Source organism: Gallinula chloropus (assembly GCF_964237585.1).
Source record: "Gallinula chloropus genome assembly, chromosome: 2".
Taxonomy (NCBI): domain Eukaryota; kingdom Metazoa; phylum Chordata; class Aves; order Gruiformes; family Rallidae; genus Gallinula; species Gallinula chloropus.
The window spans coordinates 19607386-19679325 of record NC_140086.1 but is presented as its reverse complement, the minus strand read 5'-3'; the positions used below and the strand labels follow the sequence as shown (position 1 = coordinate 19679325).

The following is a 71940-nucleotide window of genomic DNA, read 5'->3' as shown; positions in this document are numbered from 1 at the left end:
CACTGACTGCTGCAGTGATGAAGATGATTTACAATACTTCCTCACTGTCATGAGGTAAACAGGAAAACTTGATAAAGAGTTTCCCTTCCTTGATTGCTGTCTGCTCTAGACTATATAGATGAGGTTATGCTGTTATACTCATAACCAGCTGTTGGTTCTTACTCCCATCAAAACTGGTATCTGGATGTTCCTTACTGAGACAGCAAAGTTTTTCTGAAGCTGGCATTGATTTTAGTCAGCATTTGGGAGCTCAATGCTTCCAACAGCCACTTGAGCTTGGCACATAGTTTGTCATAGAACTCAAGTTTTGAAGTTTTTGAGCTATAGCATAGGTCTTTTTCAATTTATTTGTTTCAAGATGGGAAAGGGAGGTTTCATGATTTTATTCCTATTATTTCCCCAACTTTGGAATAACTCTTCTTGAAATGAAATGAAAATGAAAAAAAGAAACTCACATTTTACCACTAGAAATTCTTCCAACAAATGATGAAGTATTAAGAAGCAGAGAAGAGCTTTGTGATTCTCAACCCCTCAAAAAACCCCAACCAACCAACCCACAACCCAACCTCCCCACAAAGAAAAAAATCTAGCAAGAAAATCCTTTGCTTTCCTAAATGCTTTCCCCAACCAAGCTTCATGACCGTATCTTTCCATGCTAGGCACTCTCTCTCCTATATCCCTAAATACATACCAGACACATGCAGACCCACATGCAGATAACTTTTTATAAAGCAACATCCTAGATACTATTTAGAGGATGTGAAATCAAATGCTAACACTATGCCTAGGACCCATCTTCTGGTAACTTGAACCTAATACATACAGTTCCATTTTTCTTAATAAGAAACACAAGAAAGGCTGTGCATGTAAGCCAAGCAAGATTGCTTAAAGGCTACATGCCACAGAATGGAAAGGAAGAATTTCTGTTTAGTAATAACATTCATTAAATTATGTAAAGAATAGATCCCATTATCCTCTCCCTAATTTGCAGTTGAGGAATATAGGGATTATATACATTTACTGATGCAAAGTCAACTCTATGCACAACTCCACCTCTGTACATGATGGACTTGTTCCACTGTCTGCAGTTAATGGTATACAGAGGCAGCAGCAGGCACTGCTTTCTTTAGGATGCAGCTGACTAAAGAGCAAATAATTAGGATAACTCTTCTATAGAGCCTAAATCACAAAGTCAAGATCTAAAGAGCTGGTGGATTATTTGGGAAAAAGATAGGTTGGTCACCTCCTTCCTGACCTTCTGAAATGTAAATAAGCCCTCACTTTTAATCTTCTCCTGCCTGGGAGAATAGCCTTATTGACAAGCTAGTGTCTTCTGCTATCAGTCATGGGAGGGAGCAGAACTCCAGTACTTCTATTCACTTGAGCTACTGTGAAAACACTAGTTGGGAGAGCAAAAGGAAGCCTGGCTCTGTAGCCTCTCGGTTAGCTCACTTGCCTGGCAGGGACAGAGAAAACTGGGTTCTGGTACCTACCCCCTGCATCAATTTTGCATATTAACCCACCATCATTAAATACAGAATCACCCTAGGAAGGAGGAGCTGATGCCATCGGTAGCGAGAAGAACCCAAGATCATCTCTCCAGAAAATGTCTTGGCATCGGGGTAAAGTCACTCATTCTTTATCACCTCAAAGTTCCTCACAGCACTGAACAAACCAACCAGCCTCTTTCAACCTGAGGTGGGCATTCCTCTAGGCTCACTAGGGGTTCTGTCACGCAGTAGGACCCACCAGTTGGCCAGACTCCAGTGTGAAGGGCAGTGCCTTGCACAGAGATACTAAAGGAGACAGAATCCCTGGGGCATTTTCAGGGGAGCAACAAAACCTGCCTGGTCCAGCAGGTCAAACCTCCACAGCCTGGTCCAAGCTCAGGGAGACCTAGGCAGCCACTGCTGCTCTCTAGCCTCTCTTGGCCACTACTTCCAAGCAAAGCACTTTGGGTGTGTGCCTCTTGAGAGTTTCAAATATGATTTTTTTTTTCCTTTTTTTGAATAATATGCTTGTTAAAGTCGGTTTGTTGAATTTTCCTATGAAGGCCTCTCACCAAGATCACTGGTCTGGAAATTTCCTCTAGGAGGCATATCAAGCCTTACTGTGCATGAGGGAAGGAATTTAAGGTATGTATGTTGGCAGAGGCAGTGGAGAGTATTGCTTCAGCCTGGAAGACCTTTAGAGAAAAGAGAGGCTTTCATGAGCACTTGCTTACTTACTCAAGAAAGGGGACAGATTTTCACACACACTAGGATACATGTTTGCCTAAACTTAGGCAAACTCTTCGGACAATACTTAAGATTTTACCAAAAACAGGTCCCTGGGAATACTAAAAAGGAATGAAAAACATATCTAACAATGAAACTTTCCCCACTCAGAGTTTCAGGACAGTTAATGATGAAATTTCAAAGAGCAGAATATGAATTTGTAGCAACAGTATAGAAATTCACTTCTGAATTTTACAGTAAAGACCTGCAAGTTTTCTGTGGTTGAAACTATAAAAACTCTTCCTTGACAAGAATCAAATACTTGTGGAGGAAAAATTCCTTCTGCAAATGTAAAATGTGAATTACTGCACAATTCAACAGGACTGTAACTGATGAAAGGTACCCTTCAATAAAAAAAGCTATTTGTAGCTTTAACAAGTGACTGAACAGCCACAGAGCACAAAAGGAAGTTACATGTACTGTGGGAAGGAGAACTCATACTCAAAGAGAGACTATATCCCTTTATAGACAGAATAAGTTATTAAATAGAAACATGAATGTATTAGGATGGTATCTACCCAGTAGCTGTGGAACAAGCAACAATGGAGTGATGGAAATTGCTTTAGATGTACAGATGTACACTTGCAAATTGTGTGGTGATAGGTTTGATATGTTTAATCCGTTATATCTGTAAAAGAAAAGAAAAGCACTACTTAAAAAAAATGTAATTCCCTTACAACCTTCATTAGTTTACTGTAGCAGCACTATGTTTGCTGTGGCAATATCTAAGACTTAAGAAGATCTCTTTGGGAAAACTAATTGACCCAAAGGAATCAAAGTTGAAAACTTAACAGCTAAGGATTAATAATATTTTTGAACAGAGTACTTACCCCTGCAAACATTTATTTTAGTAAGTTACATTATTCCTAAATTTGAAGGTGCATAAATATGTTTTTATGAATACAGTTATTCTTCATCAGCAGTACATCACTTTATGGAATTTATTTCCATTAAGGCAACTGCCACACATGGGTCTGTTGTGCATTTAGGGGGATGGTGTGGGTGAGCCACACTGGCAGTTTTTATATTAAGTGTGGGTGTTTATATGCACATTTTTAAATGTTTCATTCTCACTGTAGCATATTCCCTATTGAGTATACAGGCTGTAATGCCAAACCTGAATGTATTCTCAAAGGAAATGCCACCGGCTATCTTCATAGCCTGACCTCTCCCTGTGTGCCATGCTCGCAGGTTTTCTTTTATGTGTGAATGCAAATGAAGATTATTTTACAGTTTCTGCTTTAGACAGATAGATATACTGGAAGGTATAACTGCTATAGTAATGTTTTTCAAACAATGCTTAAAATCAAAACCAGCATTGCATGTACTGAGTTTCTTTCATTGCATGCAGACATAAGGGACCCAGTCACCTGAACAGCGTTGTAGAAACACTTCCCTTCAGCTTGGCCACAGCTGTGCACTGACTCACTATGGGCTCTATTGATCCTGGACCAGTAGACTGTCTCCCTGGCTTGACATCAGATTTGACTCATCATCAGAAACCTTACAGCCTGGACTCTGGGCTGCCCCCAGCCTGCCCTGCTTCCAGTCCTGGTTGGCAAGTCCCCTGCCCTGCTGTCAGCCACATCACACTTGTCTCCTTGTACCTTTGGGGCCTGCTCCCTGATGACGATTTGGGGAAATGCAGTTACAGTGTAAGGATACGGGAAGAGGGGGAAAAAAAAGAACCCTGTATAATACCCGTGCCTCCCCACAACAGCCACTGTCCTGGCATCCATCTCCTCATTGTCTGAAGCAACAGCACAGAAAACAGCAGCTAGCAGGTTGGCTCTGCTGGCAGAACAGTAAGTCTTTAAGGGAGGTATCTGAAGACAGCAGAAGGAACTGGGTGGTTGGGTTTGGAGTATCAGTTCCTTCTTAAAAGGTGACTAGGCCACCCCATGAGAAAAGGGCAAATCTTCCCTTTACCTCACGTACTGAGCCTGTCAAATAGAATTGCAACCAGAGGCACATGCAGGGCGCTGGAAAAGTCTTACATGAGATTACTTAACATTTTCTTCCTTCCCCTTTCTGCACATCAACAGTGAGCGAATACAGTGTACCCAGAGACCAGCCACTCAGGACACACCAGCACTTTTAAAGCACCTGGGTAAGCGCGGGGAGCCGCTGGCGGGGCTGGCTGCCAGCCGAGGCCTCAGCCTCAGCCTGCCAGGAGCTGCTCCGGCCACTGGCTTGTGGGTTTTTTAGTAGGTTCCACGTTTACAGCTCAGCACCTACCAGCCCCACAGGAGAACCTTCCGGCCACAATGTGCAGCGCCCTGACAACATTAACGACCAGCGCCTTTTTGTCACAGCTCAGGCTGCCCCGGGTCAGGCGGCCGCTGCAGCGGGGAGCTGCCCGCCCCGCACAACCGCCTTCGCCAAGAGAGCTGTGAAAGGAGCGCAGGCTGCTAGCGGGGGCGGGCCTCGGGACAGCTCGGTGCGGCTCTGCTGCGTACCGATGCCCTCCCCGCAGACGAGCCACGTCGGCCCGGCGCTTCTGCGGCTGTTGGCCCAGCGGCGCGGGGCGGGAGCCGCAGGCACAGGCGCCAGCGCCGGTTGGTGGCGCGGGGGGAAGAGGCGCGGCCGGAAAGGGCGGGCCCGTCTCCCGGGTGACAGGAGGCCGAGATGGCGGCGCGGGAGGTGGCGGCGCGGTGGTGCGCGCCCGGCTTTGAATGAGGGGCGGCTGGCGAGGGCGGAGGCTGCGGGAGCGGCCGCCTCGGCCCCTGGCGCCCCCCGAGGAGTCCTTCTCCTTCTCGGTCCTCCTCCCTGGGGCAGGTGAGCGGGGGGAAGGGGGTCCCGCCTTCTCCGCCGGGTGCGCGCTTCCGCCTCGCCGCGCCTGGGCAGGCGGCCTAGCCTCGCCGCCCTCCCGCCGGGGAGCCGGCCCCTGCGGTTCTCATTCGGGAACGCCTTCGCCCCGTTCCCCGACATGCTTGGGACGCCCCGGGGCGGTGTGACCGCCGCCGCAACTGCGCTCCGTCGGCCCTGGCCCGAGCGACTGGCCGGCCCCGGGCAGCTAGAGGCCCGCAGCCGCCCCGTGTCTCTGCCGGGCTGGCCCGTCCCAGGCCCCTTCTGGGGTGGAGGCGGGGGAGGGGGGAATCCCATGGGCGAGGGGAAAGGTGAAGTGACTGTTGAGGAGGTGGGCAGTGTTTTGCGGGCTGCGGGGGCGTTCGCACCTGTGAAAAACCACTGGATGGGGGGCATGTCCTGAGAACTGGTGGGGTTTGAGCTAGCTTTGGTGTCTCTCGGGTCTCCGTGGGACTGCTTTGCTTGGGGCGGCCTTCTCTGAAATTACTCTTTGTTCGTACCAACTAATAAATTACATAAAAGTTAATGTGAAAGTTGCTTAGTATGCTTTTAAAGGCTTAAGAATCTGTATCAGGTCACAGAAAACTTAAGTACTACCATCTGGCTTCAGTGCTGACTGTAATTTAAATGCAAGGTGGGGCAGTATTTCATGGTCATGAGTTCACAATGCAAGTACCTCAGTTGCACGTCTAATGAAAAATAGTATTGTTTGGTGCTTTACAGTCCTTCTGAATACTCGAAACCTGGATGTGCCATGTAGAGTTTTTTAGGCTATCTTGCACAGCATGCCTCTTACTGTTTCTTGATTGTAAATAGCTAGTGCTTGTCAAGAAGCAGATGTTGCAAGATGATTTTGTGGTAGTAACAGTGAGGGTGTGTTAATTTGTTATCTCTGGCTTTGAATGTTGATGCAGCTAACTTAACTCCAGGATTAACAATAAGGACTGGAGCAGAACTGGGCTTTCTTGTACTCTGGTTCTGTGTCTGAGAACTTCTCCAGTGTCACAAAGTGAGTTATGTGAATTAGTGCAGCATGTCAAAGACCTCTTGCAAATGTGAAAAAAGTGTTAGTGTGGTATCATGGGATTGTATGACTTCAATCTTTATGTACTATATGCTGGTTTTCAGGAGGTAATAATTGTAATTGTCAAGATTGGAGCTTGGTTCCTGGAAGAGGAAGGAGTGAGATGAGGTGGTGTTACTATAGAAGTTTTACGTTTCTAGAATTAACATGTTTTAAAAAACAGGAGCTGAAACTCTGTGTAACAGTGTTAGGTGTCTAGGAATAACTTAGGAATTGCCAACAAACTTTTCTCCTGAATTCTGATATCTTCTGTAGCTTCTGATAGCTTTGAAATCTCTTCCTTTACTTGAACACCTTGGACAATTTAGCTTACTCCCATAAATCACAGGCAGAGTAGGCTTCTCTCCCAGCCATCTCACAACTGCATAGTTAGGTTGCATGCACTGCAAGTTGGAGCATTAGTGTTGAAACTACTGTACCTATTGTGGACATCCCCCAACCACCTACCTGTAGCTAGAGGAGATGCCTCCTAATCATCCCTTTGGTTTCTGCCACTTTCTCTGGCACCAATTTTAGTTCTGCCAAGTGACTTTGTTTTAGAATTGGCTCCATGTGTTTTGAAATACTGTTTGTGGTGTTAGTGTGTGCAGTTAGCATGAAAGAGGAAGTGTTTCTCCAGGTGACAACATGCTCGTTGTACAGTCCTGGCCAATGAGAGTCTTGCTTATTGCACCATAGGTGACGTAACTCAGGCTATGTGTGCTGCAAACGATTTGCCAGCTAGTGTCAGTGAAGTCAGAGGTGCCAGGAGCCCTGATGCAAGCTGAAAGCCATGTAAAGATGTTACAGTTTGGTTAACTTCTGAACTTCCCCTCCCTTCACTGTATTTCTTTCACGGATCCATAAAATGTTTTGGAGGATAAGTTGCTTCCTTCTTCTGATGGCTCTAATGTGTTTAACCTGCTGTGCTTTAATCCTTTCTGTGCTCATTTTCCGTGTGAGTAGCTGTGGTGACTTTACCAGCAGAAGGGAGTATGAGCCATGCAAGTCCAACTCCAGCTAAATTTGGTGTCTGTTACAAAATTGTTGCGTTGACAGCTAGAATTGAATTAACTAGGATTCATGGCCTGATTTATTTGCTTGTTTGTATCTGTTGTAATGGAACTTAAAAGTTCAGTTGACAGTAAGTCTGATAAATGTAATACATTAGAAGCAATCTTGATAATGGGAGAAGGAAAGATCTATCTCCGCTTCCAAATGGGAAGCCGAGGCGTGAGGTGTGATATGCACCAGGGTGTATCAGGCTGAGAGAGAACTCTCAGATTTCTGAATTCTAGTCCAGTGTTTCATCTTTGCCTCCATCTGTTAAGAAATGTTCTAGGATTCTTGCTGGAGCTCCGTCACTTTGTATGACGTCTCTGTACCATCCTGTATCCTACTTGGCTGCTGATACAATTCTATTTTCTTTTGGGATTGATTGTCAAGGAAAGGAAGAAGAAGGTTGTGGCCCTGCCATGTAGCATTATGCTGTTCAGTATTTGGAAGATATGTGGCTGTGCTTCTTTCCAGTGTTTGAGAAAGATGGACAAGAAAATGCTTTGTTTCCCTTTAGCAAGTTTAGTGTAATGCTATCAGGTGAATTAAGTGTGCTGTGAACTCAAGCAAAATTAAGTTTCCATGTACGTTTATATTCATACAAGTGCTCCAGAATATAAAATCATTTACCTGTAAGAAAATAATTTGACTTTAAAAAACCCACTAAAAGGCACCAAACAAATTGAAAACCTTTAGCTTATCTTTAACTTCTCTTTGCGGGCAGTGCTGTCTTCAGAGCAGCAGTGCAAGGGCTTCAAGGGTTGTTTCAGACTCAGGGGGGAATGCTTAACTTGTCCTGCTCTTGAGCCAATAATTGGTTCAAGATTCTATTTTAAACAGCTTTTAGCATGTTGCTAGAATGAATGCATATATACTGCTTATCTGAATGAGCAGTATAAAAATGGGACACACTGACGAGAGTACCCACTGAAGGTGGATGATGGCTAATGTTGCTATGGCTAGCTGCTAGCAAATTGTTCCCAAAACTCTGGTTGTGCATCTGACAATTTGTAGCATAGAGTGTTTAAGATAGTTGGGAGGACTGCAATCAAAGCTCAGATCAGGGGCAGGCAAAACAATACTTAGTGTATTGGAAGGGCCTAGCACTGCCACAGTTGAAGTGAAGTTGGTTTTGTGGTTGTGTGTGTCTGAACTTTTTTGCATCACACACAGAAAGTGGAGAGGGACGAGTTATCTGATAGTTATAGGGAACGACAGGAACTATTGACCCCTGCCAAAACAGGCGCGCTGGTGATACTGTGAGTGTAGTCACTCATGTATAGGAATGACTCTTGACAGCAGTGGACTTCACAAGTTTGCAAGCTAGGCTTCTTGTGCATTCTGGGGTTTTTTAGTTGTTTACCTTTATATTAAGAAGTAAATACAGTATATAATTTGATATTAAAAAGTTGAAAAACTGATGTATGCATAGATATGTATATATCAAATATGTATATATAACTGACACACTTGAATGTTGTTTTGATTTCAGTTTTACACTTGGGCATTTAGTAAACTTCGAGTCCTTTGCACTTAGGCACAAATAACACTGAGTTTGCAAGGGTTTTTGACTAGTGGTTGGTTTTTAATTTGGGATCTGTCTGGACTGTCCAGTGTGGCAGTTAAGTAGGCTAAAGAGTGGGAAAAATGGCTTTGCTCTTTCTAACATTGAGTACTTTTCTAGTCCTTCCCTTCCTGTCGCCCAAGCTAATAGAAGAATTAATTCTGATAGAGAAAAATGGAGTGAGCTTCTAAACAAACTTCACTTCAGAAAAGACATCCCTTTATTCTCATTTCAGCAGGTCACTTGCTTTTCATACCTCAGATCCTAGGTAGATAGTTTCTAATTGCTGCTCTGAAAAATAACAATTTCTTTCACCAGTTCAGTGTTAGTTTGCAGTAATTTCTACCTTTAGAATACGGAACTGGTCACCTAACCACTATCCAGTATTTGGGGTTTTTAATATAACTTCGCTGTTTCAGAATCTAAATTCTTAACTGATGCATTCTCCTGTCACCTAGATACTGTCAAAATTGCTTGCTCCAGATGGTAATTAAGTGCTTGAGCACAATATGAAATGATAGTCCTACCTTGAAAACCAAAAGCTAAATCTGTTGGACAGTGTCTGCTGCTCTTGCTTTTATGTGGGAAATGTGATTGTTTCATATTCCTGTTAGATGAAGAGCCCGTTTAATACCCACTTGTCTATAAGGTTCTCTACATTGTCTTAATCTCATTTCATGGGAGACAGTGTTGAAGCAGAAATGAGATGTGTTCTGTGAGGCCTTTCTCCTGAGCTACAGCTTAGTAGTGCGGTCTGTAATTTGGCAGTTGCTGACGTAAGCTTTCCATTTAAAGCAAAAAGGGCCTGTTTGTTTAAGTAGCCACCCTGTATGATTTTTCAGTAGCAGAAATTCCTGATCTGGACTGTATGTGAAGCAATATTTCCAGTTCTATATTACTATTAGTGTTTAATACTAGTTGCATTGTCTAGCAAATGAGCACCAATTAAAAAAAAAAAAGTAAATCTAAGCTCCATGAAGCTCACAAATCCCATTATGTACTTTTTAATAAAATCCTCAGGGCAATATTGGAGCAGCCTACCTAATGATCCACCTTCCTGACTCTTCCTAACTTAAAGCCTGGAATATAAAAAGTGATTTAAATGCCATAGCATATTTGAAATCAAGCTGTCCTTCCATGGAATACTCATGGCCTGAGGAAAATGTCACAGGTCTGCCTTCTCTTCTCACCAGGAGGTATGTTAAACTTGCAACAGAGAATATTGTTACAAGTGTAGATGTGTATAATGAAAAGCTATTTGTGAAGCCTAACCTCTTACTCTTCACTCTGAAATGTCTACCTGTGTAAGAGAGAAAAGGGATCCTTGAGTTACAGCAGATTATTTTGTACCTATTTGAGGTGATCTGTTTGAATAATGTAACAGTATAACCAGCTATGCAAAACTGCAACAATTCTCTAGATTATCAATTTGACACTGAAAAATTGTATTCAACGTAAGTGTCTTCAGCCAAAGATGAATGTTTCCCTTGTGTGGGTTTGTGAGTTTGATCCAGTCTGGCATAGGAATATTGATACTGATAGCTGGTGCTGTAGTGCACACAGGATGGACAGAGTCTTTCTTTGCTGATAATTTTTCAGTGACACTGGTTCTAAAATAAGCAGTGTTCTCATCATGTGTTTCCATCAAAATGGAATTTAAACTTAAATGGCTAACTTGGAGTTTGACTTTATGACTAAATTTATAATTTATATATGCAAGACTTGCTCAAGCAAGTGTGAGCTGCTTCCTGATGATTATTATTCTGTTCTCCTTATATTGCTAGTGTTCAGTGCCAATGTTAGTGTCTAACAGATCAGCTGTACAGTTACTGCAGTTGATTGCCCTTGCTTCCCCTTTAAAAGTGTCTTTAACTGTGACTTTACATTATGTGCTGTTTCTTTAAAGGCCATATACATTAGCTACTTGTATTACTTACATCAGTGAAATATCCTGATAGAAGTAAGCAGGTAGTGTCTCTGATGTAGGTACCTCCTCTCTTTTCTTGCTTTAATATAGTTTCACAGAATGCTTCTTGCTTATAAGCAACTAATGAAATTTACTTTAAAAATACGTAAAGGTGTATAATCCTCTACATCTAACTTTTTTTCTTTTGCAGGAAGGGTTTCTCACCATGGCCATAACACAGTTTCGACTCTTTAAAATCTGTACTTGCCTGGCAGCAGTGCTTTCTTTCATTAAAAAGTTAATATGCAGGTAAACATGTCTTACTTAATTTGGTTAACTTTTTTAATTACAGGTGCTTTCCTTCTCAAAACACCCAACCACTGTTTTTCCCTGTTCTGATTTTACTAATTGCAAAACAATCAAAACAGATAAAAACAAGGCCAGAATAATTCTATAATTTGCATATATTCCTTCAGAGTTCAAAAGTCTATGTAGTGCAGTTGTGAGTGTATCTTGTGGTATGATAGCTCTAGTGGGGAGTGTGTTCTAAGCTGCTATAGTAGGGTTTTTAAATTTCCTTTTGTGACAATCCTATGTCAAACTTTAAGAAAAATTGTTCTCTGTATTTTCTACTTGGTGAGTGCTATTTTATTTTTTAAGAGATGCAGTTAATGACAGCATCCTCCCAGTCATCATTCTGTAAGCTTTCATTATAAATGTGATTCTCATTCTGCTTTGTCAAGAAGCAGCTGTTTGAAGCTTCAGATTCTGCCTGGTGAAGATTCTTTCAGAGTTTTGGAGGACCGTGATTAAAGTTTAAGGGAACTGAGGAACTGTGGGGGGTTTGTGTTTTGGGGGTATGGGGGTTTTTTGGAGGTTGTTTTAGTTTTTTTCTATTGTTTTAAATGAATATGACTGTTCTGGTTTTGGCTGGGATAGAGTTAATTTTCTTCTTAGTAGCTGGTGTAGAGCTGTGTGTTAGTGAGAATAATGTTGATAGCAACAACTAAAACATCAGTGTGTTAAGTCATGCTTGCATTAAGTCAGAGACTTTTCAGGTTCTTATGTCTTACCAGTGAGAAAGAAGCTGAAAGGGGGCGCAGGCAGGACAGCTGACCCACGCTGAACAAAGGAATATTCCATACCATGTGATGTCATGCTCAGCATATATAGTTGGGGGCAGTGGAATGGGAGGTGGTGATCGCTGCTTGGGGACTGGCTAGGTATTGGTTAGCAGGTTCTGAGCAGTTGTTTTTCATTTACATCACTTGTGTTTCTAGGGGTTTATTCCCCCCCCCCTTTTTTTTTTTTTGTTATTTCCCTTTTCATTACATTATTACCGTTGTTGTTGTTATTCCATTTTATTTCAATTATTGAACTGTTCTTATCCAAACCCACAAGTTTTCTCACTTTTCTGATTCTCTGTCCCATCCCAGTGGGAAAGAATTGAGCAAGCAGCTGTGTGATGTGTGGCCAGCTGGGTTAATCCACAACAATGACTTACTTTTTGATTACTCTTGTAAGTCACACTTAGTGTTCTTTTGAGTTGTAGACCATGAAAGTGGCACTGTAGTGCCTAGAAACATTCAGAAAACCCTGAGGAGTTATGGCTGTGTAAAATAGAGTTCAGTAGTTCAGCAGCAGAGTACCTGAGGTAGATCTTCTTGGCACTGAGCTGTCATGTTAACTTCTGTTACTTCTTGCCACTCTTGCAGTGTTGTTTTACATAAACAAATAGCAATTTAGAGAAATGAATTCTACTATTGTGCATGATGACTACTACTTTGCCAGTGAGGTTAAGCGTATGCAGAAGATGTGGTAGACAGAAAATAACAGTTTTATTTCTTGTTCATCTTATTTCAAGTGTAAGAGGAAGCTCTCCACTGTTTGGTAAATTCACTACAGAACTGGGGGAAGCTTAAAAAAGATACGTTTTACTGCTGCATACAGATGTGTGGATGTCAACTGTAGTTCTGTGATTTGAATTCCAAATTAAATTAAAAATACTTGTTGCTCAAGTTCTAGAAGTCGTCAAAACACCAAGGTGATGATAGCTTCTATACAATCTCTCTAAGTGCTAAGATAGCTTTTGTAAGCAGATAATGGCAGTATTTTCTTCTGTTTCTCAATTTTTGAATGAACTAAATCCTTGAATTGAACAGCTGAAGAACTGCTTGGGAATAAAAAGTAGGAGAACTTCTGTGAATAACAATGACAGAATGAAAATTCAAAATCTTTCACATAAGCAACTCAGTGGATCAAATTATTTCAGTCCATTAACTACAGATGTCTGTCTTGTTTAATGTCAGCTGCAAAGCATAGCTTGATAAATTTTGTTTTCCTGTAATGCACCCTTGCATGTGAGTGTGCCTGATAACCAGCAAATGTGATATAATTAAATGTGCATTTTAATTCAATGCATATGAGCTAGTATTTATTTAGATTATATAGTTTACATTAGTTCTTCATTTAAACAAGTGCCTGCAGAGATCATTCATCTTTATAGTCCTGCATATAGTAACAGTCATATCTTCAGTTGAAACTTTTTTATAAATGACAGTCTACATGAATCCACTGTTTCCTGGAAATAAAAGATATAAATACAAAAAGAGACAAAATTTCATTATGTTTAAAGTCTCTGGGTATCTTCTCCAGCTGAGAAATGTTGCTCATTAGTTAGGAGAAACAAACCCTAGAACTCTTGAGGCATTTGGCATTCAGAGCCAAATAATGTCTGTCTAATGATGGTTTTGAAGCAACTGTTCCTATAAGCATCTTGTTCCTTTGTAGAAAAAGAAGTAGAGCCGTGGAGCTTTCCTCAGTGCTGCCCTGTGTAGAGTATTTGTTTCCAGGGTGTATGACAGAAGCTGTTTCCTTCCACCATCACTCTTGTCATTGTAATCATTTTGGCTAGATGAATGTTTGTTACAAGCCACTTGCTGGAGTCTTCTAGATCATATAAATAGGGAAATATATACAAACATAGAAGTGGTGACTTAGAATAGTATTAGAGATAAGTATGGTGTACAGGTCTGAAAGAGGATGGCTGGTTTTCCTTAGAGACTTGAACTGAATCTAGTTGGGCAGAACCAGAAGTCTCTAATGTGTTTGAAGAAACAGTGTTTTCACCTACCTTTACCCTGAACTGCTGCTTTTCTGCCTAAAGGAAGTTTTTAAAGTTAATTATATAAAGCCTGAAAAGCTGATAATAGCACCTGATCTTTCCTGAGGAAGAATCTGTCAGGCATAACATAAAAATACATGCACTCACCAGCGTGTGGCAGAGTCGGTATTAGAAGCAATTCATCTATTCTGAGTTGATGGTAAAATGTTCTATAATAGTTAAAGTAAAGGATGTGAACTCCAGGCTTTGCTTTCTCAGTTTTATTCTCATCAGTAGTAATAAAGAAACGTTTTTTTTTTCCAAACTGCATAAGGCCACTTACGTGCCTGTCTTGCTGTAGGAGCCCACGGTCCTTGGGGAAGACGTGTGCAAGCCTGTGTTTCCTTCCCTTACAAGATTTTAAAAATGTAATTACTTGTCAGCTAAGAATATTTTAATTATTGTGATCTTTGAATGTTGTAATTAAGTAAATATCGAGGTGGGTTTTTTTGCAAGGCATTAGTGTTTTCAGTTAAAATTATTTTGTATAGTTCCTGTTGTTTAAGTGTGCATTGAACAGCAGCTGTTAACTTCCATAATCGTGTACTAACTCTGCTTAGACTTTGAAGAAAAAGGTGTGTTACAGGGCTTTCAGATCAAGCAGCTCAGAGTGATCAGTGTTTAATATCTAAGACAAGTAGATTTCTCAGCTTACAGCAGAAATGGTTCTTTAAACAAATGTAGATCCATAGTGTTTGCTTCATAAGCACTGACAGTCTAAATGTTGTGACTAAGTGTATGAAAGGAACTGAGCTAATTTGTCCATTTTTTTATTTCTTAGAGTTGTTTCTCTTCTATTGCCACAGCAGTTTGAAGAGTAAATTTTAGTTTGAAATTCTTGCAAACAACACCTTAAATTCATGATGAAATTCCTTTGTTTAGCAGACACTTACTGGCAGTACTTAATACTAAGGTAGTTTAAGCACTTAATGTTTTAGCCATGATTATTTTCAGTAGTGCCCTTCTCAGACTTCCTTTTTGTTCTTTTTAAACTTAGTGCTCATGTTTTCAGAGCTTGGAGGAATCCTACGTTTTTCTTTCAGGTCTGGAAGAGGGCGAAAGTTAAGTGGAGACCAAATAACTTTGCCAACCACAGTGGATTATTCATCTGTTCCTAAACAGGTAATTGCATAAGTAATAGGTAACTTAATCATTTAAGAGCAATTATAACAGTCCTACAACAGGATTGGTGTAAGTCTTAGAAAGATATACCATTACATATGCTATATATATGCATACTGTTATATATGCTATATAATATTAAGTATGTATCTTAGCAAGCTATAAAAAGACAAGTTTTTACTTGCAGATAATACTAACATGTGCCATATACTTCTATAAAGCCTGAAGTAGAAGACTGGACTTCGTGGGATGAAGATGCTCCTACCAGTGTAAAGATTGAAGGTGGCAATGGTAATGTGGCTGCTCAGCAGAATCCTTTGGAACAAATGGAACCAGATTATTTCAAAGATATGACACCAACTATAAGAAAAACTCAAAAAGTAAGTATTGTACTTTGTGCTACACTTAGGAGGGTTTTCCTTGTCTTAAGATAGGCTATAAGTGAATTGGCAATTTATAGAGAAGGTGCTGCAGGTAAAATTAAGCTGTCTATGGAAGTGAGAATCGGTGCTGATGGAGAGTCTAACATGTCACACTCTTTGCTGGGTTAAAAAAACTGGCTGCATGGCCAGACCCAGAGCTGCCTGGCAGAAAAGGACCTGGGATTGTTGGTCAGCGGCCAGCTGGATGTGAACCAGAAGTGTTTGCACATGGCCAAGGTGGCCAACAGCACCCGGGATTGTATCAGAAATCATGTGGCCAGGAAGTGATCATCCCCCTGTACTCAGCACTGTCGAGGCTGCACCTTGAGTACTGTGTTCAGTTTTGGGCCTCTCACTGCAAGAAAGACATTATGGTGCTGGAGTGTGTCCAGAGGAGGGCAACAGAGTTCAGTAAGGGTCTAAAGCCCAAGTCTTATGAGAAGTGGTTGGGGGGAACTGGAGGTGTTTAGCCTAGAGAAGGCTCAAGGTAGACCTTATTGCTCTCTACAACTACCTGAAAGGAAGTTGTAGTCAGGTGGGTGTTGGTCTCTTCTCCCAAGTAAGAAGTGACAGACAAGAGGAAATGGCCTCAAGTTCAACAGGAGAGGTTTAGATTGGATGTTAGGAAAGAAGTTCTTTACTGAAAGGATTGTCAGGCACTGGAACAGGCTGCCCAGGGAAGTGGTTAATTCACCATCCCTGGAGGTATCTAAAAGACACATAGGTGTGGCTCTTAGGGACATGGTTGAGTGCTCAACTTGGGAGTGCTAGGTTAATGGTCGGACTTGATCTTAAAGGTGTTTTCCAACCTAAACAATTCTATGATTCTATTGTACTCCAATTAAAAATACTGACTCTTAAAGATTTTAGTATGTGTGATGCTAGTTCATGTTTACATCATTACTGTTAAACTATTCATTTTTAAAATAATATTCATAGTCTGAAGGCTCTGGGTAGTATAATGTGAGACCCCTCAAGTCACTTGAATTCTGAAAATGGAGCCACTGCATTAAGATAATTGTGCTCACACCCTTCCATCACTTGAACCAACATGTTCTGTGTCCTGCTTTACTGAAGTGTGAGGTAGCAGTGATGCAGTTTCAGAAAAAAAATGGCTACTTGTTTTGGCAAGTTATACTGGGGAGTCTGGAATTAGGGAGCTGATATTTCAAAATAGCTTGCTCTTCAAATATCCATTTTTGTTATGGAGACAAGACATGGGGACATATCTACAGAAAGAAGCATCAACACCATAAATAAATGCCAATAATTGCAAGTTTTGTTTCTGTGTGGAATTCTTCCAGCTGGGTATCACAGAGCTTTGAGTCAATTGCAAAAGTCTTTGTCATAGCAAAGAAAGTCATGTACTGGAGCAGGTTACCAGAGAGGTTGTGTAGGCTCCATTTTGAAGTTTTTAAGACTCAAGTGGGTAAACCCTGTGTACCGTCATCAGCCTCAAAACTGACAGTGCTTTGAAGAGGAGGTTGGATTACAGACCTCCTGAAGTCCCCTCCAACCTGAAACTTTATGTGGTTCTATGAACTGGAGATAATACTGGAACCAGTTTTCTTCATGTTCAGGATCTGCAGTATTCTGTGAACTACATTCTTCTGATTATTTTGGTCTTCCAAAATCCTGGGGGCAAAGAACAACTGGGGAGAGGTAGATTTGTCCTTTCTATCTGATACTTTTTGCTGAATAGAATGAGCTCTGGGTTCAGAACAAAAGTCAGTCTGTTCTGTTTGAATACTGTATACTGGGTTTAGTTTAAATGTATTGCAGTCCTGCTAACTTGGCCTTGTTACCACCCTTATTATGGATTTCATTTATGTTTCCACTAAATCTGGTCTCAGTATGAAACCCAGGATCTGAGGTGGAATCTGCTCCTATTACTGCTTACATATCTACAATGTCTGGAAACAGAACTTCTGTCAAATGACAGAGTCTGTCACTGTAAAATAAGATGATCTAGTCCTGTTTCCTTTCTTGTGTTAGTACTAGCATTTGTACAGTTGGTGGAACTGTGAATCTATCTTGCTTGGAAGCACCAGAGACTAAAAAGTAGAATAAATGAAGTAAGTTCATATCCTGAAGGCGAAACAAGTAAGGGATATGTGACCTTAGCAGCCATGTTAAATTTGCTAAAAATCCTTTTTAGGAGAAGCATTCGTGCACGTGTGTCCAGCCAGATCAGTGCAGAGCTTTCACAGTTGATGTAATAGTGAGCTACATGGCAACTATTGAAACTTAAATTGTCTGCACAGATACGCTGCTGAAGTGGCTAAGATAGCCAAAGCACTGTAGCTGTGCATCCTCAAGAGTAGTATCATACAGTGACCTGTCATGGAAGCAGGATTTCTCCAAGGAATGTGTCATGTAATTGGTAGGTTATGTCAATAGTGGGAGAAGTGGTTATTTGGTCTGTAATTCTTTGTGCCCTTTCTCTGCCCCAATACAGTCATAGGTTTCCATGCAAGTTGGGGAAGCAGAAGGGAGTTCTCTGTGTCTCTTGCATTTAGCTTCTCAGTCCCTTTGGCTGTGCAACTTACAGAACCTGAGCAGGTTTGAGACACAGCGTGGTGTTTTGTAGCTGTACTTTCACAGGCGTAGAGTTGCATGATCACCAAGAAATCTCTGCAGTGCTTTGACTTCATACTTACTGTTCCTTTTTTTTTTTTAAATATTTTCAGATAGTTATTAAAAAACGAGAGCCTTTAAATTTTGGGGTTCCAGAGGGAAATACAGGATTCTCTAGCAGATTAGCAGCTACACAAGATATTCCTTTTATTCACCAGTCTGTAAGTATTATGCTTTAAATATTGATCTTTTATTTGACAGTTAAATGACTGTCCTTTAGAAGGAATAGTCTGCCTAAGGTCTTGTGGGGAGCAAGAGAAATGGTTTTAGAATAATATAAATTGTTTTAAAATTGAGTATTTGGTTTAGAACAATGAAATAGTTAATTTTAATGAATTTATTCTACAGAGAAACTTAATAGATATGTGGTAAAAAGGTAAGAAACTTCCAAACAGCTGAATACTTGCAAATCTTCTAAAGCAGCAAACTAGACTTTTTTGGATTCTACACTAAGTTCTGAACAAAAGAGTAGAAGAGTTTTGTGTTTTTTAAAGCCTCTGGGTTACCTTTGTTTCCTTTTTGTAGGGATGTTATTCTACCAGCCTTCTAACTTTATCTCCTTGACTTTTTTTAATTTTTGAAAGCTTAGTACCTAACAGCATGGCTGTTTAGAGGGAGATGCTCTCCCTCCCTTCCCCTTTGCTTTCTGTACCAATGCTGCTAACGTAGCTCACAAGAGAGTCTAGGCAGAAAGCACTACAGAATGGTCATGCTGCTTCCTTGGCTGCTCATAATGAAAACAATTCAGGAAAGGACTCCTTGCAAGTCTAAGCCTCACTCAAGTGATACTGGGTGCACATGCACGTGGAGCTACGTGTTGGTTTGTCCATGTGACTTCTAGAAATATTTTACACTTATCTACGAATTTCATCTGCTCAACTTACCTTCTTCCTAAAAATACACTTTAGTACTTCCTTCCTTCCTTTGTTACCCACCAGTAGAATACAAAGAAAATCCCTCCAACAATTAACTGGAAAGAGTTAGTATTAAAGCAGAGGAAAACAGACAAACCAAGTAGTACTGTCATATCTCAAATATTTCTCCAAGTTTGAAGCATTAAAGTTAAAAATAAGTGTTCTATCTAATTTTTCCATCTGTGTAGAGCTTCTCTTCTTTTGTTTCAGCCTGAACTGGGAGACTTGGATACTTGGCAAGAAAATACTAACGCCTGGGAAGAAGAGGAAGATGCTGCCTGGCAGGCAGAAGAAGTTCTTAGGTAACTGAAAATAATGTAATAACATGTACAGTTTTTACATGTAAAAGAATAAAATACAGGTTGGTTTGTTGTAACACCTTTCTGATATGTGCTAAGAATTGTTAAACAAGCCTTAAGACAGTTGGTTTTTATGCATCCATGTCACTGGTACTTGGCAGAATACATTTTGATTTTGATCAGTTTAGTAGATGAGATAGTAAGGGGAGATCTGACAATCACTGGCACGTTGGAACAACACATTAACACCACCACCCCCCCAAAAAAAACCTCAAGCAAACAACACTCACCCCATCCCCACAATTTGTTATATACAAATAATCTATTTCAGCTTGATTAAGTAAAATACTTTAAAAAAAAAAAAAAGAATCATTACCATGTGCTGTCATGTAAAAATAGTTCAGGACAGAAGATGAAGTTCTTAGAATGCCTGTAGGAGCTGTGCTGTTCTAGCTAACCCTATGGAGCTGGTAAGGCTTGAATGTAAAATCAGTGTCTCGCACTGATTTTACAGAAGGAAGGACTATGAAGAGTAAAGAGACACAGACTGAGTTTAAGTTAATCACATGCAGTGGTTTGAATTGGTAGTGACTTATGTTAACCCTTTTAATTTCAAGGTTTTATCAACCTTTAATTGCTTGCTACATCATCAGATTACCTGCCTTAGGTGGCTCCAGCTTACTAAACTGCTCTCATTCTAATTATAAAATCACAAATACATGGCTTCAGTGGGACAATAGTGATATTATGAAATAAGGCCCCAATATAATAAAAAAATCTAGAACCATGAGTCTTTTAAGGGGAAAATTGGTATTTTTGTGGAAAATGATTCCAGACAGTTATTTATTGTAATATTTTGGAGAATTTACTTTTTTCAACCAGTAGAGCAAGAGAAGAAGAAAGTCATCAGCATGCTTCTGATGCATTAATGGCAGATAATAAATTCAACCAGTTCTAATTCTGTCAGTTGTGCTCAGCAGCATACGAGAACAGGGGTGTAATGCAAATATTTTAGTAAACTTAATCAGATACCTCTGTGCACGTTCTGGTGAATATCTTGGGTTTTTTTAACTTCAGTACTGAAACTGTTTCAGGTCTTGTACTTCTGTGATACATGAGTGAAAGACAAGTTTTGTGACATGAATGGTGTGCATCTGGGCTGGTTTTGTTCCAAGGATAGTACCTTTTCCCATAAAGAATATTAGTAAGACCAGTAAGATCTTTAATCTATGAAGTGCAATCAATTGAGACTTAGTCTATGAATTACCAGATAAAGAAGATGGAAGACAATGAAGAATGCTGCTGCTTTTGAACCGAGAAATGAAACTACTCTTCTGAAATGCAGGGGCCCTGTTTTACTTAACCATTGCCACATTCCATTACAGATGTTTTCAGGACTATGAAAAGAATTACCCAAACTTTCTGAAGCACAGACTTGTCTTATACAAATTAGCTGCTAAAAATAATCAGATGTTTTATTTATAAATCCAGTTTATTTCTGGAGTGTAAAATCAGTGTAGTGGCTATTCCTGGGATGGTCAAACGTATATTGTCTACCAGTTGTCAGGGTCATGCTCTAGAGATATCTCTTACATGGTGATAGCAGTGGGATTTCCTAGCAGTGGGGCTTCCAAAGTCTGTTTTTCAAAGTGTCATCTTAATTGGTTGAAGCTGTTCTAAAGGTTTCATCCTGGCATCTTTGCTATTGAAATGCTTCAGCTCAAGTGGTTAATTTACATAAATTCCTCAGTGACTCTGCTAAAAAGTATCAAACTCTACTTGTTTTAGGAGGGATGTGTACATGTCCAAGTATTTCAAGTAAACAGAACATGATCAGACAGGCAGCTGCCTGTATTACATAGCACTTGGCCAGCTATGAATGACCTTGGTACAACTGCTGATTGTGAAAGCTGTATCCCAGCTGTGTGAAAGAAAACCTTTGTTTTATTCACGATACATCAAATGACAATTTTTTTCTGTAGTTAATGAAAGTGCTGGCTGATTTTTAGCAAGATTAATGGGAAATACCTTCTGGATCTACAGTTTCTCTTACTGTAGACATATGTGGTCTAATTAACATCTGACATTTAACATAAAAATTAAGTAGACTTGTATACTTACCAGGCTGTTGTAAGGAAGTGATCTGGAGTCACTTCTTAATGCTAGAAGACTGCATCTTGGTCTACACAACGACCTGAAGATTTCAGACTGTTGAATGTGGGACAATGTACCACAGAACACTATCCTGTAGCCTCTGGTGACTTAATAACTATGTGTAACGGTGGAAATAAACATGTATCTATAGCAAGCCAAATGCTTCCTGGAGTCAAAGCACGCTGAGGAGCAGGTTACTAGTGCCTGAGAATTTCCTGTAGTCCGTTTATTTTCCCCACTCCCCAGCAGGTTCTGGGCTGGGGTACACAGAGTTTTTCCAATCAGTGATGAATCAGCATAGTGGACAATAGGCTAATAGAAGTTTAGAACACTGTTTCTTCTGCAGATTGTGGATTCTTACCTGCATACTTAGACTTTCTAATGCCAATTAATTTTTCTTCTGGTGGGAACACTTTAGCTAAATGCTGGTGCGTTTTTAGTTGCATTGAAGGAAAAGACAAAATGGTATGAAATCATTGTTATTACAGTTATTCAGGAGGTATACAGTAAATAAAAATGGACGGGAATATGAATGGTTGCTAAGCAATGAGAAGAGTTTAGGGTGGTTTTGGACATCAGGAATGCAAAGCAAGGTTGATGTCAGGAAAGAATACTTTCCTGGTTTAAAAAATTTACATAATTCCATCCAAACTCTGCTGTTCTCCTTGCTTTGGAACCCAGAAAAAGTGAGTCAGATATGGCTGTGGTTCATCATAGGCCCTTCCTTTACTGAGAAGCGAAACTTGCTGAGCCTGAAAGGTAGTAACTTTATGCTGAAGACAAGCAGGAAGTTTGGAACAGAGATCAATGTTTTGAATAATGACCAAGTAAAAGAGCAGTGGAAAGGCAATAGCTTTAAGGTGAGCTACTTGTTTATCTCTCTGGTTCCTTGGTCTGAAGTGATGTGGTGGTCTTCTCTCATGTGGGTATAACTGAAGCCAAATAAAATTACTTAGCCAGCAGAGGGCATGGAAACCACTTCTCTGTTGAAGAGGGGTTCTGGGTCATGCAGTTTAGAGCAAGGAAAAAGCAGGTTCTGCCATGACTTCACTCACTTCAGAATAGCAAATGAAGAGCAGCATTGCTTAACACCTCATGTGGCTGTTTGGAGCTCTGCTGTATGTACAGCTTCCCTTCTGCATCAGTTCAGAGGCGAGGGAATACCAAAAAAATCTGCTGCTGTAAATTGGCACATGTTACCACTCTGCACGTGTTAGATTGACAGTGCTGTCAGCTGTCTGGCTTTCTGGTGGATCACAATCTCAGTGGAAGCCCAAACTTTTGTCAGCTGGGGAGGTGGATCCTGATACGAACGGATAATTTCATTCTTCCATGGCAGACGACAGAGCAGCTTCAGAGAGTAGAGGCCATGTAGCTCGTGTACACTGTCACTGAGGTTACTTTGAATCTTTGAGAATTGAGTGGCTTTTAGGTTGTAAGAAATTGAACAAATATTACTGCCTAAGACTAGATTAATCTGAAAGCACTTCAGCACAACAGAAGAATAACTGTTCTAACTATAGGATACTGAAGCTCTGTTTTTATTAGTTATGACCTATATATTGACAGGCACTTAAAGTATGACCATACTGAAAATTGAATTCCTGTTGGTTACTAATTCTTGTTGTCCTTAATTGCAGACAACAGAAGATAGCAGAAAGGGAAAAGAGAGCAGCAGAACAACAACGAAAGAAAATGGAGAAAGAGGCCCAAAGGCTAATGAAAAAGGAACAAAACAAAATTGGTGTAAAACTGTCCTAACAGAAACCAGGTATCAATGGCAGTGCCAGTGAAGAGAGTATCAGCTCTACAACCATATGTATTGGTATTAAGTATTTCTAGGACTTCAACACACTGCTTGGTTTCAATGCATTCTTCAGGTCATCTTGGAAGCCAGGATTCTCCCAAAACATGTTGAACTACTAGTAAGTGGTACTCAAAGGAGGAAATACAAACCAGAAAGTCATGCCTTGATGGAATGATGTTTCCTGCAATAGTTCTATTCCAGCACCCTTCTTTGCAGCAAAAGTGATTGAGCAAGGATGTTGATTGAAAGACACTCTCAATGAACAGCTTAAGCTTTGAGAAAAGAATGTAAATATTCAGTGGTGGGAAATCTACTGTATTGTCTGTGCTTACCTGAAACATGTAATTAAACAGTTTTAAAGAACCTCTTGCTTACTGCCTGGTAAAGAATGTCTGGTTTTGTCTTTATAAACGTATTTCTAAGTATTTCAGGGTTTTCCAGGGGAGATCACACTGACCTGTGCAGAAGGAAATGACTTGTTACAGATGACAGGTGACTCTGTACTCCTGGTAGTGTCTGCTGTGGTAGAGCAGAAGCAAAGCTGAACAGTGAAGTGGATTTCTTGTTGCTTTTCCCTGCAGCTTCCAGGGCTGCTGTGCCAGTTTACATGTGACGCTGCAGTAGCCACAGAGCAGCAGGGTACCCTGCTCCTTTCTCACAAAGGCTGCTGCTGTGAACACAGGGAAACAATTTCATTGCTTGTATTGGAAAATTTGTATTTCTAGCAGAAATTCTTCTGCTTCCCTACAGTTAGGGAGGGAAAAAATCCTAACACCTTATACTTCTTGTGTTGGTAGTGTAACTGGAAAAAAAAGTGCAGCCTGTTAGTAAGGCTGGTGTGAAGATTCTCAGTTCAGGTAACCACCTCTCAAGTTCCATTTTTTGGGACAATTTCTGTACGTTTTTACACTGGAATTCCTCTGAAATGTGCAAGGTAAACATGCAGTAGAAGATGACAATGCTTTAATGACAAAGAAATGTTTAAAGTCTGCTGGAAGGAAAGGTGTGCTGGAGGAGGTGAGTGTGCTGCTTGTGGCTGGCTCAGAGCGGCAGTGAATGCCACCTCCATCGGCCGTGTGGATGCCGTTGCCCCTGTGCTCACGGGTTATGTGGGTTTCTTACCTGTGACAGGTGAGTGGGGATGAAACCTTCTGTGCCAGAGGCTCGTTCCCTGCATGTGTGGGGAACACCAAAGCTGTAGGAGAATGGGAATGGGTTGGGGCCTGTATGACTAGAGCATGCTCTGCCTTGAAAAAGATACTTTAACTAAGTTCTAGTACGTTCCGACACAAGTTTTTGCTTGAAAGGTAAGTGAAAAAACAAGACAGAATTGCCTGTAATAGCTGTGGTCATGCAGGAAAGTGGGGTTTTTTTAAATGTTCAGTATGTTTCATCACATGCAAGATTTTAAGCAACAGGTCAATTGGTTTGACAGTAATTTTTGGATGTAAAATGTCCTTCAGGAATGTTAAATTACTTTAAAATACATTTTAAGAGCCCACAATACACACTTTTTGTGCATGTTTTTGGCACAAGTGTTTTGTCTGGAGTAGAATAGGTAACTGCAGTCTGTGCAGCCTAAACTGTGCCATGGCAAGCAAGTCTGCATCTGATGATGGGTGGGAGATGATAAGAGTCTGCGGATGAGCTTGGATCACAGAATTCTGGGGTTGGAAGAGACCTGCCTGCCAGAGCAGAGTCACCTAGATTAGGCCACACAGGAACATGTCTAGACATGTTTTGAATGTTTCCAGAGAAGGAGACTCCACACCCTCTCTGGGCAGTCTGTTCCAGTGCTCTGTCACCCTCACAGTGAAAAACGTTCCTTCTTATATTCACATGGAACTTCCTCTGCTCCAGTTTGCACCCACTGCCCCTTGTCCTGTCACTGGCCATCACTAAGAGCCTGGCTCCATCCTCCTGACTCTCACCCTTTACATATTTATTGACATTGATGAGGTCACCCTTCAGTCTCCTCCAGGCTGAAGAGAGACACAATAGTAACTGTCCTTTTAGCTGTGCTGATGAGGAGGTGCAAGTCACAATTCTTCCACTGTTGCTGATGCAGGGCAGGGAAGCCTCATAGCCATTACCTGCTTAAGGTAAAACCTGCTGGAAGCAGCTCATCTTTCAAAAAAATCAGTGCTTACTGTTTCTAGTTCTGAGACAATGTGAAATAGATGCAGATAAATACTATTCATTAAAAATGGCAAAGCATGGGCTAGTTAAAAAAAAAATGAGAAATAAAACCTGTGAATAGGTCACAAAAGAGCATTTGGTTTTTGAGCCTTCTGCCGTTCAAACCCCATTACGTGTGTCAGCCCTGCATCACTTTACCCTGTCCTGCTGCCTACTCAGGCTGTTTGCTGGTCTTCCCTCTGTTTCCTGCCCACACGCCAGTGCACACAGCTGCTCTAGCCGTTACTCCCACCTCCTCTGCTGAGGTAATGTCAGTACAGATGTGGCTGGTGCTCTTGTAGGCAGCATCTGGCACGCTAAAAACCCATCCGTTCCGCTCTGTTTCATCTTCCTCCTGTACTGTATCTTACTTCTTTCTTCTTGCATCTTGATTTTATTTTTTTTTAAGTCTTTAACAAATGTGAAAACAATTGCAGAGAAGGACCTGGGAGTCCTGGTAGATGACAGGTTGGCCATGAGCCAGCAGTGTGCCCTGGTGGCTAAGAGAGCCAATGGGATCCTGGGGTGCATCCGGAGGAGTGTGGCCAGCAGGTCAAAGGAGGTGATCCTCCCCCTCTACTCTGCCCTGGTCAGGCCCTACCTGGAGTATTGTGACCAGTTTTGGACTCCCTGGTATAAAAAAGACGGGGATCTCTTGGAGACAGTCCAGAGGAGGGCTATGAAGATGATTAAAGGCCTGGAGCATGTCCCCTGCAAGGAAAGGCTGAAAGAACTGGGGCTGTTCAGCTGAGAGAAAAGGAGACTGAGAGGGGATCTTTATTAATATTTATAAATATCTGAAGTGTGGGACACAGGGGGAAATGGCCAGCCTCTTTTCAGTGGTCTGTGGAGACAGGACAAGGGGCAATGGCCTCAAGTTAGAGTATAGGAAGTTCCGCACCAATATGAGTAAGAACTTTTTCACAGTGAGGGTGACAGAGCACTGGGACAGGCTGACCAGGGGGGTTGTGGACTCTCTTCTGGAGATATTCATGACCTGTCTGGATGCCTACCTGTGCGACCTGTCCTAGGGAGCCTGCTCTGGCAGGGGGGTTGGACCGGATGATAATTTTTCCTCTAGATTATGCTACATTCCATCACTACTCAAAGATGACTTAACCAATAGTGGCTGTTAAACCCAAAAGTGTAGCGTGAGGACCACTGGGTATAGCACACCATTGTCTTGGCCTCAGGCAGATGTGCTTTGAAGTAGGAGTGAGGCAGTTTCTGTAATGCATCCCAGTCCCGCGAGGAGCTGTCTAGGAATGCTGAAATGCCACGGCTGTGTAAAACTTAGGTTAACTCCCCTCAGCTATTAATGCTGGCCCTGGTGCCCAGGTAACTAACAAGAGTTTGAAAGTAACCCTCAGCAGCGGGCATTGCAGTGGTGTCACAAGGAAAGGCAGCTGGCCAGTCCCAGCCCCAGGCAGCCACCATGCGTGGAAGACAAAGGGTCTGGCGAAGGAGACACGATGCTCTTGAAGCCATCTCTGAGAGCACTTGGGGCCTCCGTTCCAACAAATTGTCTGTTTGATTTCTCTTCATTAATATAATGCTTCATGAATTCTCCTGAGTCTTTATGGCAAGCACAAATAATTCAAACCATGGGCATTACAGAGATGTGAAAGGTCTCTGAGTTGCCTCTGAAAGCATCGGTGTGTATCACCCCCTTGACTGGTGCAAATGCTCCCCATGTGCTGGCCAGTTATTCCTCCTCCCTTCTGTCTTATGAGTAACTCCCTCCTTCCCAAAAGCTGCGGAGCAATGCATGTCATTGCCCGGCTTCACCAGACCTCTTCTGCCCCGGGCTGTGCAGGGAAGTTCTGTGCTTGCATTGCTGACAGGGGAGACAGGAGTGCAGTGAGGTTTAAGTGGCCAGAGGGGGTGTTGAAAGGTTGGGTGGGGCAAGACCAACCCAGCTGTTTTCTCTTTTGGGTAGTGCTTTACTCCTGTCTGTGCACAGATCTCGAGTTTTGGACATAGAGCATTCATGGTTTGATGGTCACAGTTGCATCTTAGTGGGCTTACTGAGCCTGCGTGACCTGGCTGCACTCACAGAATCACAGAATCGTAGGGGTTGGAAGGGACCTCGAGAGATCATCGGGTCCAACTCTCCTGCCAAAGCAGCTCCCTGGCTTATATTGCACAGATAGGCATCCAGTCAGGTCTTGAATATCTCCAGAGAAGGAGACTCCACCACCTCCCTGGGCAGCCTGTCCCAGTGCTCTGGCACCCTCACTGTGAAAAAGTTCTTCCACATGTTGGTGCGGAACTTCCTGTGCTCCAACTTGCAGCCATTGCCCCTTGTCCTGTCTCCACTCAACAAAGTCACCTGCACCTCCGTTAAATGCCAGGCCCGACACTGTCCTGGGAGTGCAGGAATGAAAAGTTTTGGGAAGATTGCATTGGGTTAAAGATGAGGTCACCTGCATCCCCTAATGAAGGCTGGGTGGGACACAGTGTGCAGCCTGTGTCCACAGGCAGACTGGAGCCTTCTTCTCTGCCCCAGTGTGTGTGCTTGGAGCTGTCCTCGGGTTTTCTGCCCCTACCTCTGCTCCTCAGGTCCTGGGGTTTCCTTCACCCTGACAGGTCCTCCTCCTGCCCTGCCTGTGCCCGGCAGCTCTGCCTCAATAACACGCTCACACATGTGTGACATTTCTAACATGCTTTACTGAACTTGTGATTATAAAGGTAATTTACAATATATAGCAATTAAATAAACAATAAGTTAAAACACAGTACATTTATACATAGTATTTCAAAGGGCTCGAAAGACAATCGGGTTCCAATACAGTAAGACTTTAAAACACCATTAAGATTCAAAGTGTATCCACGCCTAAACTTATCATTGTAACAAGCTTCAAGACTCCCAACAACAAACGTTTTTGGTTACAGTCCCCGTATGTGCACAAGACCAGTGGGATGCTGGAGCACTGCACGACAGAAGAGCACTACACGCGACAGGCACGGACGACGTGCTGGAAGCTGCCTGGGCAATGCGGGTTTTACCTCTAAATTGAACTGACACTTTTGGACAAGGAATGGAAAGCGCTAGCATGCTTTCTGGAGCATGGGTGGGATACACTTATGGGAACGAGTCTCCGTGTCGCTTAACGCTGTAGTTTCACAGATGTTCTAGGTTAGTGGTGCCTAAAGAAATACCCACTCCCTCCTTGGCCGTTTGCCCCCATGTGCATCTCGTGCTGCCCTCGAGCCAGTGCAAGCAGCTTCCACGCTTGCTTGGTGAACCAGCCAGGGGAAGCAGCTGAGCTGTGTGCGAAGTCAGCAAACCACCACGCAGCTGTAACTCCGTGATCTCCCTGGCCACGTCCACTACGCAGATACACTGGCACCAGCAAGACGCCAGCACAGGGGAGGGGCACAGTGCCTGGGAGGAGGAGGACTATTGCTGTAGGCAGCAGTACTGTTAAAAATACTAGTTAAAAACATTTCGTGGAACTACAGGGTTCAGCTGTTTTATTTTTAAACGAGGAACATGTTTTCGAACCGATTTATAGTGCAAATCAAATGGTCAAAAGCAAAATTATGGACTCTGGCAGAATATACAGTAACTTTTGGTGACTCCTCTCATCCCCCTTTCTCTCTGCCTCAGCCAGTTGGTACCCAGTGATGGAGCAGAATTTAGGTTTTGATATTGAAGGGTGTACGGCGTAAAGAGTGCAGGGCCACCAGGCAGCAACCACGAAGCAATGCTCCAATATTATAAATGGGATCTGTTCCTCCTCTCTGTGTACTGAAAGCCCACACAATAGTTGGTACAACGGGGGCTGCCACGGCCAGAACATCTCTGAGGAGACTGCTGCTCCAGTATCTTCTCTTTATGCCTGTCTGAGGGAAAGTACTAACATAACCAAAGGTTTCATCATCATGAGGGTCTATAAAATCAAGTTCTTTCATGCAACGGTTTTCAGTAACTCCATGCTCCACCTTCCTGCATGGAGACTCCACAGGAGACAAAAGGATGGCAGAGTTGGGATCACTTGGAGTTAAGTCCACTATGACACCAGAATCACTGAAGCTTCCAAGAGAAAATTCACCCAGCTCCTTCAGTGAAGAAGATGGGCTTAGAGGACAGGCATCTTGAGCTCTGAAGATGTTTTGAATGAGTTGCTCCACATCTAGGCTGTATGGCACTATGTCAGTCTGGACAGCCTGTTCCACCATCATGTTGCTGCTTTTCTCCTCCTCCTGGGAATAAGTTAGTTTTTCATCAAGCATCTCCTTATTCACAGCAGAACCGGAGGGAGCTGGATCACTCAACCCAGAGGCTGTGCTGGTCAAACTGTCTTCAGATGAAACAGTCCTGTTAGCTGTGTCCTCATTAAGGAACCCGCTGTCTGCCACCTCCTCCAGAGCCTGAGCCTCTGTGATGAGGCTGTCTGGCATCGTGGCACATGATGCTAACGGCTTCCCCTCCGAGTCACATGCGTACTCCAGGCACTGCTCATCTCGTGCAGAGCTGTTCTGAGCCATCTCCATGCTCTGCAGCAAAGTTTCCAGTTTCTTGTTTTGAACATTTATGTCTATGAAGTATTTTTGAATTTTTTTGTCTTTCTCAGCCAAGCTGTTTTTCATGGTTTCAATTACCTGCTTGAGTTGTTTAATTTCACTTCGTGCTTCCTTTAAGGCCAGCTCCGCCTCCACACGATTACACTCTTCTTCAATCCAGTCTTCCCTCATCCGTCCCAGCTGAGCTTTGAGCTCTTCTATTTCTGTTTCCCTGCAGCAAAATAAAGATGTTGTCACATCTCTTCTGACTGTTCCGTTAAAGAGTCAACGCGAGGCCCCATCACACTGGGATGGCTACACTGCAGAGATGCTCCAAGAAGGAAGCACCCTGCTCTATGCACCCTTTGCTGCTGCCTCTGAGGACGCTGGCAGAGATGAAAGGCAGCTGCCAAGACGGGCTGGCTGATAGCTAACTGGAGTCACCTACCTCACCAGACAGTCCGCAGCTCAGTAGGCTATGCCCTGATCCCAAGCATCTTGAGGTGCATGTGGTGGCCTCTAGGTTGGGTCCAGCTTGTACACACCTACAACATCTCCCTTACTGCCTCACTCCACAGAAAAGGAGAAACAGCTGCCCAGATGTGTTCCCTGTGCCTGCCAGCAGCTCTTCACATATCACCAGAGCCCCTGCTGGCCTTAGGCAGCAGGACAGCTTGAGGCTACGGGCACCCAGCTTTCTCTGCCCAGCGTGCAGCCAGGGACTGGCAAGGAAGCACGGAGAGAAGGGCCCTATGTGAGATCCAGCCCTTGCAGATGCAGAGGTCTAAGCAACATGGCCCCAGATGGACAGTGATTTGTGTAAAAGCCTTTCTCCCATGAGGGGAGATGGGGAATGAGTAAAACTGTTCAGGATTCCCATACCTAAATGCTCCCAAATAAATCTTTCTAACTCTGATTTCTGAAGTGAAATTTACCTTTCTTTAAGTTTGCTCTCAGATTCCTTCAGCTTTGTTTTCAAATGCCGTACTGTAACTTCTTTCTGCTGCAGTGGAGTCAAATACTGCTCTGGATTTTGTGGCTTAATGCTGTGACTGTCACCACAAGAAATGTATCTCCCTGATCGCCTGAAAAGAAAAAAAAAAAACCCAAACCATCACATAACATCACTCCTAGTTCTTCGGTCCCGACAAAGACAAAAACATCCCACAGACTGACACCAAGCTCCACCCATCTGGGGCTCCTCAGTGTCTGTACAAGGGACTCCCTCTGGCAAACCAAAGTACTTGAGGAAATGGCTGGTTTGTGGCTATAATGCAAAATTTACTATTTCTTGTACTTGGTGTCAGTGCCATTACATCAAACGAGACATTTAACATAGCTAGCTGTCCCCTCACCCAAGATGGGTGGTGTGCCCCAGAGCAGGGCTACTGGCCAGGGCACCCAGCTGTAGACACGGCCAGGCGAGGAAGCCCCACACGTGCGTTACGAAGCTGAGCATGCTGAATCACAGAATCACAGAATCTCCTGAGTTGGAAGGGACCCATATGGATCATCAAGTCCAACTCCTGGCTCCACACAGGGCCAGCCAAGTCAAAGCACGGGACTGAGTTCATCGTCCAGACACTTCTTGAACTCAGGCAAGCTCGGTGCTGTGGCCGCTTCCCAGGGGAGCCTGTTCCAGTGCCGACCACCCTCTCAGCAAAGAACCTAGCTTCATGCCATCTAGCTGTACCTGACATGCTGGGCTGGTGAGTTGCCTGAGCGAGGGAAAGAGCAGCAGCGTGGTGGCCATTTCTTCTCTGCAATAAGCGTCTCTGGCAGGTATCTGTTCTCTTTCCTGTACAGGAAACTGCACTAAGGTGGGTGCACTACAGAGCTGCCTGAGGCTGGGCAGGGTGAATGTCTGCCCAGGGGTATCATGGTTTCTATACTGCCCCACCCAGCTGTCTCCAGACCGAACGGTCCCCTAGACAAAGGAACCAGTAATAACCCAGGAGAACTCATGGCATGAAACCACATGAAGGAGCCTGCCTTGGAGTGAACACCAACCACAAAGGGCTCTGGCTAAAAGTAACCTTGAATTTTACTGTGCTGGAATGATAAAGCTTTTACACAGCACCCTGCTGACCATCAAGCCACGGACATGAGGAGTCACACCTATGCTGAGGAGCAAGGTGATCTGCTGGGCAACTTGTACAGCTGATCCCACGTTACAGTGCAGAGAAGTAAGTCATTGCGCTGAACACCGGGATGCTGGAATAAAGACTTGCCTCATCACTGGGCTGCTGTCGCTCCCTTTGTATGAGCCTGAGTTGCTGCTGCTGGCTGAAGAAGCCCTGTAACTCTGATGGATGTTAGCAGGACTCAGCTGGTTTTTGCACAGTGTTGACAAAGGGTCCTTTTCATGGTAAGCAGGTGGGCTGGCTCCAGACTTGTAGGATAAGGATCCATTATTCCGACCATAAGGGCCACGACTGGAGGGGAACCGAAATGGTTAAAGCACACTGGATTATCCTTGTCACACAACCTGCTATGTGCCTTACTTTACATGCAAAGTTGTCTATAAACACTAAACCAGATCGATAACTGTGAGTGACCAGTAAGAAAGCAAGCCCTGGAGTCACCAGCCACTGCATGGTCTTTCACTCTGAATTACAGCATCTGGGGAAGCCTCAGCCATTTTCGCGTTTCTCTGAAGACAGCACAGCTCCCAGCAGCTCCATCAGACCAGCCACGGCCCCCGAACCTCTGACTCCATTAAGTGATGAGATGACTGCAGCATGGACTGCTGCCAAAAGCACCGCGCCTCAGCGTGCTGCGGCCGGGCCTGCGGAGAGATGTCCGTCCGTGGGGGCTGGCTCTAAGACTGCCTTCGTGCTCCTCAGCGAGCAGCCCGAGGGCCCACAGCGTGCAGTGAAAACAGATTTTGACTGAGCCACTGTTCTTTTCTGCCTTGGGCATTCTGGGTGTTTCAGCTGTCATTGTCAGCTATTCATGGGCTTAGACAGAGCTTGAACCCCACCAAGAGCAGACTGAAATGGCATTAAAATAGACAAAGGGAAGCCCGGCCTTTTCTTCCTTCCTTCCAGCTTCCCTGGTACACACCTACCTTTCTTTTCCCACTCTTTATTAAATAATGTGACTTCCAACTGTGACTGCTCGAAAGCAACTGGCGCCTGCACTGCCTGAAGCTGCCAAGGGCTGGGGCACTCTGAGGACAGTTTCTGGGGTGCATCCCTCACTTGCTCGCTTGGTTTGCCTTCCCACACTACTACGCTGCTACCTTCACCCCCCCATGGAAGTTCTAAACTGCAATGAAAGGGCTGGTTTCAAACAAAAATACGGAAAAAAGGCAAATCCAGCCAGCAAGAGACAGCTTGAGCAAAAAACCTCAAAGTATTATGAAGCAAAATCTCTTCTTTAAATCATTCAACTTGGTTTCGTCCCTCCTCTGAAAATGGAACAGTTTATCAGGAACAGATGGTTGAGCGGCTGCCGCAAACCTTCATCGCACTGCTGCGGTTTGGGTGATTTTATAACCATTTTACAATGGACTGCAGGGCTGTGGTTTGTAGACAGCATCAAAATGTTTCACAGTGAGTTAAGTCAAAGAGTTAAAAAAGAACATATTGCAAAGGAGACATCTTTTCCCACCATGTGCTGTACGGCAGCAAGGCGAGGCGGAACTGGCTCCGGCTGGGCATGACCCAGCAATGCTTGTGAAGGAGCACTCTGACAGGGGCTTCTGTCCAATTAAGTAGGTCAGTGCGGTCTAATTTAAAGTTATCTGTAAGTGCACAGTACCATATGAAATGATACATAATTGTACTGAAAGTAAGGTGATTTCAGCACTTTGTATTATGCTTAGTGCTGTTCTCCCCCACAGCCAGTAAATTTACTTGCTAGATTTAATCTACAGAGAGCTTAAGTAATGTGTATTTTTCTAACAGTCTCAGGATACAGGTAGGAAACTCCTCATTAAGCATCATTCCCAATCTCTGTACACAGGGGCACACCGGGACCTTGGAGATGTCTGTGTGAATTAAGCACACGGGTGTCCCGCTGCCGGTCCCAGCCAGCTTGCCAGCTCTTCCACAAAAGGCAGGAAACCAGTCCTGTCGATTTGAACTCTTTCCACCTACTCCAAAAATGTTACCAGCAGGGACTGCGTGGGCAGAGCGCAATGTGCGCGGCTCCATCCCAACACCCCCGGTATTCACAAGCTGTCTGGATTTGCATTTCACACAAGGTAGGGAGAAATTTTATAGGAATCTTTCCTGAAAGGTTCATTTAGATATGATGACTACGATTTTTTTTTTAATTAGTACGTATTGTTTCAGTTACATAAATGTCGGGCAAGGGTGTTTATGAGAAAACTGCCACAGGCGACACTGTGTACAAAAACTAAGGTCATGATCTGGAAGGGCACATGCCAAGCCAAAAATTTATTAGTGACAGAAAACAAAGTGGTAAGCCCGCCAGGTTAAGGTTAACTGGTTAGAAGTACTGCTGTTAGCTAACACACACCCAGTTAGTTGTCTCCTCCCCCACTCCAACTGATGCCTTTTCTGCCTTCCTTGATCTTACCTCCCATACTTGTTATGAAAAAAACCCTACAAAAACCCCCTACCAGTCAGCTGATCAGGCAAACTGACAATTTTTGTGCTACAAATAAAGCAATTTTTTTTCTTTCTTTCTCATATCACAGTTCTGATCAGTGTAAGTGCTGCCTGAGAGCATGGCGTTACCCAAATTGTTTTAAAACTCACAGTACTGGTATTGTATGTATTAACTGCAAGACCCTATATGATAGTCTGTCTCTGTACTAGTAACACTTGGAATATTCAGGAAAAATTGCTTTGCTTACTTGCGAGAAAAAGAAGATCTTTTGCTTCCAGCAGCAGACATATGGACTTCAGGAGCTGAAATACTGCCGGTGCTGCTTGAAGAGCTAAAATCAGCTTCACTCCCTGGAAAGGAAAAGGGGTGAAAACATGATGGAAATTATAACTCAAAGACTGTTTTCAAAATAACAGTGAATCACACGCATCCTTCCTTTGTCCATCCTGTGTGAATTTCAGAAGCTGCATGAAATTTCAAACACCCCTGAGGACAAGTGCTGGATTTGTTCCAGATTTTCAACACTTCTTCAGAACTGGCACTTTAACAAGAGCAGAAGAAAACATTTGGACACAAAACCCTCACGCTACAGAAGCCATTTTGGGACTCGGCTAGGAACACTTGTTGTGACAACCTGTTTGCTTTCTCACAGCCATCAATAGATGAATGAGGCTGCTCACGTGGCTCTGGCAGGAGCGCAGTGATGAAGATTGGAACTGGAGAGGTCCTCTGGTTTAGACCATACAAAAATACTACTTGCTGGGAGGAAAGCTGCTTCTGTTTTGGTTTCTGAGATTACATACAGGTATATAAGTATAAATGTGTATAGGCAAACAGAGTATATGCGTATATATATATATATATGTACACACATATGCAGGTTTCTATGGGGCACAGAAGCCTTGTAAGGCAGTTCTAATAGTCTTAAAATAATCCAATAATCACGTGTGGCTTTCAAGTGCTTCTTGGGTACTAAGCTATCTATCTGATTACTGACTTTCTATGGATCATAGCTTTTATTTCCAAAGCTCTGACACATACAAGGAACACTGCTCTCATTTTGCTAGGGTCAGTACAAGGTAGATGTACTAAGAAAGTCTTACGATCTGGAAAAAAAACACCTTAAACTTGGAATCATTTTCTGTCTGTCAAACCGCAAACATCTGAAGCCATAGCCAGGTCTCGTGCTGCAGAGCCACGGTAGCACGTGATGACTTTACCGAGGGCATGGAACTTTCCAACACCCTTTAAGCAGCTGGTCATGGGGGAGCATCTCTCACCAGAGAATTTCTGGGCACCGTCCCGCCCACAGACACCCTGGCCAGTGCCTGCAGACTTACCACGAACCCTATTTTTGCTGGTTTTTTCCACGAGGGGGAGATAAAGCTGCAGCTACCATCGAACCCTCGGCGGCACATAACCCTTCTGTGCACCCCTGAGTACCCAGGACAGGAAATCGCCTTGTCAGAGCCAGTCTGGACAGCCTTAAAGAGGATGAGACATCCAGCAACCATCCTCACTGCCCTGCAAGTCTTAGCAACCATGTTAGTATCAGCCACGTCTGGATTTAACCCAATACTTTCCCAACCCCACCAAGTCCCAATGTCGGGATCAGCACCCCCTTCCTTCTCTGTGCCGCTGGTTCAGCCCAGCCCAGATATGCCTCAGCCCAATTTCAAGCACCAGAATGTGAAGGCTGGCTCTGGGTAAACCCCTCTCACCAACTCCACACCCAATGCAACAGCCCTGACAATCCCACTGCTGTAACCAAAGCGCAAGTTTGCAAGGGGAGGGGGGGGAGCAGCAAAGGCGCCTTGATCACAGGGTATTTATATCGTATCTGCAGATGCAGATGTCAGTGACCCTCTCCCTGGGGAAGCAAAATGACCGTGGGACACAATGTCTGAAACTGCAACAGTTTTCCTGATAAACAAAACACTCCCGCCTACGGTACCAAACACTGCCTCAGCACCACGCTGCTCCCAAATCTGCTTTTCCAAGCAAGACCCGAACAGACAAACACATCGCACAGATCTCATACCTCTGGTGCTCGGGCCCACAAAACATTCCTGCCTTTGCGAGACGCCAACAGCTTCCCAAAGCCGAGTCCTGGCTGTGGCACAGAGAGCAGGAGCTCTAGCTGAGGCTCATCTCTGGTTAAGCAGACCACATCATAATCAGATCTCGCTATCGAAAGCATCTCAAGGAAGCAGGGTTTAATAATAGCTTCTTCCTGACCTGCCTGGCTGGGAGCGTGGTGCTGGGAAGTGCCGCGCTCGGCCCCGCCGATGCGCGTCAGCAGAGCCCGGAGACGCAACTGTGTGAAGGTTGAGCTTGCTCAAAGGCTGCACCGTGCCCGGGACCAGGAACCGTGTCGGCAAAGCACAAATTAACCTTTTTGGCCCCAGTTCTGTTAACAGCTACACACAAGCTCAACACTGAGTGCGGGAGGCTACTCATGCTTAAAATTAGCCATGTGGATATTTATAGAATCTTTGAGAACATTTTATAAATTAAAGGAGTCACTGCTAGTATCTGTTCCAAGCGTGTTAGTTATGCTCAAGCCAGCTCTGTTTGTGGCAGAGCTCAACAACAATGTTACTAGGAGACTTTAAAAAATATTTTCTCCCATTTGGTAGCCATCTCTAAGCAAAATAACATGGCATCCATCCACATAATGTCAATTGCAACATATTCTCCTGGGTAATGTGACTTCTGTTTTACAAATATCTTAAAGAGGTGAAACTCCTTACCTAGCAGCCATACGGGCAGGAGCCAAACACGTCCTCTAATCTTTCCTAATGCCATTTTCCAAGCTGATAGCTCCCTAAGGACACCTGTTGACTATTTTTGTCGGTGTGACAATGTGATTGCAAAAGCTCCCACAGTAAGCCCCAGAACAACCTGCTGATTCAGTGACAGCCATGAAAGAGGTTGGCATTTCTCAGAAACATAGTATTTTGTCCTAACTAGCCCTAACACTTGTTTTGCCCTGAACTTTTGCCTAAGACAACTGTCCTACCCACCATTTCCTGCAAAAGAAGCTGTATGTTGAGCTGCCAGCTTCAGCAGCATCCCCTCTGAAATTGAGTCACACAGTGTCAGAACACCAGCAGCGCACTGGCAGGCAAGCTGGCTCGGAACTGCGCTCTGATGGAAATGCTCGTGCTGCACGTACAGCACCCAACGCTGGACGGCCTGTGGGTCCAGCCTCCCCCTGCCTCGCAGGCGGCTTCTGGGCAGCAGCACGCCCACGCCACAGGAGCTGAGCTGTGCACTGCCCTGTGAAATGGGAAGAACAACACAAGGACAGCCAAGAAATCACTGCAACATTTTCCAGGATCACTCCTTGCCTGGAATGGGATCTGAGAAGCAGGGCTGCAATCGTGCAGCATCTAGAGCTGTCCCTGCACTTTACTGCTCAATGGGCAACATCACTGAGCTAAGAGCACGCTGCAGGCGTCGTCGTGCTTTCTGCTGCCTTTTAGGTTCCCTGCTGTCCCAAGAGCAGTGCAACAGTCACCTAGCTGCAGCTGACGTGGAGGGGAGAAGAAGGGAGCCTGCCACCCTGGGACTGCGTGCAGGCAAGTGTGGGCAGGCACAACCCACCTGTGTGCTCTGCTGTGGGTCGGGGACCAGAGCTCAAGGAGCTAGTGCCATCCTGCTGCAGTGTGGGACTCAACTGGGAAGCCTCCTAAGGACTCCAGAGCAAATTTGCCATCCTGCATGTGATATAATTACAGATTTTGGGGCAGGATTGAGGAGAGGGAGAAGGAGCTGCCTGTGCAAAGGCCACTACACCTCCAGCTCCCACTGCTGCGTGTTCATCCCACGTGTGCAGTGCAGCCATTACACATACATACTGGGTGGAGAAAAGCCCCACCTTTAACTCTGCTCTCTGCACTGCCTTGTAGTGCAAGGGTAATGACACAGTACAGCACCGTACCACACGCCACATTCACAGCTTCTACAGGTAGAACAGATCAGGTATATTGGGCCTATTGGGACAGTGTGCAAGTAGAAATACCACCTCATGTCTGTATATACACATTCAGAGACAGTACATACATTTCTTACACAAAGTCACACAACCGCCACACATGCACGTCTGGAGTGTGGCATCCCAGTCTGCTATTTCTAGCCACTGCATGTGGTGGTGGGTACCTTGTTGTATGGGCTTTTGGCCTCGATACTAAAATTGTGTTTGCACGTTATCATTTAATCTTTTTCCTTCTGCAGAAATAAAGGTCAAGCTTTCTCATGTGCATTTTCTTGTCCATTTACTATCTAAATAGTAAGACTAAAATATGGAAAAAAGGAAAAAGATTAGTAATATCTGTGACAGGAGCATTGACAGCTGACCAGACCCAGATGCCCAAAAATTCAGGGTGCATATGAATTTTTTGAAATGTAGTCTTTTTAAGTCATTCCTATTTGCAACTTGCAACTTCACTGTGGGAAATGAAGAGCTGCCCTGGAGAAGAGACACAGTTGTGCTGGCCAGAGGGAAGCTGTGAAAGCAAGAGAAAAAGCAGGAAAGCAGGAGACATAAATTTGTGTGTTGTTCAGCAGGGAGGTGGCACGGTGTGCTTCGTAATGTAAATAAAGGTGTAGACAGAAAGACCACCAGGGTGGGACAACCTTTTGTGTAAGAAAGTTGTGGTTCTTGTGTTAATGAAAACTCCAGAAACCTGACTTGAAGATGCTGCGTCAGCCATCTACAGGGTATAAAAGTTTGCTCAGTTGTTTTAAAGTCGTCTTCAATTCACCACAATCGGAGTCTGTGCTTTTCAATATGCCACACTTCACCACTGTTCCACAGATGCCAAACTATATAAACCACAGAGCTGACTTATCTTCTGACTCCATACACATGACCTCTTATATATATATATATCACTATCGATGCTAGGTTTTGCATATAGTCACCCTGTGAAGCAGAGCTGTAAATAAGAGTGCTGACAGTGTGTCCTCAAAATGTAAAGCACTTAAATTTGCTGACCTTCCATGCCTTCAAAAGTATCCTGTTATATGGCAAAGAGACCGAAATATGCATATATTTGAACTTGCATATGTTCACCACTCCAGCACATCAACTAGAGGAATAAGTAAGTGGCACACTGTCTCTGTAGATAGCTTTATTTAGAGACCCCAGGGGAAGAGAGAGGGCTTGGCTGCTTTTCCATCTGGAAAGCAGAGTGAAATCAGTTGCAATGCCCACTATTGAAATATATTTTTAAGAGATTTGGTTTCATTTTTCTAGAAACCTTTAACTCACAGATACATCTCTAACTCTAGTCTTTAATAGCATAAGCAGTTTATTTCCAGGAAACAATAATGCTGCTTCTTTCTCCATGTAATATGAGCTTGTTCCCGCAAGGTTGTTTTGTACAGCACATGCAATCTAGGAAAGCCACAATGCTCACATGTGTAGTGGTTTGACCGTGGCTGGAGGCCAGATGCCCACCAAAGCTGCTCTGTCACTCCTCTTTTCAGCTGGACAGTGGAGAAAATATATATTGAGAGGCTTAGGAGTCAAGATAAGGACAGGGAGAGATAATTCTGCAATTAGCGTCATGGGCAAAACAGACTCAAAACAGAAAAAAGGAAAGAACAGAATAAAGGAAAGAAAACTCTCTAATTTATGACACTACACTGCACACCCAGTGACACCAGAGTTGCGTAATGAGATGTGCGACCAGATCTTAAATCACCTCTCTCTACTCCTCCCTTCTTAGTAGACTTCACTTGAGTCATGATTTTGCTGCCTTCTTAGCACTGTTTTAGCACTGGCACTGGCCCGGTGTCAAAGGGATGAAACGTGCTGGTTGCTTGCACTCCCCAAGGCACACATGTGGCTACATGCAGGAGTACAAGTATATGGCAAAGTCTGTGAGACACTCCTCTCCAACATCTCCTGTGGACTGGTGGAGCTATATTCCCTCCTGCCACACTCTCTGCTGTGAATCTTTTTTTTTTTCTTGCAGTAGCTAACACAGAAGGTTGGAAAAGACCTTTAAGATCATCAAGTTCAACTGTTGCTGTCCTATGCTACACCATATTCCTAAGTACCTGATCTACCCTTTTTTTGAACACATCCAGGGATGGTGACTCAACCCCCTCCCTGGGCAGCCTGTTCCAGGCCCTGACAACTCTTTCAGTGAATTTTTTTTTTCCTAACATCGAATCTGAACCTGCCCTGGCACAGCTTAGTGCCATTTCCCCTTGTCCTATCTCCCCACTCTTTAGTGGACATCCTCCTGGCTGCCTGCCAGTGCTCCCTCATCAGACAGCTCTGTTAATTGCCTTTCAGCCAATGGCACAGTGCAGTAACAGCTGCTACCTTGGGCAGCCAGCAAAGATGCAGTCAGAGGGGATATGGAGCAGAATTTTTTCCCTGTGGCTTTCCATAAGTTGTTCAAACCTGCTGGGTGGGGAGACTTCCAGCTCAGAACCTGACAGCAGACTTTGGGGAAGAACTGCAATCCAGATCCTGGTTCCCTGCATTTGGATCTAAACTCCATGTTACGAATTATCTCCTCAGTCAGGCTGCTGGTGGTATGATCTAAAGTAATTATGTATCTTGATTTCTGCTCATTTTGCATTTGTAGTCTTCTTACTTTGGAAGGTTTGTTATCAAACAATCAAAATTTATCTCATTAAGCAGTCTTCTGATCTCATCTACATACTGGAGTTTTGGTAGTAATCTGAACTACATTAATGCAAAATATAAGCACTGCAGATCTCAAAATGAATGCAGAATGTGACTTGTGTATGCTGTGAAACCACAATCAATCAAGCTCTTCTCTAAGAGCACAGTCACTACAAACTAATTACTGATACTGGCTGAAAGCCATCGTGTATATTCTGCATATCACTATGATCTGGGCTTCTGTTTTTCTTAATTGTCTTTAATTCATAGATTTGTAGAGCAGCCACAAGCAGATGCTGGAACAGACAAAGTGCATTGCAAACTGGGGTGGCTTCTTCTGCCTTATAGATCTTAATAGATTCCTCATATAGAAATCACCCTGACCTAATTATTTTTGGTGCTTCTACATGCAGTTTGAGCTGTTCTAACAACACCTTAAAAATGTCTCTCATAAATTTTCTCTTCTTAGCCTGAAATGACCTTTGTCAGGGAGAACATATGTTCATGGAACAGAAGAGAACAGTCTGGGGAACTTACCTTCCTGTTCAAACAAAAAGGCTTTTTGGATCAGAGCTGGAAGTAATGCTACCTTTGCTACCTCAGCCTCAACAGAAACATTGAGACTGCATGTTCAGAAAGTACACAGATAGCTCTATAACATGATATTCAACTTGCATCCAACAGTTTTATAAAATGTATGCATAAATCCACCTACAGACAAGTAGTTTTTATAAGCAAGCACATGGTGTCACCTCAGGAGATTTTTCACATACCTGGCAGTACTATTTGGTCTGCTTGAAAGGAAATGGATAGGCTGGTCAGGAGTATTTTTAAGAGCTGGAAAATGTCATCTTTGGCAGGGATGGCTTAGCAGTACACAGAAAGGGAGTGAACTCCATCACAGACTGGGAAAACTTCCCAGCCCTCCCGCCACGTTGGTGGCAGAAGTTTAACAAAGGGCTTTCAGAGACCCCTTCAACACATCTGAATCTGCTTCCCATGTGCAAGGAGGAGCGAGGCTGGCTGGTGCACAGCCATTAACTGCACAGGCAGGCCTTCACAGAGTCTATGCAAATGCACGACGTCACATCCCAAACCTGATTCAGCTGAAAGCTTCTGCACAGTCACCCTTAAGGGAAGACATATGCTTTTCATTATGACCTGCAGAAAACATTTTGAATCAGTTTGACATGTTTTCAGCAGGGAAGAGAAAAACACTAGAAGGAGAAGCTTATCTGGGAGGCAACTAACTAAACAACCCCGCAGTCCCTGGATGAACAGCCAAATTTGTCACAAGCTCATCAAACATTTACTGTAACACACATGTTGAAATGGGTACAAAAAACTATTCAAGTTCAAGTGTCATCTACGGAAAAGAACAGTAACCCCCTACCCAGTATAATCATTAGTTGCCTAAACTGTATTTTTTTTTTAAGTAATAAAGCCAAGGTAGGTGTGGGGGAGCTGCATTTCAACCTGGCTGCTGTCGTTCGATGCTTTTTCCCTCCATTTGCAGTCTTATCGTTAAGAAAATGACAGAGAAGCAGCCCGCTCTTTTTCAGTTTATTAATCTTCATGGGTTTGTGGTCACACTGTTCTCTGCCAACTCCAACAAACAGCCACAGCTTGCCCAGATTTCCAAAGCCAGCAGCTTCCTATTACTTACAGAGTTTCAGAGGGGAGGAACAGAGACCCGTAATGAAGCACCTCGGCATGGAAGCAAGGCCAGGCTCGTTACACTAACAAAATATGAAACAAACCCAGCAGAATTTTCCTTTCCTATAAATACATTTTATGTAATGTGTTATATATAATCTACTCTATTATAAAGTAGGTTTACTATTCTCTTATGTCACAGTAAAGGCTCCTTGGGGAAGTGATGTCCGCCTTGCAGTGGATTTATGAAAGGCTGCAGCGTCCCCAGCTCCCAGAGGAATTTTGGAAGCGGAGTTCTCCTGGTCTGCCCTCCCTCTTGGGAATTACCTCTCATCAGCATCAATCAGCAAAGCTTCTCAGCTCTGTGAAATTCTTGTTTCTGGGCATGCCTAGAACCAGGTTGGCCTAAAAAACACTGAACGGCTCAGTGCCCGGCTCCTGCCTGAAGTCAGGGCTGGGTGTTTCACAGCACGCTGAATACACAGCATCACAGAATCATGGAACCTTTGAAGTTGGAAAAGACACCTAAGATCATCAAATCCAGTCGTCTGTCCAATACCATCATGTCAACTAAACCATGTCCTAGAGTGCCACATCTACACAGTTTTTGAACACCTCCAGGGACGGTGACGCTACCACCTCCCAGGGAAGCCTGTTCCAATGCCAAAGCACTCTTTCAGTGAATAAATTTTTCCTAATATCCAAACTAAACCTCTCCTGGTACAATTTGAGACCATTTCCTCTCATCCCATTGCTAGTTGCTTGGGAGAAGAGACCAACTCCCACCTCCCTACAAACTCCTTTCAGATAGTTCTAGAGAGGCCCACACAAAAGTAACCTGAGGAAAGCTCTCTTCTGCTGTCTGCTTTGCTGGGGAAAGAAGGGATCCCCCTGGGATGTGCAGGGCCAGATTTAGATTTGAACTGGGATTAGGCTCCTGTCATCTCCCCATCACACCACCAGGAACACCCACTGCATCCAGCGATAAGAACTAGAAGAGATGGGATTCCTGTCCTCTCAGCTTACCATGGCCCTCTCAGCTCCTCTGCAAATCCACCCAATTTAGGATGCATGCCTGTCTTCATTACTCGCTGCTATACGAGCGAATCCAAACAGGCTTCATTTTCCACAACTCCTGCCTCCCTCAGGAAACCCTACCTGCCCCTACATCAAACACACCTGAGAAAAATAACCTGCTGTGCTAGCTAGAGTTTTGGCAAAGCTGGGGAAACCCTTAACCTAGTTGCTCTCCTGGTTGCTGTTTTCTTTTTTTTAATTTTGGTTTATTTATTGGAACAGGACATTGGTGTGCATCTCTCCCTTCTCCTTCCTGAGAACCAAAACAGTTTCACCACCTCTGAAACAGGCCAACCATTCAAAACACTATCACTATCTGCACAGACCTGTGTAGCTGTTTATGTCTGAGCTTCCATTCTGATCCCAGTAACCACTGGCTTACCCAATGCCTTTATGCCACGCTGAAATCAAATGAGTGAGATTTGCATGACTAAAATATATTCCCTTAGCTTTCCATGCCTACAAAGAAATATGGAGATATAAAAACATTGGACATATCCACTCAATACCTCTTAAAAAGTATATAAAGTAATCACTCTGACAGGAAAAAAACAACTTTTATGTAGTAATTTGGTCACCAAAAAAAAAAAACCAAAACAACTCAGAGAACACTGAAACTATTTATGATTTGACTTAAACTTGCCCAGAAAATAGAAAACTGCAATTTTCTACTTTCTATTTGAAATGATGCTTTAATTTTGAAAACTTTATTCTTTTGAAAAGGGGGTAAAAACATAAAAACCCCATCCCTAAACATTCTGAATATTTGAGAATGAATATTGTCTTTTTTCAGTCTGAAACAAAGGTTTTCTCTAATGTTTTGATTTGGCAGCAAACCCCCAAATCGGTTGTTTGTAAGCTCCACTTTGAACATACTGAGATATCAGACAAAAAAAAAAAAAAGAAATAGGAGATGTAAAGCAAAATAGAAAAGGAAATAATCTATCAATTCTTGAGTAAACATTGCTCAGAAAACAGTTTAAATCCCAGGATTCTCATTAAAAAGGCATTAATAACCTGGAAGAATTCCAAAAAAAGGTCAACAATAATGATAACAGGATTACAGGGCACTGTTTATGGAGGGAGATTAAGGGAATGCAATTTGTGTATTCTAAGATAAAAATAAATACTGGCAATGCTGTTTATCACAGGGAGGAGGAATACAGCTGGAAGCTGTAAAGAAAGCCGTGTAACAGTAATACAGGAGTCTGGCTGTGATGCGTGTTATTTCATGAAAAATGACTTGAAATAAAAACTGATGGTTGGTGGGAGTTGTGCATAGTGAAACGGAGCTGGAGTAGAATACTTTAGCCAGGGAATCAGAAAGCTATTTTAAACATTGGCATAAATAATACAGATGTAATTTAAAAACAGAGCACATAGAAAAAAAGAGTCTCCTAATGGAAGATCCATAATGGCCTCTTTCGTATGCATGGCATTTCTTTCTGTGGAGGTGAAGCAGGCTGAAAACCACAGCAAACAGCCAGGAGGAGTGGAAAATTCACTGCAGCAAATACACAAAATGCAAAGTGTGTTCTAGCTTGACCTCACACATATTTTAAATGAAATACTTAAATGTGCAGTGTGTATAGGATTGGTTTCTCCTCTTGGCTCATATTCCACTCTGGATTAGCAGAGGAGAGAAAAAAACCCAACCCTGATTGAAGATACAGAAAGACCTTTTTCTGACTAAAGATCACAGCTGTTGCCATCTTCCATACCTGCCTTAACTCTGACCTCTGAACCCCAGTGCCCTTCTTACGCCAAGCACTCAGCCATCCTTCCCAGATGCAGGAGACTTGCATCTCTACCAAAAGGCATTTGGAGCTAAAAGATGAATTGGCTGGCACGAGTCTCACCCACTCCAGCAGCATGGGCGGCTCCCTGCAGAAGTCCCACATCTGCATCCCTTACTCCCTCTGTAGTTATATCCACGGCTCTCTCATGGGCCAAATCTAAGCTCGAGGTCGTAAGCATCCCAAGGCAAGAATTTCCCTTTAACGGTGGCTGTCCCACTTTCTGTAGATTTGGAGCAGTATCAGGACAATTAACGGGCCAGAGAGCCAGAGAGAGAGAGAGAAAGGAGTTATGGTGTGCCTGCTGGGAACTCGGCTTCAAATCCCCAGTAAAACAGTTACTAAATTATATGAAGTGGAACAGCTTCCCTGGGAGCAGACTTCTGCATCAGTCCTGTATTGGGGCACTCTTCTCCACTGTGCTCAAGTCCATCCTCCAAAAGAGGCACAAACAGATCTAAATAGAAGTTTATTTTCCCTTTATTTGAACTAAGTAACAAATCTCCTTTTTTTAATTACTATTTCTTATTTTCTTTGTGAGGAAGTAAGTAGCTAACTTCAGAATATTTGTTCTCAAGACCCTGAAACACAGGTGGTCTGGGCTACCAGCCCACAGCTGGGCAGATCATTGCCTAGGACAGGTGGGACTCAGGCTTTCACCTTTTACTTTCTAATTCCTCAAGGCTTTCACCTTTTACTTTCCAATTCCTCCTTTGCAATCTCCTGACTTCTTTTTTTGATCCTTGACTTTTGCTGTGACATCTGGGGGCTTTCTGCATCCTGAGGGTCTTTTGAACAAAAAGAGATACAAGTCTTAAGAGGCCACAGCCCAACCACTAATTGCCTACATCTCTACCTAGCACCATATAAAATAGTATTTTAGAATAGAAGGGGTGGATTATAAAATTTGTGACACAGAATTTAAAAAAAGAGTTTTTCTAGGACACTTTAACAGGAGTTTGTAGATTTGGGTTAAAAAATATGAAATACTTCAAAGCTAAAGCACTCTTCGAGGCTGCCTCTCTGCTTATTCTTGGAAGAATTTGAAAGAAAAACTTGGCTATTTCAATGTTTTACACATCAATTCAAGAAAAATTTCTTTAAATTAAAAGTTTAAATCTAAAATATAAAACCAAACTAAAAAATTAAAACTACACCAATAATTTTTACTTTACTTTAAAAGCAACTTTTGCTCACAATACTTATATTATGATTATATCCCAGTATTATTTCTCAGAAGTTACAGAGCAATTTTTGCACTTTGGTGAGATTTAGTTATGTCCTGATAATTCCTGTGAACTCGCAGTGAGAAATGAGATATGGAATCCCATTGTGCCATGCCATTCCCAGGCATGGGGCTATTCAAATGATGCAACATCCCCTTCCATCCCACCACCAGCATCAGTCACCTTCCAGACCTCACAGCACCAACTGCTACTACACACCAAACCTTTGCAGGGTGCTGCTCCTCAATGTTCGATTCTAGGACACAAGCTTTGAGGAAAGCACGGGCTTGAACCTGGGCACAGCATCCTTGCTCCCGGAGGGCAAGATGTGCATGTTCATCTCCCCACAAAGCACATCCCGGTCCTCTGGTACCCATGGCGACGGAGTCTTTAATAACGCCCTGTGTTGGCAGGTCAAGTAAACAAATCTACACAGCTCCATAGCAACAGACGTGAAATTAAAGCGGATCCCATCAGTAAAATATGCAGGAGGGCTCAGTGCACATAGAATTATTATCCGGAAAAGCTTTTTTATTTTAAAAAAAATCAGCAGTAGCTATTTTGTGTAGGCCCAAAATGAAAGGCAAAGAGAAGAAAGAGAAGCAACAGTACATGAGAAAAAGGAATAGGGTCAAAAATTACCACAACTGTACTTGTTAGACTCAGCTTTAGAAAAGATCCCAGAAACTTTAATTATGAAGCACACATATAAGAAAGGGAGAAGAGTGAGATTAACACTGTGCAGGAAATAAATGTTGCACACCGTTGGATCAGAATGTCAGGACAGTTACACTGTCTGCTGCCAGGTGTGGGACAGAAGTGAAGCATTCGAACCACGTGCTTACATCTGGGAAAGATGACACATGCTCGAAGTGTGAGGTGTTGCACTTGGGCCAGAAGAATCCCAGACATAGATACAGACTGGGAGGAGACCTTCTTGAGAGCAGCCCTGCTGAAAAGGACCTGGGTGTCATGGTGGATGAGAAACTTAACATGAGCCAGCAGTGTGCTCTTGCAGCTCAGAAGGCCAGTGGTACCCTGGGCTCCATCAGAAGAGGGGTGGCCAGCAGGGACAGGGAGGTGATTGTCCCTCTCTACTCTGCCCTCGTGAGGCCCCATCTGGAGTACTATGTCCAGATCTGGGGCCTGCAATACAAGAAAGATGTGGAACTGTTGGAGAGGGTGCAGAGGAGGGCCACAAAGATGATTAGAGGGCTGGAGCACCTGCCCTACAAAGAGAGACTGGGGGAGCTGGGTTTGTTCAGCCTGGAGAAGAGAAGGCTGCGGGGGGGGACCTCGTTACAGCCTTCCAGTACCTGAAGGGAACATACAAACAGGAGGGGAATCAACTTTTTGAAAGGCTAGACACTGGCAGGACAAGGGGGAATGGATTAATGCTAAAAGAAGGAAGGTTTAAATTGGATATTAGGGGGAAGTTTTTTACAGAGAGAGTGGTGAGATGCTGGAACAGGCTGCCCAGAGAGGTGGTGGATAACCTGTCCCTGGAGGTGTTCAAGGCCAGGTTGGATGGGGCCCTGGACAACCTTGTGTAGCCTGGAGGTTGGTGCCCCAGCCTGTGGCAGGGGGGTTGGAACTCTCTGATACTTGGGGTCCCTTCCAACCCAGACTATTCTATGATTCTATGACTCTATGCTCAGTGCTTCCTCCATTCTTAATACCACAGTGATGTTTTAAAAAGCAGATGAAAAGCCTTCCAGAAGCACACATATCTGACCACTGTGTATCAGTCCTTTGCCCAATATTGAGCTGCTTAAGCACCTAATGCGCAAGTTAAACCCATCCTCATCAGGTTTAAGTTAATTGGGTAATCTGGGCTTTTACTCTTCCTCTTTCATTTGCAAGATCCTCTGCACCCCTCAGAGAATTTGCATTTCAAGATTACAAATAAACACAGGCACATCAGGAGATTCCTTATTATTAGTTCAAATAAAGAGGTACAAAAGAAACAAAGATATGGAGAACTTACCATAGAAATCACAGAACATTAGGACTTGGAAGAAACCTCAAAAGATCATCTAATCCACTCCCCTTGCCAGAGCAGGATGACCTAGACAAAATCACACGTTTCTCCATGTGGGTTTTGAGTATCTCCAGAGAAGGAGACTCCACAGCCTATCTGGGTAGCCTGTCCCAGTGCTCCATCACTCTCACAGTGAAAAAGTTTCTCCTTATGGTCTTAGGCAAGATGTTCCACCATTTGTTATCAACTCACTTCACCCAGTCCATCTTCAGACCTTTTTTTGTTCTATGACCAATTATTTAAAGTAGAGCAAATGAGGTATAGCTCATTTCCCAACTTCAGTATTCTTACACCTGTGGCACCAGCCACATATGTAAATATCTGGATAGTCTCAGGAATGGAAGCACGAACCTTCCCATCTACACTGCATGAGTTGGGTTATTGCTGCAGGCTGGGAGCATGGTGTACTCTGATTAAATCCTGCATTTGTAACTGGGTGAAATATTCTTTGACATACCCTTGTTCTTAATTATGCCTCCCCCAGAAAAGGTGCAGCCTTGGAATGTGGGTTATAAAGTACTGCTAAGGAAGCCACAGCAGAAACAGAGACATTGCACTGAGGTCACCAGTCTCCTCATTGCTCTCACCTTTGAGTGATTGTGCTTTTAAAATGAAGCATGCCAACTTGCTTTAGGGATCAGTCAAGGCAGAGCGCTGCCTCCACACATAGGTTTTCTGGTTCTGTTTTTGGTGTGGGTTTTTTGTGTGGGGTTGTTGGTTTTGTTTTTGTTGGTTGTTTTTATTAAGCAGCCAAACAACGTGCCTTTACCTTAGAGTACATAGTACACCAGCAGGATTTAAAATAAAAAAATTAACATAAGTAGAAATGCCAACTAGTAGTTATAAAGAACAATGAACCTCTTTGCAGCTGTAGGATCTATTCAAGTTAGCACATTCTGTAACTTTTTTTTTTTTATTGCTGTTTCTTAACAACAGGGACAACAGTTCTATTATTTTTCCCTCTGCTTGCAGAAATTTGGTACATAGAATGAACAAAAGCCATGCAAATACAAGATACAATGTTCTTGGAAGAATGCAGCAGTAAAACCTGCCTTTCTAATATTTTATAACCCTTCCCAAGATAAAACAAAGTCCTATCACTGCATCCTTCTGCAACCAAACAGAAGTTCTTGAGAGAGTGATATATTGTTCCAAAGTTACCTCTAAGGCAATCCTCTCACAACACTTAAACATCAAGTCATCTGTTTTTCAAGCAAAGCACATACATGCACATGTACATACATACATATGTATATATATATATTTATCAGAGTCAGGCACTAGTATTCCCACAGAACCATAGTGAAGAGAGGGAGTGTTTTCTTGTGTTCATATGGAATTTTGTGGTCCCTAATTTCTGCTCATTGCCTATTGTCCAAGGCAGGTGATCTGCGTGGTGAAAGCCTCTGAGGTTTGCTCATTAATTTGAGCAGACCAAAGTTTTAATGCTGAGTTCTGAATGACTGCCCCTTTGGAAATACAATCCATTGTAGCTCAACTGCTGTACAGTCACAAACTGCCATTTTAGACATATTCAGAAATAGAAGGCCAGATGTTTCATCAGCAGTGAAAAAGTATCATTTTTTGTATAGTCTGCTGCTACCTGGCATGGTTATTACTGAACCAAGCTGTGAAGGACAGCCAGCCAGTCTTCATCAGATCTGGGACCTGCCCCTAACTGCGGCTCACCTTGGTCTCCTGTCATGCAGCGGTGCTTACACCTCTCCTCTGCAGGCTCCTGAAGGTACAAAAGCAGCAAGTCTGGGACAGTCTTAATCTTTTGTCTTAAGTCTTAGCAATTTCATGTGAAACTTCAGCAATTCCATGGGCTCAAAGAGACAGCTCCTACAGTAACCTCAAGCTCATTTAGAAAACTGTCCCAAGTTTGCCCGTGAAGACCAGAACTTTTCCCAGAAATGCTGAAGACAGTCATCTGATCTGTTGCACTTCTCAAATCATGACGTCCACAGACAATTAAATACAAGTACATCTCTGTGTTACTTTAAACACACAAACCTTTTAAAAGTTACTGACACAACTCTTGCCCAAGATTCCCTTCTTTATCTGAATGTCTTTGGAAGTTTCTCAGTGCTCTGCAGCTTGCAGAGCCAGATTTTGAATCCTTGCACTAAGCAATCTAATGGAAATCAAAAAACAAGATGGGACAGACTGTCAAAGAAAGCAAAACAGTTCCCACTGTTCTCAACAAACTATGGTCATGAGCTGCAGGAATTCAAGATGGATCTTTGCCGGATGAATACACCAAGAAAGTGAATATGTGGAAATGCTTATGCTCCTGTTTATTCAATTACAGAAACTGTAGGATTCAGCACAGCGCTGTCATACAAAACATAGGCTTAATTAAGCTTTTGTGCCTTTTTGCCAGGGCATTTGCTGCAGTGCATTTTTTATTGCTTTTAATATTTCATAAATAAATCACATCCAAAAGAAGGAACAATTCTAACATCCTGAACTTAAAAGGCTGGTAACTTTCTCCTGGAGTGAATGTTATGTATCTTCCTTAATGTTGCTATCGTCTCCATCCTTTCCTGGGAAAGCAGGCACAGCTTTTAAGCCAAATTCACCTATAACACTGCTGTGATTCAGATTTAATGCACAATAAAAACCATTACCAACTATCCCAAATAAATAATTTCTTCATGATTATAAATCTTGCAGAGGTTTAGTAAGATGCAGTGATTATGCATTCCAGGATTAAGTATGGTTCACTATGCAAACAACATAAATTATGAATGATATCCAAATCTACTTCGTTGATACTTCAAGAGGTGAAGATGACTTAGATCCATATAACTATGCCTTAGGCTGTTAGAGTAAAACAAGCAATGTTGTATTTCATACTTTGAAGTACAGAAAAGAAAGATGAAGTGTTGTTGCTAGAGTAGCAGAAAAACACTGGATCTTGGGAACAGTCTAAAAACATCCCAGGGTTCATTCTCAGTGCTATCCCACTCTGACATTTCCCGAATTATCTAAATATTTGTGTGAGTGCTACTTCTGAGATTCAGCATGTTCCAAGAAAACAATTGTGGAAACAGATACATTTCCAGCAAAATGACAGGGATTTTGAAGGTGCATGCTGATTGATGTACTTGCCTACAAAAATGTTGTGCAGGAGAATCTGTAAAAGATAGTGGTAAGCTGGATTTTTGCCTCATGTCTGGATCCTGCTATGTAGACACTATCTCAAGAAGTTTCAGATAAATATGAAGTAGAGGTTATCTCCATAAATCAGTAAGGGCTTTTGGTAGAGAAGGGTACTATGCACAACCCCTTTTTGCTGAGGTCTGAGGTTTCCAGCTGTATGCAGAGCTAGGCCACATATGACAAGGGCATGTTGCTGTTATTCTCCTCCCCACATCCCACTTTGTTTCTACTGGTACCCTGTTACTCCCCACGTGTTTTGCTACAGGACACAACCTCCTCTTTGCACAAGGCCTAGATGATCCTGACTGAGCCACCAGAAATTCATGCACAAGCAGGTGATGGAGAAGGGACTGCATCCACCTGAAGCCAAGAGACAGCAGTGGGAGAGAATTACATGAACCTCTGTGGCCAAAAGTGTTGTCCCCTGGGGTGCTCCCTCTTCAGGAAGGTCCCTCACCTGTGTCACACTCTACTATGAAGTATTTTTATGACACCTTTTCACTATAAAGGTGTGGGAGATTTGGCAACAATCTAGAAGTACTCTGTAAATCAGACCTGATTCCTGCTCTGAGAGCTTTGATGGGTTTCAGATATTCCAGAGACAAATTTTCCAACCTTAGAGCAGCATTGAGGTACCGACAGCTACAGAATGACCCATCTACAAGAATACCTGAATACCTAAACTAAGGCCATGCAGACTTGAAACAATACTGTCAACTAAAAGATGACTTCTGACTATTACTGTAACTAATAACTTGATATTAGAGGTCAATATAAGTGTAATAATTGAAAATGATGAAGCAATTTACTGAAAAAAGTGCATGACTCTTTTCCATGTGTATAGGGCTCTTCAGTAGAAAAAGTCTTTCAAAATTCTTCATCCACATTTCGCTAAGCTGCATTCATATTCATATACAAAATGTTTGTGGTAGCCATGACTGCAGATTTGACTGTCGTATACCCTATTCACTGTATTCTGCATGCAAGAAATTCCTTGATTTTAATGGAACACAAAACAAACCTTAAAAAAACTATTATCTATTATCCATTATTCAGAGTAATGGGAGACTGGGAACACTCAAGCAACAGAGAGCTATGAAATGAGCTGAGAACTTGCAGGGGTAGTGGTAAGTCAGACTTAATCAGCAATTTCAATGACCAAGAAAGTGAAGAATTTTTGCAACAGATTCTCTACTGTCTCTGGATTAAACATAGTGCTGGCACTTCTGAGCCGGCTCCTCATGAAAGTACCTAAATTGTGTCCAGAAGTAAGATGAGTCAGGAAACATATAATGATTTCAGCTGAGATAAAGTTATTTTTCTTGCTAGTAGCTGGTGTAGTGTTGTGGTTCAGATTTAGTATGAGAATAATGTTGATAACATGCTAAAGTCTTTAGCTGTTGCTAGATAGTTGTTGTGCCTACACTAAGTCAAGGACTTTTCATCTTCTCATGCCCTGCCAGGTGCAGAAGAATCTAGGGGAGCACAGCCAGGACAGCTGACCCAGACTGGTCACTGGGATATTCCCTGCCATATGATGTCATGCATGGTGCTTAACCAGGAAAGCTAGCCAGGAGGCAGATTGGCTGCTTGGAAACAGACTGGGCATCAGCACCATCTTCCCCCTTTCTGCATGTGGCAAGCAATTGTGTTTGTGCATCACTAGTTCTATATATATTCTTCTTACAGTTATTACTATTATTCTCTTCCTTTGTTACCTTATTAAACTGCCTTCATCCGAACTCACAAGAGATTTTTTTGCGTTTTGTCTTGTTTTGTTTTCCATTGTCCTCCCCCTCCCCCTGGGGCAGCGGGGGCTCCTGCATATGCTTAGTTACTGGCTGGGGTTAAACCATGACAAAACAGTAGAGCCAGGAGATACATGAGTTCAGAAACCATGCGTCAGTTCTGCAGTTGGCTCTGCACAGGGTCAGAAGAACCCTCTCTTTCTCCATGCTTAATTAAATAACAGCACAAATATCCTGGCCATTCGTAACCAAGATCTGCTTGTACATGAATCACACACAAAAAAATCTTATCTGCTCATTAAAATTACAGCAGCCAATGACACACCGAGATATTTAGTCTTGGATGTGCAACAAGCAGGTGCTGAGTTACTCTGTGGTCTGAGGTGGCCAATTAGCCTGAGGGAATGAGAGATGCTCTCGATTCAGCCAGTGCTCTGTGGATCTGTATCTGCTGAACTCCCGCACGTAGGCTGCCTGCCATCTTGCCGTGGTTTGACAAGTCATACCCCCAGAGCTATCACAGCCTGAACAGCATCCAACAATAAATGTGAAGATCTGTATCAGAAGACTATAATTATTTGCTTTGACAATAAGAGTCATTTATCTTTGGCCAGTGAAATACGTATGCAGTTACCATGAAATAAGATAAAATCCATTTCAGTTGCTATTTGACGTCACCATCCAGTCTCATAAAAGAAAGTGAAGATGTCAATTAATAATATTTCCATGAGAAAGCTAATACTGATAGTGTTTTCAAATCTTGCAGGTGGCTCCCTTGAAAGAACCCAACTTTTAAAAAATGTTATTTACTGTCAGCATTAGTGGTATCACAGACAGCACAACACAATGAATATAGACAGCTATAGATGTACTAGTCAATTAGAAAGTGTAATTAAAGAAATTAAAGCATCTATATTATACTCACCAGGCTTTACAAGGCTTGTCTTTGTCTCCTTCTTATATCGAGTCAGCTGCGGGTTCCCTTCACTTACTGTCCCTGGACTGAATTTCTTCCTGGAGAAGTCTCCATCACTACCCGTGCAAAAACTGATTGGACTGTTTCCAGCATCAGAAGGAGTCTTAACTGGAGATACTGACTGACTACTAGGGCAGCCAGTGTCATCTGAAGAGAAAAAGGAAAACATTAAAATTTCTAACTAATAAGTCCATGAACATTAGCAGAATTAAAAAAAAAAATAATGTTTGGACTACAACCATTTACAGCTTGATATGTACAACCTTGGCTGTGAAACCCGGTGAGAAGCTATTAGTTTCTCTCAGTGTGAAAAAGTTTAGGTAACTTATGGCAGGCTAAAAGGACAAGTGCTTGTTTCACAAAGTCTGACAAAACACCAAGTCAGGGGCTACATACTGAAAACTCAGATCTAAGGTAAATTCTTCTGACTTAGCTAGGTTAGGTAGGGACTATTATAGCATGAAGAAGTGCACATTAAGAAACAAGAGTGGTTTGTGTAGTGCACTCCAGATGAAGCAAGACGTGAATTACCTACAGCCCATATGCACAAAGTCAGGCTTATCATTTAACTGGAATTAATAAAGGTATCTTGAAATTCTTTTTCCTTTTAAAGCAGTGGTGACCACAGAGCTCATTCATTCTTGATAAGAGGCTGTGAGGTACCTGGTTGCACAGAGGGTGCATTATGCACAGACTTCTTTTGTTTCAAGCAAAATTCCTTTTGATGGCACACCAGCGCTTCATGGCATCAGCAGCCACCTTGGGAACAGACCCACATTCCTGACCTTCTGGAGTACAAACATTCCAGCTCATAACAATTAAATGCAAAGTATGAATCCTGAGTCCAGGGGAAATCCACATATCAAACACCCCCTTCATCAAATCACACTCCTGTAATCTTGCGTAATCACAACTCCCCTAGAAGTCACGGTAGTTTTTGAGATACACAACAAAAGCAAACAGGCTACTCTGACACTGGGAAGCCTTGAATATTTACTCTAGTCCCAGAGAAGTGTAATTGTTTGTTCTTTCCCAGGACAAAATGAAAGCTGCCATCTTAATTATGCAATCACACTCTGCTCCCAGTGCATTATCTTCACCTAACATGAAACTCAAAAGAAGTACCTGCAACTGAGCCAAATTATTTGCATGACCATATTGCACTTGCCACTTCCACCCTGTTCATAATTTAGGTCAAGACTGATCTTGCAATGAGCTTTGCATGGGCAGATTGTTTAAAAAGTCAGTATATGACTGCAATTATGAGGCAAAAGGGGCATCCCGTGAATACCTAACCCCCCTCCCACCCACCTCCCCTCTGCAAGAAAGAGCAGCTTTTGCTGTTGTTAACTGTGGCTCCCTCAGCACAGTACAGCAGCCCATGTGAAGCCTTTCACATGAAGCAGTTTTTCTCTGCACCTGGCCAGTTACTCTACTCTCACCTTTGTCCTGCTTCCCACTTCTCCACATCCTGCCTCCAGTACTGAGCAAGGTACCCAGAAGCAAAGACAGTCCCAAGCAAGCTATAGGCATTAGCACACAACAGCAGCTGGAGGTGGTGTTGCCTCGGCTTCTGCAAACCACCAGATGTGATGTCAGGCCACAGGGGCAGCCCAGCCTACTGCCAGAATTGCCTCCCAAAGGGCAGTAACGGTGCAAAGCACCTGACACAGCTTAATCATCTTTGATTCCTTCAAACCAGCCCAATTAAACCTACAGGCATCTCCTTTTGCCATCTCACTGGTGCCTGTTGCAATCAGAATTAGTTTATATAAAAATAGCAGGAAAAAGACAACTGCTAATGAGGTTTTCAGCCCATCATCATTCATCCTGACTGAAGCAGGATTGTTGCCCACACGATTTTTAGTTAATTTTTTATTCTTTCCATTTCCATCGACCTCACAATGTAACTCGACACAGGGAGCAGAGAAGAAGGCAACCTCCTCCCACATCAGCACCCATTTTCTTTTCTCAAGCGTTCAGTCTCTTCTACAGGCTGGATGAATGCTGCTTACAGGGCAAAGGACCAGCACTGCTGAGTGAGCTTTTGGATTGCACTTCAGCAGGTCCTTTACCCATGTCCAAAGCATCTTCTCTTCAGAAGCATGCAAAGATTTATAAACAAATATACACAGAAAAAAGTGCAGGTTCATGCTTAGATTTTTAATTATGACCTCTCCATTTAGATGTTTCTCTATTTCTCAACTTTGTGTTTAAAAAACCCCAAACCAATAAAAGACAGGAAACTATTTACTTCATCTCTCCACCATTATAATAATTGAAATAACTCGACAGGTTCTGTAGACCTCACAGATGTGTTTTACATGGGAGACTATGTACAGATAACTCCCAGAGCTATGATGATGCTACCTGGAAGAACCTCAGGAGCTGATAAAAGCTTAAAAATGAAAGAACTAAACCATGGTGTTAAAAATTCAGGCATTTGAAAAAAACAAATACATACAACTAACTCCAGTAAGGAAATAGGATAGCTAAAGCATACTACAAAAATAAGTATTTTAATTACCACCCCACCCCCCATGGCCTCTGATATCACACTGGTGACACTGTATGATCACACACATCTACATATCCTTGGTTTACCCTTCAGTTTTCATTGCAGCGGGATGGCCATTAAGGAACACATGAGCCTGGCACAAAGAACAACAATTCTTCCCCACTCATACCAATTGTGACCTTTAGGCACATCACAGAATCACAGAACTGCAGGGGCTGGAAGGGACCTCAAGAGATCATTGAGTCCAACCCCCCTGCCAAAGCAGGATCCCTAGGACATCAATAATCACGTGAGCGTTCCCACTCCGGCTGAAATAAACTAATGGTTTTAATTTACTCCCTCTCCTCTCATCATTTGTTATTTTTTAAATAATGTGCAACTTCTGCTCCTTTTACCTAGTATTAGCCAGAAATGTGAATAAATTAGAAATTTTCCAAATTTAGGGCAAAGGGCAAGCTCTGTGTCAGCTTTCTGCAGTGGCTTTTGAATAATCAAAAAGTTTACTATCACAGAAGGGAACAGCTGCACACCAAGCACTGGTACTGACCACCCCAGGCAAGGAAAGCTCCGCTGTACACTGGAGGGATGTACCTCTCAGCTGACCCTCCACTCACCCTACTGGCATGAGGGAAAGCTCTGGTGAACACTGAGGTGCTATCCATCTGCTGAGAGTGAGCCAAATTGTGAATTACCTCCATTCTTCACTCCTACTGAAGCCTTAAAAGGGTATTTTATTGTGTTTGATACTGTAGGTGTCCCCATGGACCCTGACGGTGCATCAAGCTGATGCTCCCTCCACCCCACAGACAGTCTGACCCCCTCCCCTGCTCATTGCCACAGCAAACACCTCTGCTCCTCATCCCCAAGAGAAAGGATATGACTACGGCACTGGGGCTTCAGCGTTTCCCACAGACCTGTAGGCTCCCCCAAAACCCTGCTGACGGAAAAAGGTGAAGACCTTCACCTGTCCAGAAATGGGACAAGGTAAGGTATCTATCTCCAAAGTAGGCAATGGGGTAACAGGAGCAGACGAGCCCACAATGGGATTCACTTTCTTCTGAAAACATAACCTGTAGTAGCAAGGTCAGTTAAGGATTCAGTCCTATAAATTGCAGGAGTTTGGCCCAGTAAGAACTTCAGGAATATAGACAGGACTGATTGTCTGTCTCATACATGCAAGCATCAAGACAATAGAAGAGAGAAAGGTTGCAAACTCCAGTGTGTGAATGTCTGTACTACTTGGATCTTGCCTGTATTACTTGCACAAGAAGGAAAATCATATGAATTTATAATACACAACATTCATTGCTTTTTTAGCAATATTTATGGTTTCTTTTTCACAGTGGCCTCCTAAGAGTGTTCTGGGAGTAGTCTTTTCCTTTGAACATCAGCTGGATTTCATCACTGAAGCTCTACGTCCAACCCCTCTCCCAGATCAGATACGCTTGCCAAGTTTCAAAGCCAAGCACGGGATGGTGTCTCCTCAAACAAACAATCAGGGAAGTTGCTCAGAGCACTCTGACATTTGCATGCACTGACTAGCTTTCAAATAGTAAAGTCAAAGTATAAACAACAGTGTTAAAGATAATTCTCATGGACTTCAGCCATATGCTGTGACTTGATAGTCTTCTCTGATTTTCTGGGCTCAGACACTTTGTAAGTTTCACTGGAATATGCCTTAGAATCCTTAGAAAACTACTGCATTTTCCTGAATTCTTTAAGAAATACTGCATTTACAACTTCCTTATATAATCCATCCAAATAATTAATGACGCTCTTGCTGAGGAACCATAGATATTTCTGCTGTCACTCCCCAGTGCCAGATCTAGTTATGCACTTCCGTGAGTCTGAACTGTCCATCTCTGTGGTGGTTTGAGACTGGCTGGAGGCCAGATGCCCACCAAAGTTGCTCTGTCACTTCCCTTTTCAGCTGGACAGGGGAGAAAATAGATATTGAAAGGCTTAGGAGTCGAGATAAGGACAGTAAGAGATCATTCCACAGTTAGTATTGCAGGGAACACAGACTCAACACGGAATAAAGGAAAGAAAACTCTAATTTATTACACTGCACTGCACACCCAGTGAGAAGTGCAACCAGATCTTAAAGCACCTCCCACCACCCCTTCCTTCTTAGCAGACTTAACTTTGGTCATGACTTCGGTCCCGTCTTCCCTGAAGGGGTGGCACGAGTCAGGGTGGGGGAATGGGGGTTTCAGTCAGTTCCTCACGAGATGTTCTCCTCCTTAGTTGGGGGGTCATTCTTCACACCCTTCCCCTGCTGTAGCATGGGGTCCCACCCACAGGAGACAGTCCTTCATGAACTTCTCCAACGTGAGTCCTTTCTATTAGGGCTTCAGCTCTTCACCAGCTTCCCCAGTGTGGGTCACTGCTATGGGGTGCAGTCATAAATCACAGAACAATTCTCAGTCCCAGACTGATCCAACCTGGCCTCCCATGGAGTCACAAAACAATCTACTCCAGGGTGGGTCTCTCTCTTTTGCTCTCTCCGTGTGTGTGTCTCTCTCTCCACGGGCTGCAAGTGCTGCCAGACGGTTGCTCCAATGCAGGTCATCTTTCATGGGTACAGGGGAAGACCTGCTCCACCATGGGTTTCTCCATGGATGCAGGGGCATCTTTATCTCCAGTGCTTGGGGTGCCTCCTCCCCTCCTTCACTGGCCTTGGTGTCTGCAAAGCTTCTTACATCTTCTCACTCCCTTCTCTGGTGGCAAAAAGTGGCTGTTAACAGGTATTTTTCTTCCTAAATATGATTCACAGAGGTGCTATGACTTTCATTGATAGGCTCAGCCTTAAGCCCAGCTGGTATTTACTCTGTCAGGCTTAGGCAAAACTTCTAGCTGCTTCTCGAAGGCCCCACTCCTACATAAGAACCTTGCCATGCAAAGCCACAACAATCTCCTACTAAATCTACTGTCCCACTTTTATCTTCTCTTAACAATCCCTTGACCGTTAATGTTCAAGCTGTACATAACTCTGTATTTCCACTAGGAAATGTGGATTCCAGAATTAAACACAGGCCTCTCAAAAGCTTTCACCAGGTCTGTGTAGTGAGGCTGAAAACCTGTTTCCTGCCCTTTCCTAATGCTTCCATTTCCGTTTGTCCCAGGATCTGTCAGTCTGGGTAGCCACAGCTCTGCCAGGACGGCACACTATGAGTTGTCTATTGATGGTGAACCACCAAAGGTATTTCACAATTTTTCAGGATAATCTCCCAATCTGCCTGTGTGTTGTGCAGTTTTTGACCCCCTTCATGTTGCTTTGGTCTTCTCTTTATGACTGGTCTTGAGGCACAGGGCTGTTTTATGCATTAATAATGAAAGCTGCTGACAGACACCAAAGGGAATCTATCACCCAGCTTCTACATATTAAGGCACTTTCTATTGTAAATCAAGAGAAGGAGGCTTCTCTGAAGGGTGTGTCAGAGCAACAGCCCAGTTTTGGCTTCTCCAGTCATCCCACAGCTCTGAGTCACCGTCTGGAGGATATCTTTCCATTGAGTAGTACAACCAGTGTTTTGACTTGGGCAGCTGAACCAGTGAGATTTAAGGGCTTGCTACCCAGTCCAATAATACTGCAAACCAGAGATTCACAGTATCATCATGGAACAACTGGGCAACACAAAAGACCACAGTAACAGTAGAAGGATGAAACCGTCAAGGAGTTGGACTTCTATTTATAGTGACACTGAATGGCCCTCCTGAGGCACCCTCACCTGCCCAGCAATGATTTAGGAACCGCAGTTGAAAGTAGAAAAGTGAGTATTTTTCTCTGCTCCTATTTGTACTAAGACATTTCATTTTTACTGCAGCCATTCCAGTAGGTGATTTTATGTATTGTAAAAGATTAGTAATTTGCTACAATTTGTCACCAACAAACATCACACAGACCTTTGAAAAAATAAATTTAATACCTTTACTGTAAGTCCTAAAAATGCTACTATTTTTGGTCTTTTTGATCAATCCTGAACTAATTTTATAGCTATTTTTAAGACCAGTTTATTTAGTTTATTTATTTTAAGGCCTGGTATTTAACAAAACTAATCAGGATATCATGTGCTTTCTTACCAGAAGTCAATCACACTAAAGCAAAACAGAAAAGCAAGCAAAACTGTAGCCCTGTCAGGAAAAGAGAGAAGGTTTATGTGACAAGGCCTACTTATACAAAACCCTGCTAAGGAAATTAATTCCATATTTAATCTCTATGTCTCTGCAGACAAAACTTGAATTAACCATGCTCCATTTTGCCTGTGAATGGAGGCAGGCTAGAAGCTCCACCACTCCCCAAGGTCACCTCGAGAGGCTGTGCAAACTCTGGTCCTTGAAGGGTTTCTAGACTCAGACAGACCAAGCCATGGCTGAGGTGATGTAGTGCTGGAAACAGTCCTGCTTCAAAAAGGCTAGAACCTACAAGTTTAGGATCACAATTTTCTGTTACAGCTTTTCTGTTGCTCCTCTCCTACTGAACAGAGGAGCGGAGCACCGCTTCTACAAAGACAGTAGGACTTGTTCAGCCTGGAGAAGAGAAGGCGCCAGGGAGACCTTACAGAAGCCTTCCACAACCTGAAGGGGCCTACAGGAGAGCTGGGGAAGAACTGTTTGTAAGGGCATGTAGCGATAGGAAGAGGGACAATGGTTTTACACTAGAGCAGGGTAGATTCAGATTATACATTAGGTAGAAGATCTTCACTGTGAGGGTAATGAGTGAGGCACTGGAACAGGTTACCCAGAGAGATGGTGGAGTCCCCGTCTCTGGAGGTATTCAATGTTAGGCTTGATGAAGCTCTGAGCAACCTGGTCTAGTGGAGATGTCCCTGCTTACTGCAGGGAGGTTGGACTAGTTGACCTTTAAAGGTCCCTTCCAACCTAACGCATTCTGTAATTTTTTTAGCTATTCCACAGCTGGGAACCACCCTGTTTTTCCAAGCCCATTTTTCAAGCTGGAACTACTGATCTTAATTTTCCAGTCATAGTTAACTAAGTAAAATCAAGACCAAACATCTTCATCTCCTCCTGAGTGTTTCTGAGGTTCCTATCATTAATATGCAGGCAACTTTAACAGCTGTTCCTCACCAGTTTCCATCATAGCCAGAGGCTGACCACTAACGATCACTACTGAAAACTGAATATGGAATCTGCTCACTGAATTTGGCAGGAGGTCCTCTCTGGTTGCTCAAAACATGGCATAGATGGTGACAGGCTCGTATTATGTAGAAGAGGTGAGAGTAAGACGGAAGACAATGGACTGACCTGCTCCTAGACTTCATGCATCTTTTACCATGCAGTATTTGCCATGAGCACGTCCTTAGAAGTACCAGCTCTTGACATCTGACTGTGCAATAGCTGAGTTACACTGAAGCAGAAAAATTTTAATTGACTTTGGCCACAAATGATGCCTCTACTAATCTGCCTTCCATTTAAGCATTTCACTAATAAGCAGGACTGATGTAGTTCTGGGAAACCAGCGGGAAAAAAAGGACCATATAATTGTGGTTTACCGGCTTTGTCATTACAGTTATAGCACTGCTAATGGTATTAATATTTGAGAACAAAAGCATCAAAGCTTACTAGTAAAACTATCAATAAAAATAGTACTGTTACTAGGAGAGTGCTGTGGTCAGGAATAGCACAACTGCTAGAGTTTTGCTATCACATCACAGATAGCATTTGGACAAGGGGGTTAAATGATAAAGGACTGAAAATCTTTGAAAATTCTAAAGAAAAGTTTTAACTAAAGGTCAGGAGAGGAAAAGGTCTGAAAAGGAGACAAAGAAGAGTTTTGGCTGTTAGGTAGAGTTTTTTCAGCACTTTAGTAGACCTCACTAACCTTTTCTGAGGACAACAGCTGGAAGTGGAGCCACTGCTGATACCTCTGGTAAGAAAGCCTTGGCTACATCAAATGTAAAAAATGTCACCCTTTTCATATCATTGTAAGAAATGTATGTACATATAGATGGGTTTCTGTGTGTGGTTTTATGTGATTAATTCAGTTATGCAGCAGGGAAGAAATTATAAATATACTATCCAATTTTGAAGGCACCATTTTTGGAAATAAAAATCTTCAATAGACTGCATAGAAATTTGTGCCTGTTCCTCAAATGGCAGAATGTGTTATATTCCTTCGGTCTCAAATCGCTCGGCCTCTGTGGCTGACAGCATCACTGTGACCCTCACAGCTTCAACATCACCTCATAATGTCGCACTGTTTACCCTCCAATGATGCTTGGAAACCACATATATTCCATCCATTGTTTTTTTAATTGTCACCAAACCCAGGCTGGTGCGTAACATCACTACAGAACTCACTCACTGGTTTTGGTCTTACATATATGTCAAAACACTGTCCCAGAATTTCAAGGATGCATATTAACCCTTTAAAGGTAGGGTTAAAATATGTCATGTAGAATTTCTTTTAAGATATCAAGATTGTCTTTTAATAAAAAAAGACATGAAAGAATTCTGATTAAAGGTTCAATTCTGCTACAAGTTGTGATGTTCTTCAATATGCATGGCAACACTCAACTCAATAGAAAATTGCATGAAAGGCACTTGGAGAGAAAAGTATTAGATTACACATTGGCAGTGAAGAAAATACACGTTATAGTTTAGAATTCAGCCTGTAGTGCAGAGCAAGCTGTGATATATACAGAAAGGATGAGGTACTGACTGTTCTCAGGACACCGTCCAAAATGTGTCAGAGACAATGGGCGCTCTTCTGCTGACCTCAGGAGGCGCTGGGTCAGGTTTTAAAGTTTCACAGCCCTGACAGACATAAAAAGGTGGCAACAAACATCCAAAAGGTCAAATATTTTTGGCTTCCAGACGTTGTTGTGTGGCACAGGAACAAAAGCATCATTACTTAGTAAGAGAGAATAAATAGCGAAGCAGAAAGGGAAGCAGAGAAAGGCCAAAAACTGAGGAATGGTCAGGCTTTGCTCTTTAGTACCTAGGCACTTTTCTCATTTCCATGTTTGGAACAGATCTCTGTGCTGCAGAAACAGAACTGGCGCTTAACAACATGAAGCAATAATAAATTATTGCATGTAAGCTGGCCCAGCAGGAAATTCTCCAGGGAAGCAGCAGGGAGAAAAGGAAGCATGACACCAGCGTCGCCTTTATGCAAAGGCCATACGCGCCTTTTTGAAAGCTGGTGGGGTTATTTTTCAGCATTTTTGTAAATTAATATCACAGTGATAAGTGAATTGCCTTACTGAGTGCTGCAAGCAAATGTGCTGGAGAAGACCTCCACTTGACAAGTCTGAAAAAAATCACAGAATCACAGAATCGTAGGGGTTGGAAGGGACCTCGAGAGATCATCGGGTCCATCCCCCTTGCCAAAGCAGCTCCCTAGCTCATAATGCAAATGGCAAAAAGAGAGTGTGGAAAAGCATAGTATAAAGGACTGCAGGAAAGAGAATCTAACTTCCAGTAGCACACACGTGACTTTCAAGCATATCTCTTTGATTCAGTAACTCAGACAAAAAAAAAACCAAATAAGCTAGTAAGGAACTATTTAAACAACATTATTTCTTACAATGAGAAACAAGAAGAATGGGAGAGCTCACTATTTCAATCATAATAATAACAACAACAATAATAATACATATATATGTATATACAAATAATACTTATTTTAAATAATTCATAATAATAATCTGTTCTCAATCTGTTGATTTGAAAAAAAACTAAGAGTTTGTTTTCCTCTACCTTTTTCTATTCAGAAATGTACATTCAAGTACACACACTTTAAACTGTAGCCTTCAAGACCAGATGTTTTACAATAAAACCTATTTCAGTGCTCTAGCAACTAAATTATTTCCCAGAGTGTGAGAAGGCACAGCATTTCGTCTGGCTACACCCATACAATGCTTCTCCTCCAACCTGTGGTTAGCAGTATGGGTAGAAAGTTCACATTGAATTTAATAAGCCAGCCTAAAGCCTACATGCTTTTTTCAATGAGTGGACTGCAAACTCAGCCCCAGCATCCATCAACAGCTGCGACAGTTGGCAAATAATCTCTGAATTCAAGGGGACAGTGCACACGAGCAAGTGAGCAGGGCGCAGCATCACGGAGATCCCTGTTGCAGCACTTACACCCCAGGGCTTACAGACCACCCACTCTACCAGAGCATATTTATTATGATGTGCATGTAAATAACAAGAATTTAAAAAATAATAATACTCTTTACACCAGAAAAGAACAAGTTGTAAAATAAACACCAAACCCAAACCTTTTGCAAGAAGGAGCAAAAAAGAAGTTTAGGGTTGCTTTTTGAAAACAGTTGGAGTGAATGACAAGGATTCATCTACAGGGACGCTGTGATTTTTCAGTGGCCCGTGGTACGATGCAGTCTGGTTAAAAAGGCAATTCGCAGGCAAGCCCCAGAAAAGAGGAACCATTTGCCATAGGAATAAAAAAGGTCTTCTGGCTCATAAAATCTTCTGCCAAACTGATTATTAAATGTGCAAATGCTTCCTGCAAAGCTGCATCTCAGTTAACAAAGCACCGCTACATTACCTGCTGAAATTCAGGCGGCTGAAGAAAGGCTGAAGCGTCCGTATACAGATAGCATGGACCCACTCTTCTTCATAAGGGGAAATTTAAAAGCTGAGCTATTCAGAAGCAGAAACTAAGAAAAAAAACAAACTACCTTCCCTTTAAAATGAAAAGATGAGCAGGCTTCTTACGGAGCTTAGCGTGCTCAGGCTGCCTTCAATCCAGTAGCAACTGCCTTGGTATCCAAAGGACACGTAGGCACCAATGAAGGATGATGCCCCGCCCTAAGTACCTTATCTCTTACAGCACGAACACTGTAACTGGAATTACCAACAGCCGCCCAGCAGCCGCTCTGCCATGGACGTGGGAGCAGACGATGTGTCTGTGATGCTTAAAACCATGCTTTCCTCCCGACTCACAAGGTGAGCGTGCAGCCGCTCCAGAGCAGCTGAGGAACACACACATGGCGTGGGGAAACGCTCGGTAGCAGCCGAGCCAGGCAAAGCTGCTGGGAAAGCATTTTTTCATCGTTTGACATCACACAAGTTCTGTGGCTGACATCCAAGCTGGACGAGGGCAGCGGCTGAAGGAAGTGCTCCCGTATCGAATGACAAACAGGACCCCAGATGAGCTAAGATTTTTAAGGAAGGATTGCACACAGTGAGCACTGATACAAAGGCTCAGCTTGCCTATGCAACATCCAGGCAGCACCCACGTTCTCTTGGCAGAAACAAAGGATATTAAAACCCATTTCTCAGGAATATCACAGATAGGATCAACAGTCTCAATGTGTTTCATACAGACTCACAAAACAAAACCAACATAAAGCCAATTGCAAGTCATTGACTGACATGGTCAACTGGGTCTCTGATCCAGTCCCATGAGACAAATTTAAAACTCATCTCAGCCAGATTAACAATTTCTTCAAAAGAAATAAAGCATTACAGTACAGCATCTCTTGTCTGCTGCCAAGAGGTATTTTCTGCTGTTGCCACCGTGATAGCACCATTGACAGCATTCCCAAAGGGTCCCCATACCTCAATCAACATTAACAACACCAGGAAGACCCTAATTCTCTCATTTAGAGAGAGAGCCCACCAAACCTTCACTCATGCATTGGGACCGATGTCAACACCCATTCAATATGGACAACCCTGGAAGTTTTGGGGAAGCAAGCAGGAAAGACATATTTAAATGGATGAGGAAAAAACCACAATGATTTATCTTAGGGGAAAAAGAAATCTACTGATCATAACTTTTGGTGTCAATAATAATGGAAGAAAGGTAGAGAGAAGCTTGTCAAGAGAAGGATAAGGAGGAAAGAAATTACTCCAGGGTCAATTCACACTATCTTCTGCTTATTAACCTTTTGGTGTTTAATGCTCAAAAAAAGTTACAAAAAAATACCTTTACCCAAATGCCCAGGAGCCTTTTCATACTGCCATCACACCATCGTTCACCACATTATTCATCTGCTCACCACTTCCAAATGTATTACTTGCTAATTTTAAACACACCTTCTGCACATACCTCCTCTCTGTTAAGGCAGTAGCTACCTAGCACCAGGAGAGGCAGGTTAGAGGCTGCGGCCCCTCCACCCACTTCTCCATGCAGATCTTTGCCACCCCCTCCCCAGAAACAGGACCCAGCAGCCACATACTGCCACTGGTGAAATTAAACCTAAATTAGACATACCATCATAACGAAGGATCATCTGTGGAACACAGGGAAGAGGTGTCAGAGAACGAGGAAATCAAGTGAGTGACTGTTGTAATACCTGCATCACGGTGAAAACCCATCAAACCTACAACCAACCAATCCACATACAGGACGGAGGGACAGTACCATGCCTGATCCTTGTCTGCTTAAGGTTTGAAGGCTCACGGCAGTCAAACTGGGTAGTGCATACCTGTCTGGGTGCTGCAGGCAGCTTGAGAAGCACAGCAATATCATGGGAAAAAAAATAAATCAAACTAAATCAATGGCGCATTCATGAAAGAATAAAAGATGACTAAAGGAAATAAAAGTATGACCAGCCATACTTGAGGCAGGTTAAGAGGCTAGCATCGCACTCTTGAGTACCTCTGTGAAAGGTGCCTTAAAACTGTCAAGCCGTGAGATCAGACACACCCAGAGTAAACACAAAGCTCTGCTGGGACCCAGACACAGCCCGTACAGTGCATTGGGACAGCAAGGGCATTGCTTCAGCAGTTCTGTGCCAAGTAGTTCTGAGGAACATGATACAAACCCAAATGATACTGTAAAAGAGACTGTCAGTGACCAGGATGAAAGGCTTGTCAACACACAGGGGAGGGGGAAAAAGAATCAGGATAAAAAGCAGTCATTTGGAAAGGATCATAAAAATAATGTATTTCTAGAAAGCTTCAGAAGATTTTACTTCTTTGTTTCTTAAAAGGCAACAGGCACACTCAAACAGGTAAGGTGTGTGTGTGGGGATTCAAAAGGCATGGGAAAAACACTTCAGCAGCCTTACAGCCTATGTTGTTTGTTTAACGCTCTGCATTGTTCATTAAACAATAACCAAATAGATCATTCCACTGAGCCTGAATTGCACAATCTACCCAAGCTAAGAAGGAAACCGTAGACCTAAACATGCATATTGTATTCCTCATTTAGGAAAATTGACTGTTCTCGTACACCGTGTTCAACACACCGCTTTTCGTTAAATGATCGGACCCACCGCAGTGAAGACAAAGATAAATACGAGTGTTTCTGGCTCCAGTAATTTAACTCCAGTAATTTAAATCCTTTATGAACAAACAAAAAGGAAGTTCAGGAACTTGCTGTGAAATTAACTATAAGAAAAATACTTGTTATAATTCAGATTTTTATTTAGACAGAGAATGTTATGCTCTCCAAAACACTATTAAGACTGAATTTTTAGTAATTTCAAAATTTCCACAAGCATATAGAGCCCAAGATGTTTATGATGTAACCCTCAAAGCTGTTATCCATGGGTATGATGTCATACATAGCAATGAGTTTCACTGAATTAAAAGATTACTCACCACTAGTAGGTGTCTCAGTCATTCACTGCTAGCTGAGGGATATAAATTGTGCTAAACTCTACACGGGAAAAATATTTAAAAATCTGGTTTTGAGTTGTCCCTAATGCAAAAGGGGTGCATTCATTTTGAAGAGCAAAGGACACTTGTGGTCTACATTTGGAGAGCAGGAATTTACTTCTGGTATGTCACGTAGCCACTGCGCTCTCTAGAGCAGACACCATGCCCAATTCACGCCTGGCAACCTGCTTATCAGGAGATTCAGTTCTCAAATAAACAGAACTCCCTCCAATATGACAGTCAAAACTACACCTACGCATTTCACCAAACTACGAGGAACTGCAGTATTTCACCCATGTCTGATGCCCTTAGCAGCAGCTCCCCTGTCTTACAGGCTCTTTGGCTCGGTGGCTTTCCAGAACGCCTCGAACCCACGCTGCAGTTTTTAAGGCAAATCTTTCTCTTTAAAGCAACTGTTCTGCCGCAGTAAAACCGCCAACTTTTTACCAGCAGAGAGCAGAACTTGAAATGGAAACATCTGGTGTCGCTTACAGCATGTATTAAAAGAACAGATACTGGATTTCCCTGGAAAAATCAATGGTTGCCCTTCTGCATCTGCAGAACGCGGTGCTCCTCAGGGCTCCGTACGAGCCCGGCGCACGGATGCTGCGGCCGGGGGTGGCAGCGAAGCCGCGGGGTCGGAGTGGTGGGGCTCACCGCGACCCCCTGGGTAAAGACGGGGGGAGCGGGAGGGGTGCTCTGTGTGTGTGATCTGCTTGCGGTACCTGAGCAGAAGCTGTTGCTGCTGACGGTCCGGCCGGAGCCCCCGGAGGAACTGGGCGGGTTGAACTCCCGGTTCTCCTCCTCCGAAAAGGGCGACTCGGAAGCGGGGGATACTTTCTGCTGCGGCCGCAGGACCAAGCGGGGGATGCGGCTACGGGATACCTCCTTCTCCAGCTGCGCCTTCTGCTCCTGCTTGAGAAGGGACACCCCGGCGTCAGGGACCCCTCGAATGCGCCCTCCTCCTTCCACCATTCTGTCAGGGGCAGGCAAACCACGGCTCCCCCCCCACTGTAAGGGCGGGGGGGGGCGGGGGGGGGCAGGGTTTTTCTGCCTCTGCCTCTCCTCGGTCCCCGCAGCCCCAACTCGCCGCCCCGCAGCCACCCTTGCCAACCCCTCCGTCCCCGGCTCCTCACCTTGCTGCTCTCCCGCAGGGGCCCCATCTCCTCTCAGTCACGGCGCAGTCGGAGGCAGGCACCTGGCATGGGCGAGAAGGATGCGCTAAGCCGCGTTTGCTGCTGCTGCCGCTTCTGCTGCCGCTGCGGCGCTGGGGGTGGCGGAGCCCGGCCCGGCCCCGCCGCTCCCTCCCCGCCCCGACACGTGGTGCCGCCGCCGGCCGCGCCGCCGCGCCCGGTGCCGCCGCCGCCACCCGCCGCAAGGACACCGAGCAGGTGCGGGAACCGGGGCCGGGACGCATCCTCCTCCCGTCCCGGGGCCGGCCCGGACCCCCGGGCAGCAGCATCGCCGCGGCACCTTTGGCAGTGGCCGGCCCGGGGAGGCAGCTCTCCGCCCGCTGCCCGCACGGGGCTCTCAGGGGCGTCGGCATTAAACTCTGGGCAGGCTGGGCGCTGTGTGAGCGGTTACATAGATGCTCCGCGGAGGCACCGAGCAGATGCGTAGCGGAGGACAGATGTTAGCAGTACAAATGTGATGGATGTATAGCTATATAAAGGGCAAAACGCATCAGATGCTTTCTGCTCCTCATTATTATTCAGCTTTTCATGGAACATGTAAAGCACTTACTTTACTCCCGGTCAATACATAGCATAGAATGCTTAATTATTGTGTTGCCTCTCTTACCTTTCGTCACTGTGATTGCTGTTGACCCCCCTATTGATCAATGCACATGTGTTGACCTCGTTCATCTGCTCCCCAGAGTGGGTCTACTGAAGACATGCATGTATTAGCCAGACTGTGATCTGGGCTGTATGCATGCCCACACAATGGGTGGAAAGGACATCTTTTCCACAAAAGGGATGATGGAATTCTCAACATGGAGCTCATTTGAGGTTCTGCACAAATAGGACTTAACTAACTTGCAGTAGCTGTACTTTCACATCAGGTTTTTTGGGGCAAAGATTTCCTTTGCGTGTACGTTTCCTACAAAGGGCCCCAGTTACTGTTGGGAACTTCTGTTTGCTATTACAGTGTAAATATTAAATGCTGTCTCAAAAATAATTAAGAACAAATGTGTCTTTTATGTGCACTGCAGAGAAAATACCATCAATAATAGGAAAGGTGATGCATTCATCTAGCCCTCAAAGAGGAAAGAGGACACTGGTGAGTACTGACACACTGATTGTTACATATACAAAGAGTTATCATTACTAATTTATTAACCTAGAGTCAGGATTAGATCCATTACTTATGTAAAGCTCCAAGCTATGCTCTGCCAAAAAGATGATACCATCCTCCCCTGGCAGTGTCAAGACATCTATAATTCAAAGAAGTGAGATAGTTAACAGCTGATAAAAAAATGCTTAAAATTCCTTTATTAAAAATGGTGCATGCTTATAAGATAGCTTGCAACCACTGGAATATACCTTCCTGAGGCACAGAAGAGCAGGAACAATCCTAAACCTTTCCTTAATGCTTTAAGACCTTTTCCATGGAAAACAGAAAATTGCAAATCACATATTTTAGACACACAAATTTGTTCTCCTGTTCAGTAGAAACCAGGACACCTGAGACCCTGGGCTTCTCCTGCGAGCCGCATGTGGCACGTGCATGATGCAAATTTCCCACGTACATTCTCAGAGCTGTTGTACCGGCAGAGTAAGAAGAAGCTGTGCAGCAGCCCTGCTATTGCCATAGAAACTCCGCTCGAGAGCTGCTGCTGATGATTCAATTTTTGGAGCCTGCTTTATCTTTTTCCATTTCGTGCTCAAGTTTTTGCCTTGCTAAGAAACAAGATATGAAAAGTGAAGTCTTTGAGCTGCCTCGGGATTCGTAACGGAATGTGATTGCCTTTGATCTCCTCTCCTTTTGCACAGAGATTTATTGCCTTATCATTGATTATAAAGCA

At 43.4% G+C, this 71940-nt stretch overlaps 2 protein-coding genes across 4 annotated transcripts; one reads left to right on the top strand and one right to left on the bottom strand.

The window, feature by feature from the left end:
• Nucleotides 1–4890: 4890 nt before the first annotated feature.
• Nucleotides 4891–23554, top strand: EBAG9 (estrogen receptor binding site associated antigen 9). 3 transcript variants are annotated; one of them, XM_084280428.1, is made up of 8 exons: nucleotides 4891–5054; nucleotides 10885–10982; nucleotides 14880–14958; nucleotides 15180–15338; nucleotides 18071–18178; nucleotides 19142–19233; nucleotides 23025–23155; nucleotides 23265–23554. In XM_084280428.1, exons 2-7 carry the CDS (start codon nucleotides 10900–10902, stop codon nucleotides 23143–23145), a joined length of 642 nt encoding a protein of 213 aa, XP_084136554.1. In that variant the 5' UTR covers nucleotides 4891–5054; nucleotides 10885–10899; the 3' UTR covers nucleotides 23146–23155; nucleotides 23265–23554. The 3 variants fall into 3 exon arrangements, with proteins under 3 accessions (XP_084136554.1, XP_084136553.1, XP_084136552.1); XM_084280427.1 differs by adding an exon at nucleotides 9788–9963 and having other exon boundaries at nucleotides 23025–23554; XM_084280426.1 differs by having other exon boundaries at nucleotides 23025–23554.
• Nucleotides 23555–29011: 5457 nt separating this feature from the next.
• On the bottom strand, nucleotides 29012–70078 carry SYBU (syntabulin; the record flags this gene model as incomplete). Its single annotated transcript, XM_084260209.1, is given in 9 exon segments — nucleotides 29012–30110; nucleotides 30814–30963; nucleotides 32110–32313; nucleotides 34707–34809; nucleotides 47630–47636; nucleotides 47640–47713; nucleotides 54749–54946; nucleotides 69641–69830; nucleotides 70052–70078. Coding segments are annotated over 9 exon segments (2052 nt in total).
• Nucleotides 70079–71940: the final 1862 nt, after the last annotated feature.

Bases quoted from the DNA above. Each gene is read 5' to 3' on its own strand.
- EBAG9 (XM_084280428.1), top strand. From the start codon at position 10,900: ATGGCCATAACACAGTTTCGACTCTTTAAAATCTGTACTTGCCTGGCA. The intron at 14,959-15,179 runs GTAATTGCATAA...ACTTCTATAAAG, and splicing joins ATTCATCTGTTCCTAAACAG to CCTGAAGTAGAAGACTGGAC. The intron at 19,234-23,024 runs GTAACTGAAAAT...CCTTAATTGCAG, and splicing joins CAGGCAGAAGAAGTTCTTAG to ACAACAGAAGATAGCAGAAA.